Raw genomic sequence first — 72,089 nt, 5'->3', positions numbered from 1 at the left:
CTGTGATGATCCCCTTTGAGCTCGGCATCTTCATCTTCAGGTAGGCGTAGTGGGGCACAGCCATGAACTTGGCTAGAGCAGGTCGGCCGAGCAAAGCGTGGTAAGGGCTTTCCAGATCCACTACCTCGAACCAGATCGCTTCTCGGCGAAAGTGATCCTTGTCTCCGAAGAGAACATCCATCTTGATCTTGCCGATCGGGGAACATGACAGGTCGGGTACGATGCCATGGAAAAAGGTCCGGCTCGGCATGAGCTGCTACGCCTTGAGGTTCAACTTCTCCATGGTGTCGCGGTATAGTATGTTGATACTGCTTCTGCCATCAATCAGAACGCGGGAGAATCGGGCAGCCCGCCTCTCTGTTGCGTGAGTGACATCCAACACCAATGCGTAGGAGCCAGGGGACGGCATCACTTCTGGGTGATCGGCCCGGCTCTAGTTGATAGGCCTTTCGGACCAATGCATGAACTCGGGGCTGCTGGAGGCGACTGCGTTGACCTCTTGGTGCTGTCGGCGCCGGCTGCGCTTGTCTTCAACCTGGCTCGTGAAGACGACGTAGGCGGCGTGCTCATCAGGGAACTCACCTTGAATGGCTCCGACTGCTGGTCGAGCAGCCGGCTGCTGGGGGGCTGGAGGCGGCGGGCCGGGAGGCGGAGGCGGCACCAGCCCCTCGCCCTTGGAGATCCGGGTGAGCCAGTGGCACTTTTGGGTCATGTGGTTGGATGGCTTCGCGCCGCTGTGGAACTTGCAGGGGGCATCGAGAGTCTGCTCGTAGGAGAAGTCCGGCTGCCAAGCCGGCCTGCCGCCCTTCTTCTTGGGAGCGGGCCGCTCTTCGGGCTGCTCGCCTTCGACCGTGGCCACCTGCCGACTGGTGGAGGGCGGCATTGGGGCCTTGCGCTTGTGGTCGTTCTGGTAGGGGCGCCGATTGGAGTCGCCAGCTGGCGTCTTAGGAGCCGGAGCGAGCACCTTCCCAGAGGCGCCTACTCGGAGCTCGGTCTTCATCGAGGAGTCAGCTATGGCGTACTTGTCTGCAATGACCAGCAGCTCATCGAGGGTAGCCGGCCCATCGCAGAGGAGTCGGTGCTTGAGGAGGGTGCCCTCTCGGCACCCGGCGGTGAAGTATTCGATGGCCTGCACCTCGTGCACCCCTTCGCAGGAGTTGCGGAGCTTGGCCCACCGCGTGGGGTAGTCGCGGGTCGACTCGTCGGGCCCTTGGACGCATAGGGAGAGCTGGCGGGGCTTGGGAGGCCGCTTGTACGTGCTGGTGAAGTTGCGGACGAAGACTTCCGCGAAGTCCAGCCAGCTGTTGACGCTGTAGGGCTTGAGGCTGTTGAGCCAGGTGCGTGTCGTGCCTTGCAGCTTGAGAGGGACGTACTTCACGGCTACGTGCCTGTTGCCGTTCGCTATGCTGACAGCGGTGGAGTAGTCGATGAGCCAATCTTCCGGCTTCACAGAGCCGTTGTACTTGGGCGTGTCTCTGGGGAGCGAAAACCCTTTGGGGAAGGGCTCGTCGCGGATGCGGGGGCCAAAGCATGGCGGGCCGACATCGTCTTCTTCTTCTAGCGCCAGGTATCAAGCTAGGCGGTCAATCCGGTGGCGGGCGTCGTTCTCGCCGAGTCCTTCGCGGTGGCCTAGTCGGCCACCGAGAGTCGGATGTGTGACAGGTGGTGGGGTGGGATATCTCTCCCCCCGAGTCGGGGGAGGAGGCGGATTGCCTTGGCGCTCCACGGCTCGAGCGCGGCCTTCCGCGTCGCGCTCGATGGTGACCCGAGTCCGGCTGCGGCTAGCAGCCGGCTCCTTGTCTTTCCTTGCGCGGGCGCCGCTCGCAGTCGGCGACCGGGATATCGCGGCGTGCTCTCGGCGTGGGGGAGGACTCTCAGCGCGGGCGCCGGCTTCATGCCGTTCTGCGGCCGCGTCGATCAGCTGCTGGATGCGCCTTGTCATGTAGGGGAGCTCATCAGCCCCCATCCCATTTAGCTCTTCAGCGGCCGCCTGAGCGGCTCGCAGATTCTCGAGCGGTGTGGCGTAGACGGGGCGGTCTGCCACCAGCATGCTGGCGATGGCCACGCCGCGCTTCTTGACGAGGCCGGCTCGTCTCGGCCCGCCATGAGGCGGCGTACCGAAGGCGGCGCGGTTGACTTCGCGCTGGTGGGCCTCGGTGAGGCGTCTCATGGAGGCTATCTTCTGGCCCTCCACGATGAGGGCCAGGCGGCGTGCCTCCAGGGTCTCGGCGTCGGCGTCGGCCGGGATGGGGACGGACAAGTCATGCATCGCCGCTTGTAGGGCGTCGTGGGCGTTCTCGCCCGAGTCGGCGACGTGGCTGATGACCAGCACCTCAGTGACAGCGTTGCTGCCGCTGTCAGTTGGAGGGAGAGGGTCGTTGAAGACCACCACGTCGGAGGGGTAGGCGTCAAGCGATGCCGTGTCGGAGTCGACAAGCATCGGGTCGGTGGAGCCGACCGACTCCAAGTCTACAGCAAGCTCACTAGAGACGTGAAGTTGGTTGAGGAGGCTGACGAGGTGACTCTCGGGGTAGTCCGTGCCCGCGCCGGACGCGGGCTCGTCGAAGATGCGTGTCTCGCCAAGAAGATCGGCGAGGCAGCTCGCTGCGCAGGCGTCGTCAATGCCTTGCAGCGCGTTGGGGCAAGCGCCATCGGGTGCAACAGGCTAGCTGCGCTCGCGGGGGAGGAAAAGGGTTCCCGTCCAGAACAGGTCTCCGGACGACGGTGCACCTGGCCACACGGCGGCCGCCAAATGTCGGGTGGTAGGTGCGACATATGCCAACGGGTGGCTTATCATTGTGGGAGCCAGTAAGACGTCGCCGGTGCCTGGAAACGGGATGAGGCGAAGACATGCACGCGGGCGGATCTTACCCAGGTTCAGGGCTCTCCGTGGAGATAACACCCCTAGTCCTGCTCTGCGGGGTCTCCGCATGATCACTAGATCAATATAAGTAGCTACAAGTACTCCTTGAGCTGTCTGGCTAGAGGAACAAGAAGGGCAAGGCTAGCTCTCCTTTTCTCTCTATGTGGTGTCTGAAACTCTATGAGATCAACCCTTTGCATGGGTGTCCCGGGGGGTTTATATAGGCCTACCCCCCAGGGGTACAATGGTAATCCGGCTGGGCGAGGGTCCTAGCCGTCAGCGTCTAAGTTGGCCGGCTTCTCCGCCGGTCAGTGGGGCCCGCCGACTTGTGGGTCCCGCCGGCTGCCGGCCTCTTGGCCGGCAGGCCGGCCCCACCGCTTGGGGGCTTTGTCGGCGGCTGGTTACTGTTGCCTCGCCTCTGGTGACGAGGGCTTTGTCGAGGTAAGCGTGGCTACAGTGCCGCCGCCTCGCGGGCACTCTATGTAGCCTTACCTCGTCTTGTCTTCTTAATGAGGCACATGTTTCGAGGGAGGGAGGTAGCCGGCTATTGGGAGCCGGCCACACCCCTGGCCGACTAGAGGAGGCCAGGCCGCCTTCGGACGTCTCTCTGGCAAAAGGGTCCCGCCGCCTGCGGGCCGTACTGGCACCTGTCGTGGGTGACATCAAGGCCAACACGGCTACAATGCCGCGCCGGACGGGGGATAGCTGGCCCGTACGGCGCCCTGTGGCCATGCCTGTTCCGGGATTCAAGGGTAGTGGGCGGTACTGCGGCCACGCCCCATCCTATCGCCGTTACGTGGGTACAGTCTTAGTAGGCGCAGTCTTGGCCGGCTCCTGGGAGCCGGCTTTCTTCATGGCCGGCTTCTGGGAGTCGGCTTTCTTCATGGCCGGCTTCCGAGAGTCGGTCCTCTTGGGGCCGGCTTCCTGGAGTCGGCTATCTCGTATCTTCCTTGGGGGAGGTTTCTGAGGTTTGGTCGCCTTCTGGGAGTCGGCCCTGGGGACAGCCGGTCGGGGGAAGGCGGCCCTATGCTTTGTATGCTTGAAGGCTTGAATGGCTTGATAATTTTCCAAAGAGCCAGGGGGAGTCGGTTAGGCTACCCGTGGCCATTTACTCCGACAACTACGAACTGGGCCCTTATCCACGGGCGCGGCTATCGATAGATTTAATACACACTCTGCAGAGGTTAGCACATTGTACCCACACCACGGAACCCATGGCCTCGCACTCCCATTCGGGTGGACCAATGGCATTCCGACAAAACCGATCTATTGCCCATGACACTCTCCCGACCACTCCGACCAACTCCCCTCTGGGCTATGTCCTGGGTGGCCCCGTGCCTACCAAAGGCATCAACGGACACCGTCGTGGCAAAACAATAAAAGGTCCCAAACGGGGACATGTGCACATAACCAAACTCGGGATCACAAGGCTTATGTCTGCCTACCTGATCAGGGTAGCGCGCGCCCATAACCTTCCCTCGTTGGAGGCACCGGCGAGAGGCATGACAATAAACCCAATTAGGGCCTCCCCATAAAAGGCAAATGTGGTTGCACTGGTCAGCTCGATATGGTGGCACGATGACGCAGCCAACAGGTGTTCAAGTTCATTATTATCCGGTTAAACTTGAATGCAATAAGCTGAGCCATCTTAAAATAACATGATGCAACTAGAATGCATGAGCATGATATCAACATAAGCATGGGGGTGCAACATAATCATCGAGCATAACCACAATGAAACATATATCCGAATGAGCATGGCATACCGATGAGCATGAATAACACAAGCATAACACTACTCATAAGCATAGCATAACCACTAGCATAAGAAGTAAATATCATGCAAGAATATAACGATAACACTACCAGGTAATCATGTAACCAACTGGATGCAAAGGAAACATGGATATCAACGGTACTCGGTAGCAGGCGATAGTCATGCACTGAAGAACATAACCAACACCAACATGTACTGCTACCAAGCATGACATACGAAAGTACTACTAGCAGGTAGAACATGACAACAGAGTGCAAGAAAACATGGCATGATGGTAACCACCGATCCATAAGCATAACCAAAATAACAACAGCAGTAGCAAATCAAACAGACAGTTATTAAAGATTCAAGTTGAAAACCAATGCTACTGCATGGATATCATGCAAATGGTGGTTGTGGCTTGCCTGGGGGTGAAGAAACCACCGGGAAGGAGTGCGGAACGATCGCGGAAGGAATCACCGGAAAGGTTTCTCCCTCGGAGGGGCTGATTAGGGGCAAGGGCAAAATGGTCATTTCCAATATGTCAAACCATAGTGAAAATGATGGGAACAGAATGGGCTCGATGAGACGAAGACGTGGGCGTTGGATTCACCTCAATCGAAGTCTCGAGCAAAAAGTTACGAGGGTTTTTCTGCCAGGGACCTATCTATGAAAAGTTCTGTGCAAACAAGCCCCTAACCAAAAAAACTGAAAGCGCATTTAGGAGAATACATCTTCTGCAAAGAGAAAACGTATCTTTAGCCGAAGTACGAGGAAAGTACGCTTTCTTAAGTGGAAAACATATTCGCCGGAATACGCGTCCACTTATCTGACGTGGCAAAGGCGGGGCCGGCTCCTGTCTCGCTGACTGGTGGGGCCCGCTCAATCTCTCTCTCTCCTTCGCTCCTTCTCTTCTACCTCCCGACGACGCCCGCAGGGCAGAGAGAGGGTGTCGGCACCGGTGCAAGCTTGGCCGACTCCGGTCATCCCCCGAGGCGCTCCGGCCACCGACGTGCTCAGGAGAGTACGGCGCCTCCATCCCACCTGAGCATGAACGGCTACGAGGCCCTGAAAGGCGGCGGCGTGGGCTCCCATGGAAGAGGCCTCCGGCCGATCTTGGCTCTAGACGAGGGGTTGCCCCGAGGAAGAAAGGAAGATGGGGGAGTTCCGCCAGGATCCTGGGCTTCTACTGGTGGAAAAAGGAGGAGCGGAGGGGCTAGGCAGGGCTCCAATTTAGGAGGAAGGCCGAGGATGGACACGGTGGCCATGGGCAATGAGGAGGGGCTCTGGAGCTTGTTTGAGTAGCTAGGCGGGGTCCTGGAATTGGAGTGAGTCGAGTGGTGTGCTCGGGGCTGCCCGGGGACGTCTATTTATAGGTGGGGCGAGGCGGTTGGCTCAGGTGCCGCCGCTCACGTCCAACCGAGCCCCTGGCGATGCTCAGCGATCACGGGAGGGCGCGGGAAGGAGATGAGGGAGGGAACAGACGAGCCGCAGAGGTCACGGAGACGAGCAGAGCTCGGGGACAAGAGGAGGAAGACGCCAAGGCGCAAACAGAGCCGCTCGACTACAGCGCTCCCGTGGGCGCTCACTGTTCGGCAACGGGGATGGGTCACCGGGGAAACAAATGAAGGGGCAAATGGCTCCAGGAGGACGGCGATGATGCCGGGAGCACGCTAGACATGCCCGTGCCCTCTGGAACGACGAGCGGAGAGAGGGAGAAGATGACAGAGATGCTAGAGCGTGAGAAACGCCATGCCAAAACGGTGGTCACCGCGTAGTCTGGCATGAAGAGGACAAGAGGGGCTGCCGTGATATGTCTGGAGATTAGTCCATGTATCACTCAGGCTTGGGAAAGTGATAGATCAAGCAAATCTTCTCTGGAGTGAAGTGTGGCTCCGATGCAAGTTTGCTGTAACAAACTGAATCAGGTTAAGAGTGATCAACAGCGAAGAGCTTGGAGCCAATGAGTTGTATGGAGTGCTTAGGTTAAGAAGGAGTATAATCCTGGAGGTTTAGAGAGGAAATGGACCAAGATTTAAGACAGTTGCTTTGCAAATGCATAAACTGGTCCAGAAACTGAATCATGAAGAAGCACTCACACAGTGCATCCACTTGAGCTGAAAATGGGCAAGGCTAGATGATTTGGGCATATGAGAGTGCCATAAAAATTTCATACCATGTGGATCAGCCCAAGTGGTACTTCCTTCATAATGGTCCTCTCTGAACAGAAACTTGAGAAAATTCCTGAGGGAAAATGGGTAGATAAAATATGCCCAAATTTGGTGGAGATAGGTTATATGGATAGAAGAAGGTCCTGGAAATTTTTTAGCTATATTGGAGCAAGATAAACTATACTTGCTTCACTAACTGAAAATTTGGACAGAAACAAAGAATTGATGCTAAGCTCACATGGATGCATAGCATGAGCTCAAATCTTGAGGAGGGTCATGATTTGATGATATAAAGGACCATGCAAAGTTTCAACTCAATTGGGTTAACCTAGCTAGTACTTCCTTCCCAAACAATTCCCTCAGACAGGAACTTTGAAAAATTGCTCAGGAATATGTACTAGGCACATTAAGTTGAATTTTGGCATGAGGCAATTATTTGGACATGAAAAGGTGTCCAAAAAGTTTGGGGTCAATAGGGCAAAGGTAAATGGCACTTGCTTCACAACTTGCCATTTAGGACAGAATAGGAAATGAATTAATTGAGCATGGTGGAAAACATGGCCAATGAAATCTTTTGCCATATTTGAGGAAGATATGACCCAAACAATTTATGAGAATTATTTGGGAATTTTAGGAGTGATGGAAATATCAGTTGCTTCACAACCTAGGACAAATTGGGTTATTCCTTTAACAAAAAAGGGAATATTCCCAAGGAAAAGATTATTGGGGTTGGTCCAAGATGGAAATGGCAAGGTCTAGGGATGGATAACAGGATGACAAGCCACTCTGGAAAGAAAGAAGAGGTCATCCTCTTCAATTTCCAAACCACATAGCCACGGAAAAAGAAAACTCAAGCAAAAAATCTCAGAAAATGGATTGAAAAAGAAAAGGGCCAAAAATCAGTCTGTGACAAATTGCCTGCACATAAAAGATCCTGGTCATGAGATATATGCTAACTTCCCCGACGATATCACCATCCAGACTTTGTTCGAAGTAAGTTTTCTTTTCAAGTATCTGCATGTTGACTTACCCAGCAATATCAAATGAATTGTGTAGTATTTAAGCAACCAATTGTTATTCCAGTTTCTTACTATATTCCTACCTAATAACTTCTAGTTACCAATACAATTTTCAATTTCCCTGTTTTAACTAAATATTCCCAGTACTCCCACTTCTATCAGAAAGCGCTGCTAACAAGGAGACTCCGAAGGTGGAGAACGGGTTGCCAACAACCGGAGGCGGGGCGAGCAAGAACCGCAAGCGACTCCAGCAGGCCTAGACTTCATGAGCAGCCTCCCCGATGATATGTTGACAGTCATCATCTCCCTCCTCCCAATCAAATATGGGGCGCGGACAACCGTCCTTTCTCGACGGTGGCGCCCCCTATGGAACTCCGCTCCTCTCGACCTCATCGACACCCACGAGCTCTGCCATGGCTATCGCAAAAGCTTGGATGCGTTCTCCAAGATCCTCGGTAGTCACCTTGGCCCAACCAGAGGCCTTAGAATGGGAAACTTCTATTCCAACGGCAAGGACCGAGCCAAGCTTGATGACTGGTTCCGATCCCCCGCCCTAGATGAGCTCGATGAGCTCACTTTTGATGATGGGCATATGCGCTCGCTGCCAACGTCCGCGCTCCGCCTCGCGCCCACGATGCGCGTCGCCAAGTTCAGGAACTGCCATCCCCCCCTTAATGACGCGTTCTCGGTGTAAAAAAAGAGGGGCACATTTTTGTACCCCTTTACCTGTGCACGGGCAGTCAGAGCCACGCCCACGACCACACCAAGCAGAATAGGGAAGGTGAGCCAAGGTAAGACCGAAGCCCAAGACAATCAAAGCAACGCCAAGGCCAAGACCACAATGAGCAGAGGGACGAAGCAGGTTCCCCCGGCAAGACCCTTGCCGGGCGGCCTCAGCGGCCCCGGCAAGACCCTTGCCGGGACAGCTCGCCCCACACCAACAGAGCGAGCCACCCTTGAGCCCACGGCCCCCAACGCCATCATCAACGTGGGGCTAGGGCTCGGGAAGGCACCTCTGTGGTGGCATGCAGATCTTTGTGAAGACATATTCAAGATCAGATGAGGATTAGAAGATGACGATTCTCGGCAAGATCCCTGCTGAGGAAGGCCACCAGACCCCTGGCAAGGTCCTTGCCGGGGACGACAGCACGCCACGGCAAGACCCTTGCCGGGCCACCCGGCAAGGCCCTCGCCAAGGACGCCAGCAGAGCCACCGCCAAACCCGCGCCAGACAAGCTTTCACCACCGTTCACATGCAGTTGCCAGCCCAACCAGCTGGGCGGGCACCTGCGTGGCAACATGCAGCTCCCAGGCCAACTCATCGAGTGCCTGCATGGCGGCATGCAGATCTTCGTGAAGGCTCCGCCACTGCGCCACCTCAGCTGCTTGGCTGCCTACATGGCACCACGCACCTCACTGGCCAGGGCGCGTGTCAAGGCGAGGAGGAGCGGCGACGGACGGGACAGGCCTCGCCCCCGTCCCCAATAAAGCAAGGGGACACCTAAGCTACGCATTAAATGCGTCTTGTCCTGTAATACGAGCGATAAGCTCAGGGCACTGTACGCCTTTCCACCTCCTGTGTGTCACTGTGGCAGCCCCTTTCAACTATAAAAGGAGGCCTATGGCATACTGGAGAAGGATTCGGCTCTTTCGAACCACGCACTGACCACAGCTAGTTCGAGAGCTCAAGAACTCTCAGAAATACACCCACCAAAGCAGGACTAGGGTTTTACGCATCCTCGCGGCCCGAACCTAGGTAAACGATCCCTGTGTTGTCTAGTAGCCCTGCTCTCCTCGCAACCCTGCGCCCCGGCAACCATAGTAGGGATTCTTGTGATCCCATAGGTGTCGTTCCACACCGACATCTTTGGCGCGCCAGGTAGGGGGGCGCAATTGTGAGAATCTGGTCTGGTAGTTAGCCTAGAAGTTCCTCATCGCTTTCGTTCTCTGAGAAGAAGGTGGCTGGAGGAAGGACGCTGGCTCGGCAACAGAAAAGCTAAGTCATTCAGAGCCTTGGGTTATTACCTTTTACACTTAAGGTTATTGTCCTCGAGGATCTTGCCTATGTATGGGAAACCTGCACGCAAAGGGGGCCCCCGCAATTGGCAACGCCCTTGTTATGTTTCGAGTCCGCTCAACAGCTCAAAGCGGCCGCGTCGAGAGTGGAGGGGTAGCCTTCCACACCTGGCAATGCTCCTGACTCTAACTCGAGTCAAACTCGACAGTTCGGGCGGCCGCGCTAAGGGCGGTAAGGTGGTTTGCTCGGCAGCAAGCGCACCTGGCAGACCAATGGGGATCCGTCCCCAAGACGCCGCCCTGGGTTTACGCGCCGGCAAAGCCTACCCAGTTACGTAGGGCGGACATACAAGGAAAAATCGAACAGGAAAATAACATGCATGATACCAAAAGTGCTGCAGAGTTATATTACATCAAATTGTTGCTGCGGTTCTAACTAGAGATAGCAATTGTCTTGGTTGTGAACCTGCAGCGGCGATAAAGAATGGGATGCCTAATCTTGGCGCTGGCCCTCCACCCTCTGAATTCCGCCGACTCGGCTAATGATGGGCTTGATGCGCTCCATGAGCGGCGCGAGGTCAATACCCTCCGGCAAGCTCTCCAGCGCGGCGTCGAAGTCGAGGTCGGGGTACCAGTGCGCCACATTGGTGAGAACCTTGGTCATGGCTCCCTGGCAAAACCTCCGGGACTCGTCGGCCAGTGAGGCCGCACGGTTGGCGTGGAGCCGCTCCAGAGCGCTCGAAGAACATGGTCAGGCTGCAATTGGCGCTCACGCTCCGCTCCGGGACGTACCTCACATTCGGCATCCCCATGATGGCCAGCCGCGCGGCGGCCTGGTTGGCGACGGTGGCGAGGCGATCGAGCCAATGGTTCTCGCCCGCCACGTGATCCGCGAAGTTGAGGCCCTCGTTCTCCCGCAACTGCTTCTTGGCCTCCAGCTCCTTGGCCAGGGTCCCCTCTCGGGTCTTGGCCTCCTCCAGCACCTTCTCGAGACCCTCCAGCTTTAGCTTGAGGTCCTTGATGGAGTTGTTGGCCTCGGAGAGCTCCCCAGCCTTGCTGACGACCGCGCCATGCGCCTCTGTCAGGGCACTGTTGAGCATGTCCTTCTCCTGGGACAGCTTCAGGGCCTGCTCCTTCAGCCCGTCGCGCTCCGCCTCCAGCTCCTCCACCTTGCCGGCGTAGACCTGGGCTTGGGCGTTGAGTGCCTCTTTGTGCCTCTGCTCCAGCTCACTGGTCCACTGCAAGACAAGCTTCTCCACCTCTGCTTCCTTGTCCCGAAGGATGGCGGCAAGTTTTCCCTCGCGCGCAGCAAGGTCCTCCTCCTGGGAGTTCAGTGCGGCCTCGTGCTGGGTCCGGGCAGCTTCGGCGGCCGCGGCCAAGTTCCTCGCCTTCTCTTGAGCTTTCTCGACGTCGGCGAGCTTCATGGTGAGCTCCACGTCGCGCTTGGCGAGCTCGCCCTGAGCGGCCTTGAGCTCCTTGTGGGCCTCGCGGAACCAGTCTTTCGTCTCGGCAACGCGCTCCTGGAGGTCCGCCTCCGCCTTCTCCACCACCGCTGTCCTGGACTTGGCTTTGTCCAGGCGGGCGCGATGGAGCGCCTAGATCTTCCGAAGGCTGGCACCCATGGTGTGGAGGAACCGCTCTTCCTGCGAACCGTCGCCGCCAACGATCGGCTCGTCGACGACTTCGAGCCCGGCAGCGGCAAGCACTTCGTCATCGAACACCTCCCCCTCAACGGGTGTTCTGGTGCTCGACGCGCCTGGAAGGTGGACGAACAAGTTGTCGCTCACCTTCAGGTACTTGCCGGAGCCGGAAGCAGCAGAAGAGGAAGGCTGGTCGCCAGCCACCTCCTCCTCCTCGACGGCGGCAGGCCCCTTGCCGGCCTCCCCCGCAGGCCCCTTGGCGGCCTCCTCGGCAGCGCCCCTGGCGGCCTCCTCGGCGGTGATCTTCTCGGCGTCCGCCTCGGCAGCCTTGGCGACGCCCTCGATGACGGCGTCCACGTCCTCTAGGTTCACCGAGGAGGAGTCTGGACGCCGAAAAAGGAGGTGAGGCAAGGCCAGGACCAAGGGCCAGAAGGAAAAAGAAGCAAGGATGAACGGCGAACGATTTACCTGTGCTAGTAACCGGCTGGGAAACGGGAGTCCCCTCCCCGCCAACATTTGGCGTCGAGGCAAAGCCGCCGGTGCCCAAGTCCTCCTCCTCCTCCTCCATGTGCGTGGGCCCGATGCCTGGCGCCCTCGCCGGGGACGTCCCTCGGGGCAGCGTTGTCGACGGGGGCGGCATGTTGGGAGTAGCCCTCTGTGGCTCCTCCTACATACCTGGCAAGGTCAGCGCCAAAAGTGTCGTGCCCCAAACACATGCCGACAGGGGAAAGAGTGATGAACTTATGCTGGGGGCTCTGCCAGGGGCTGCTGTCCAGGCTGCTCAACACCACCAATGGTGCCCCCAAAGTGCCAACTGGGGGCTGGCCACCCGCCGAGACCTTGGCCCTCTTCACCCTCCGGGCCAACGTCTCCACATCCCTGCAAACATGAAGACAAGTTCAGATGAGCAACGCAGATTGAGGAGGCAGAGATAACGGAAAAGAACCAGATACTTACTCATCGTCCGCCTCCTCCTCTGTTGTTTTTCTCTTCCTCCTTAGGCTGAGGGATCCATAATCAAAAGTGACCCCCGTGTCGACGTCCGCCGGAGGAGGAGAAGGAGGTGGAGTCCGGACACGCGTAGACGGAGAAGGGACGGCCATCTTCTTCTTCACCGCGACCATCGCCGGCTTCTTCACCGCCACGGCCCTCGTGTGGCGCCCGGACCCCTCCAAGGTCAGCTGTGACCGCGCAGCCCTGCCAGGCCGTACCGGCTCGTCGGAACTGGCCCACCGCAGGACTCGCCCTCTCCCCATAGCCGGCGTCGGGCCTGTGGTCTTGACCTCCTCCGACGACGACTCGCCGGTCACATCTTCAACCAGAGGAGCCTCGGTGCCGGCGCTGCTGGCTCCCCCGGCGGCCGCCGCCCACCGGGCGAGCTCCTCCTCCTCCGCGGCTGTTGCGGCCTTGTCCTCCACACCGCCAGCGCTTCCGGCCTCCCTGTCAAGTTGTGCCTCCTTCGCCCTGGTGGCGATGTAGTCCAGCTCCGCCTGGGTGGTGTCCTGGACAAGCAGCCGCTCAGCGTCAGCGTTGACGTACCCCTCATGCAGGGTGTCAAAGAACTGCTGCATTTCGGCGTCCTCCGGCTCCTTCCAGCTCGGGTCGGGGCCATGCACGTTGCAGTCCGGCATCATGGCAATGATCTTGGACCGACGCGAGTTGTTGCACAACGGGACCACCCCCGCCGGCAGCTTGAACAGAGGTCCCTTGAGGACCTTGCCAGCCTTCTCGGCGCCCTCGCGACCTTGCCGGTCCGCTCGACCTCTCCGTCGCGGCCCACGTTGAGCTGGAAGATCCGCTGGCAGAAATGGGCGTGTCCCATCACTGTGAAGTTGTGGTCGAGGCCGGGGCAGAGCCGCATGATGTCGGCGGGGTTCGTGAAGAGCCAGGCTGGCCTCCCCTTGTTATGCAGAGGAGCGATCCGGCGACGGATGAAGTCCGCCCCGATCATCTCAAGGGTGAGCCCGGCCTGGGTAACCCGGAGAATCCTGGTGGTGGCAACCGTGAGCTTTCCGTCGTCGGCGTCGACGTCGCTCCAATCGCTTCCGCAAACCGGCGGCGCCCGGCGAACTCTGCAGAACGCTGGCGGGTCCTTCTCTTCGATCCAGCACCACCGGCCCCGCCATTCTTCCCACCTCTCCTTCATGGCGCCATCCGGGTACGCTCCCTTGGATTTTGGGATCCAGGCGATGCACCCCGAGATGGCACATCCCGTCTGGATCCGAGGGAAGAAGTAATGGCGGGAGAGCGCCGTGTTGGCGTGCACCCCAGCAAAGCCTTCGCAGAGGTGCGCGAAAAGGGCCATGCACGCCACCGCATTAGGAGTAAAATCCAGGAGGCAGAAGCCGAAGGTGTGCATGATGTCGCTGAAGAAGTCGGAGAACGGAGGACAGAGCCCACAAGAAAAATAATCAACAAAGAAGGGGTACCGATTTGGGGTAGCCTCGGCGCAGTCGGCGGGGATGACACGCGTGGCCGGATGCCCCGAATTCTCCCCCCCCCCACCCCGTCTTCACTCCACAAGGGCCTGAAGGAGTCCCGAAGATCGAACACGTCGACTGTCGAGGGGAAGAAGGCGGACTGCGTCCGCTGCACCGCTAGCGCACTTTCCGGCGGCTCCGCGGCTCCGGCATCCTTAGCCACTCCCTTGCCCTTGGTGGATTTTGGCGCCATGACGGCTGGGGGAGGAGGGCGGCGGGGGCACAACGGCGGCAAGCAGGAACGAAGCTTGAAGAAGAAGAGGGAGGCAGGCGGAGGTCTCCGAGATTGGGGTTGCGCGGAGGGTAAAAGGAACAGTGCCCCCGGCGGGTATCCCTTTTTATGGGGAAGCCGCGGGGCGCGCTGCCCATTTACTGTAATGTGACGCATGCATGTGGAAACCGCCCCACGCATGCCGCCCACGTCACGCACGCCCCTCCACGCCGCGCCGCGCGCGCGGGTCATGGGAAGCGGAGCGCGCAAAGAATCTTACCACGGTAAAAAAACGCCCCACCTGCCCGCGCACCGTTTTGGGCCTGGCCCAACAACGTGTCACGCTTATGTGTGGCCCAGGCCCGGGGGCTCCTGTCGGTGTACAAAAAGAGGGGCACGCTTTTGTACCCCTTTACTTGTGCACGGGCAGTCAGAGCCGCGCCCACGACCACACCAAGCAGAACAGGGAAGGTGAGCCAAGGTAAGACCGAAGCCCAAGACAATCAAAGCAACGCCAAGGCCAAGACCACAAAGAGCAGAGGGACGAAGCAGGTTCCCCCGGCAAGACCCTTGCCGGGACAGCTTGCCCCACACCAACAGAGCGAGCCACCCTTGAGCCCACGGCCCCCAACGCCGTCATCAACGTGGGGCCAGGGCTCGGGAAGGCACCTATGTGGTGGCATGCAGATCTTTGTGAAGACATATTCAAGATCAGATGAGGATTAGAAGACGACGATTCTCGGCAAGATCACTGCCGAGGAAGGCCACCAGAACCCCGGCAAGGTCCTTGCCGGGGACGACAGCACGCCACGGCAAGACCCTTGCCGGGCTACCCGGCAAGGCCCTCGCCAAGGACGCCAGCAGAGCCATCGCCAAACCCGCGCCGGACAGGCTTTCACCACCGTTCAAATGCAGCTGCCAGCCCAACCAGCTGGGCGGGCACCTGCGTGGCAACATGCAGCTCCCAGGCCAACTCATCGAGCGCCTGCGTGGCGGCATGCAGATCTTCATGAAGGCTCCGCCACCGCGCCACATCAGCTGCCTGGGTGCCTACATGGCACCACAGACCTCACTGGCCAGGGCGCGTGTAAAGGCGGGGAGGAGCAGCGACGGACGGGACGGGCCTCGCCCCCGTCCCCAATAAAGCAAGGGGACACCTAAGCTACGCATTAAATGCGTCTTGTCCTGTAATACGAGCGATAAGCTCAGGGCACTGTACGCCTTTCCACCTCCTGTGTGTCACTGTGGCAGCCCCTTTCAACTATAAAAGGAGGCCCATGGCATACTGGAGAAGGATTCGGCTCTTTCGAACCACGCACTGACCACAGCTAGTTCGAGAGCTCAAGAACTCTCAGAAATACACCCACCAAAGCAGGACTAGGGTTTTACGCATCCTCGCGGCCCGAACCTGGGTAAACGATCCCTGTGCTGTCTACTTGCCCTGCTCTCCTCGCAACCCTGCGCCCCGGCAACCGTAGTAGGGATTCTTGTGATCCCATAGGTGTCGTTCCACACCGACACGCGCCCGCTCTTATTCTACCACGACTGAAGCACCTCGAGCTCGTCGCCGTCTGCCTCCAAAATGGTGACATGGAGCGCCTGCTCCATGGCTGTACTACACTCGAGTACCTTCGTCTTCAGGCGATCAATGGGTTGAGTAGCTTCCACATCACCTCCATGACTCTCCGGACTATTTATGTGTGTTGTTGGTAAGCCAAGAAGACATCACAAGATGTGTACCACGGTATGGTCATTGAGGACACACCTGCACTTGAGAGATTACTTGTAGTTGATCAAGAAGGTCCAACAAGAATCAATGTCATTTCTGTGGCGAAATTGACAGTGGTGGTGGGCTACTCGTCTGACAAATACTCCGAACTTGTTATTGGATCCACACCCGTTCAGGTACAATAGCCGTCTTCTACCTCTCGTTCTACAAATTAACATTATTTCTAATTTTAAAGATGTATGTTCGTATGTCATCCAGGAAATGATTCTGACAAGCTTGACCCCGAAACTATGCAAAGAGAAGGTCTTGGCACTAGAATCTATCGGCCCCAACCTGGAGCAAGTTGTCAGTTTCCTGAGATGCTTTCCGTGCCTAGAGAACCTATATATCGAGGTGATGTTCCTTTCCTATTAAATATTAACCATAAGGGAGTCCAATATGTGACACCTTTTTCCAAGTTTACAATGACAATGTACTATGATTTCTGAAGGATTCTTTTGGAGGATTTCAGTACATACATGTCGCCCCCATATTGGTTGCTTGATCCATATGGTTACAATCCATAAGCATTTCTCCTTTGGATTCATCTGTACTAGTTTTCTTAGGGAACTTTTCATCCACTCCAACCTCTTGTGAAGAAGGCGACATTTTTCTAGATTGTAATCAAATGCCCATGTTAATCATGTCGGATCAAAGATGGCATATTAGTGCATTTTACAAATCCTGGAAACCAAATAGGCACGTAGTAGTGTTCAAAACTGCATGTAGGCACTAACACGTTTTCTTCTTTTGCAGATAAGATTAAGCCCAGTGATGGATAATGTGATACAATATAACAATCACATCGAATGCCTAGATCTGCATCACTCAGAAATTACTTTGAACTCCTACCGAGGGACCTTACCGGAGATTGTATTCGCCAGGTTCTTTGTTGTCAGAGCAAGGGTGCTGAAGGTAATGAGGTTTGCCCTACATTTATTTCGCAAAAATGAATGGTTCGTTGATCAGTGCCGGCGACTACGGCAGAATGGAATAGGCTCTGAACATGCTGAATTTCATTTTGGAACTTCAGATGACAGAGTAATCGGAAGTCATCGTGTCAATCCCATACATGACTTCTCAGTGGCTGACCCCTTTGCAAAAATTATGAGGTTTCGAAACCAGACTTGGAAGTGGTAATGTTTTTTGCCACGACTTCCATGAATGTCATTCCCTGATAAAACTTGGCAAGCACTTCAAACATTTGTCATTCTTTGCCATAAAATTTATTTTTGAATTTTTTAGATTTTACTGTTCATGGTGGTATGATAAGAGCAAACACTCAGATGGGCACTTGCCAACACTTTTGTCATGAATGCAAATGACATTGACATGTAGGTGATGTTTTCCCAAACATTTTGGTATCTTATTTGCAATTTGCTGATTTAGTATGAATTAGTTATGAAGTTTTCAAAGTGACGGTCAAACGGTCAAAGGGAAAAAGCACAAGACGACCAAAGTGGGTTGGATAGAACCGCTGGCTTTTGAAAATTAAGGGCAATCCTGTCGAGTGGGACACAACTAGGGGCATAAAACCAATTATCCCAAAATTAAAATCATGATGACAAGTTTCATGGTTATCATTATTCTTTATAGCATAAATGTTATCACCATAATCATCATAGATAGCAACTTTGTTGTCATAATCAATTGCAACCTCCTCCAAAATAGTGGATTCATCATTAAATAAAGTCATGACCTCTCCAAATCCACTTTCATCAACATAATCATCATAAATAGGAGGCATGCTTTCATCATAGTAAATATTCTCATCAAAACTTGGGGGACTAAAATCTTCATCAAACATAGCATCCCCAAGCTAATGGCTTTGCCGTTAGCATCATGGATGTTCAAAGATTTAATACTAGCAATATTGCAACCATGCTCATCATTAAAATATTTTGTGCCGAACATTTTATTGACTTCTTCTTCTAACAATTGAGCACAATTTTCCATTCCATCATTTCCACGAAAAACATTATAAAGATGATCAATAATATGATGCAACCTCAATTCCATTTTTTGTAGTTTTATTTTATAAACTAAACAAGTGCTAAAACAAGAAACTAAAAGATTCAATTGCAAGATCTAAAGATATACCTTCAAGCACTCACCTCCCCGGCAACGGCGCATGAAAAGAGCTTGATGTCTACTACACAACTTTATTCTTGTAGACACGTGTTGGGCCTCCAAGCGCAGAGTTTTGTAGGACAGTAGCAATTTTCCTTCAAGTGGATGACCTAAGGTTTATCAATCCGTGGGAGGCGTAGGATGAAGATAGTCTCTCTCAAACGACCCTGCAACCAAATATAAGAAATCTCTTGTGTCCCCAACACACCCAATACAATGGCAAATTGTATAGGTGAAGTAGTTCGGCGAAGAGATGATGATAAAAGTGTAATATGGATGGTAGACATATATTTCTATAATCTGAATAAAAAACAACAAGGTAGCAAATAGTAAACGAGCACAAAAACGGTATTGCAATGCTTGAAAATGAGGCCTAGGGTCCGTACTTTCGCTAGTGCAATCTCTCAACAGTGCTAATATAATTGGATCATATAACCACCCCTCAAAGTGCGATGAAGAATCACTCCAAAGTTCCTATCTAGCGGAGAACATAAGAATAAATTGTTTGTAGGGTACGAAACCACCTCAAAGCTATTCTTTCCGTTCAATCTATTCAAGAGTTCGTACTAAAATAACATAAAGCTATTCTTTCCGTTCGATCTATCCTAGAGTTCGTACTAAAATAACACCGAAGCAAATTCATATTCATAATACTCAATCCAACACAAAAACCTTCAAAGAGTGCCCCAAGATTTCTACCGGAGAAACAAAGAGAAGAACGTTCATCAACCCCGATGCATAGATTACCCCAATGTCACCTCGGGAATCTGCGAGTTGAGTGCCAAAACATATATCAAGTGAATCAATACAATACCCCATTGTCACCACGAGTATTCAATTGCAAGACATATATCAAGTGTTCTCAAATCCATAAGAGTATTCAATCCGATAACAACAAAATCTCAAAGGGAAAACTCAACTCATCACAACAAGATATATAGAGAGGGGAAAACACCATATGATCCGACTATATCAACAAAGCCCACGACACATCAAGATCGTGACATCTCAAGAACACGAGAGAGAGAGAGAGATTGAACACATAGCTACCGGTACAAACCTCAGCCCTGAGGATGGACTACTCCCTCCTCATCATGGTGGCCGTCGGGATGATGAAGATGGCCACCGGAGATGATTCCCCCCTCCGGCAGGGTGCCGGAAATGGGTCTAGACTGGTTTTCGGTGGCTACAGAGGCCTGCAGCGGCGGAACTTCTCATCTAGGAAAACCCTGAGAGTTTTTGGAATATTTGTGAATTTATAGGGTAAAGAGGGGGTGCGGGAGGCCACTGAGGTGGGCACAACCCACCTGGGGGCGCCTGGGCCCCCAGGCGCGCCCTGGTGGGTTGTGCCCCCCTCGGGGCACCCCCAGCTGCTGCTCTGGCCCATCCTGGGTGTTCTAGTCCATAAAAATCTCCATAAAGTTTCGCGGTGTTTCGACTCCATTTGATATTGATTTCCTGCGATGTAAAAAACAAGCAAAAAAATGGCAACTGGCACTGGGCACTGGGTCAATAAGTTAGTCCCCAAAAATGATATTAAGTTGCTATAAAATAATTGTAAAACATCCAAGAATGATAATATAACAGCATGGAACAATCAAAAAATATTGATACGTAGGAGACGTATCAATCGCACACGCCTTTATCTGTCTGGATGTTTCTTTTGTTCTGCCTCCTCGCTAACAGTTAACTGAACTCAACAGTATGCCCCTCATCGCACACGAAACAAAAATCTGAACCGTGTTTGATGTATCCTTCATCGCTAATGTTTTGCATCTTTTTTAACGGTTATTTTACATCACCGTTTGCGATTAATGCATCGCACACAGTTTCATCAAAGGGTCTCTGATCGTAGTGTCGCGTTACCAGCATCCTGCAGTAGTGTGAGGCCACTTTATAAGACGATGAAGTACGGTGATACAGAAAAAATGCAGTTTTTCTAGCTTTAGAAAAGTATGATGGTCGCTATACAAAGGATGGACGCGCATCTTGTCCCTACATCAAAGTTGTGCCTTAGTTTAATGCACAAGGTGACCAAGAGGATAGATGCAATGGAACAAAGGTGAATTCATTTATCAATACCTACAACCATAAGTGTATCTTGTTATTTTGGTACTTAAGTTGATTCCAAATAAATGCAAAGCCATTTGAAAATAATTTGGAGTTATGGAATTCACTTTCTTTCGAAATAAATGCAAAGCCATTTTAAAATAATTTCCCTTTGGCTTTTAAGTTGATTCCAAAAAAAATCAACTCAAATCACTTGGGGAAAATTTATTGGGCTTCAATTCCATGTGGGTCTTTTTAAGGATAGCCTTATGCCCAAATGAACATTAAAATTTGTATTGGTGTCAATTAAAAGCTAGGTAGGTTTCCACTTCTTGCATTGGGCTTTGCCCTTCCCAAGCAAACAGTCAGGCAAACAAGGTCAATCTCAAGAAATCCTAGCCATTCATAGGTTTTCCTAGAAAAAATATAATTGCGTGTGAAATATTTTAACATACGAGATTTGAGAAAAATCTGGGATGTGACATCTTATTAGTTCACTACCTATGTTCTTCTTCATGTTATCATGCAGGTTCTTGTGGTTATGCATGAACCTACATATTGTCTTGGCCATTTTGACGATCACACCAACCTCAGGAAATTTATCTATATCTTTTAACATAATATTGACACTGTATGAAACACATAGTTGCTAAACAATATGAGAGTATTGTGGTTCTCAAGGGTTTTGCAAGCTTTCTTACTATTCGACCCATTATAAGTTACAATTTGAAATATATGCTCATGGTCTATCTCTTCTACAACCTTTGCAATCTCTATGTGGAGAAAGTTTACCAAATTATGTAAAATTCTTATTCCTAATAAGAACATAAGCAAGTATTTTAAGAAAATATGTAAAATGCATATACCTAATTAGAACAAAGCAAGTATTATAAGAACATAAGACAATTATAGAACAGATCCAAGTATTTCAAGAAGCAAGAATTATAAGAGTACAAGATAGTAAAATGTGAAGAAGAGGAGGAAGAAGTAACCTGTTATGAGTTTGGCTAGATGTGTCAATGGTTTTGAGAAACAACATTCGTATATTACAATGCACCATGAAGTTTATGATGCTCGTTCATGTAGGTCCAGTCCAAGAGTTGCACACAAGAGTCACACCAAAGTTCTTCCAACCTTGTTTGAAATTTTGAAGAAACAAAGTAGCTTCATTATAATTGGCCTCAAAATATTTCCCATCAATCTCCTTTGTGGTTGGTATAGGAGTAGGTCCTAATTGTTGAGTGATCTTGCATCTAAAAAATACAGGAATCGACTTTAAGTCTAGTAATTTCATTGGCTTGAAAAACTTTTACCAAGCTAGGCCAAGTACATCTCTAAAATTTGGATCCAAAATAGTATTGATCTTGGGATACATAGATACTTTGTTTCTGGATAATTCTTTCTCAAAATAGGCGGTGATACTCTTTTTACCAACAGAAATCCGCACGTCACCCACACCCCTCTCCCAATCCTACTTTCTACTTTGCGAGAGACATTCGGGTCATGCAATGCATTTCTAATTGACATCTTAATTTCTTCTTCATCATCATCTGCTATGTTAACTAACCCTCCTCTTTGATACAACCCTTCCATGATATTTCTTTTCATTCTCAGTTTACAATTTTGTTCGTATCTTTTCTTCCTCTTTGATTCATTATCGTACTCCATTATTGCATCTTTCACATTTCTTAGCACATCAGGGCACACCCTCACATTACCTAAAATAGCACCAAGGTGCTCAGTGGCACGGGTTGCACCCCCACCTTTGTTCTTTCGACTGTAGTACATACAATCAAATCCCTCATAATATGGTCATGCATGGTTCCAAGGATCATACGTGTTATTGTCTTTAAGTCCCGCTTTGATAATTTACAAACAACGTCATTTTAATTGAACCAAGCAAATCAAGATCTTCCATTTTCATCTTGTGAACAAGCAAGCACATTAATACCTTTCCAAGATCTTTGGAATCTACTTGCATTTGCATCGTGCTTGCCGTTGCCACTCTGAGTTACACTTCCATGACCTGAAAAGCATATGACAAAAGAACAACAGTCAGTTATGAAGAGTGAGTAACTAAGAAATCAACCCTTTGCTGCTTACAAGGGTGTCCTCGTATGAATGATAAACAAAAGGAGAATAGCAACTTTGAAGTAATAATATATTTCACTACTTTCAAAGATACTTTGAAGCTTAATTCTTGAACCATGCTACTTCTTGAGCTTGCATTGATTTTTCCATTGAAGAGGAAAGTGTGATGCAGGAAAGTTAAGATAAGTATTTCCCTCAGTTAAGAACCAAGGTATCAATCTAGTAGGAGGCACAAGCAAGTCCCCAATATATGCACTTGCACAAACTAACAAACACTTGCACACAATGCGAAAAAGGGGTTGTCAATCCCTTCACGGTCACGAACAAGAGTGAGATCTAATAGAGATAGGTATAAAAGATAAATAAAAGAGCAAACTAAGGTAAATATAAATAAATTGCAGCAAGGTATTTTTGGGTTTTTTGGTTTATATATCTGAAAATATATGATGGAAAATAGACCCGGGGGCCATAGGTTTCACTAGAGGCTTCTCTCTTGAAGAAAGCATACGGTGGGTAAACAAATTACTATCGAGCAATTGATAGAAAAGCGCAAAGTTATGACGATATATAAGGCAATGATCATGAATATAGGCATCATGCCAGTGACAAGTAGACCGAAATGATTCTGCATCTACTACTATTACTCCACACATCAACTGACTCCTGCCTGCATCTAGAGTATTAAGTTCATAAGAATAGAGTAACGCTTTAAGCAAGATGACATGATGTAGAGGGGTAAACTCAAGCAATATGATATAAACCCCATCTTTTTATCCTTAATGGCAACAATACAATACGTGCTTCGCTGCCCCTTCGGTCACTGGGAGAGGACACCGCAAGATTGAACCCATCACAAAGCACTTCTCCCATTGCAAGAGAAACCAATCTAGTTGGATAAACCAAATCGATAGGTCGAAGAGAATTACTAAGCTATCTCAATCATGCATAAAAGAGTTCAGAAAAGACTCAACTAGTATTCATAGATAATCTGATCATAAATCCACAATTTTTTCGGATCTCAATAGACGCACCGCAAAAGAAGATTACATCGAATAGATCTCCAAGAACATCAAGGAGAACATTGTATTGAAGATCAAAGAGAGAGAAGAAGCCATCTAGGTACTAGCTATGGACCCGTAGGTCTGTGGTAAACTACTCACGCATCATTGGAAGGGAGGCAAGATTGATGTAGAGGCCCTCCGTGATCGAATCCCCCTCTGGCGGAGTGCCGGAAAAGGCCCCAAGATGGGATCTCGCGGGAACAGAAGCTTGCGGCGGCGGAAAAATATTTTTGGTGTGCCCTCTGGCGTAGGGGGGATATTGGGTATTTATGGAGCAAGAATTAGGGCTGGAGGGTCTACGAAGGACTCACAAGCCTGGGGGCACGCCCCCACGGCTTGTGGCTGCCTCGTAGGTCTTCTGGCCTCCTTTCCAAGTCTCATGGGTTTCTTCTGGTCCAAGAAAAATCACCGTAAAGTTTTATTGCGCTTGGACTCCGTTTGATATTCCTTTTCTGTGAAAGTCAGAAACAAAGAAAAAATAGAAACTGGCACTGGGCTCTAGGTTAATAAGTTAGTCCCAAAAATAATATAAAAGAGCATATTAATGCATGTAAAACATCCAAAAAAGATAATATAATAGCATGGAGCAATCAAAAATTATAGATACGTTGGAGACGTATCAAACCACCACTAAATGGTACTCCCTCCGTAAAGAAATAGAAGAGCATTTAGATCACTCCTTTAGTGATCTAAACACTCACGCTTCGTTTGGATGTCCTTCGAGCTCCCTGCTAGGTCGCAGCTGAGTCTCTCCCTTTTGCTTTTCTCCTATTCATGGTTGCCGGGGTGAAACGGTATGTTTTGCGGGAGCGAGTGATTTCAGCCGAAATCGGAGCAATAGCCCTCCGAATCATGGGAGGGATTTTATGTGGGAGCCAAAAATGGCCGAATTGCCTCTTCGTTTCCAATACAGATTCGGTGTCCAGCCAAACACCTGCATTGCTGCCAGCTGAATGCCAATTCAGTTTCCATGGCTTCAATGGAGCCACCCAAACACAGTACTAGTACTATATTTCTTTACAGAGGGAGTACTATTGTTTTAATTTTTGTTACACTACAAAACTACGTTGCAAGCATTAGATTATCCCCTAAATACACTGTTGAATACATAATACTAGCACTATTAGTAGCAGTAGTAATAGAAAAGTGATGGAACCGGTGAGAGGGGACTTTATATTACACTTAACGTTATGGTTGGGCTTTACCTTAATGAATCTTTAGTAGTTGCGGATGCTTCCCAGAATTCCAATCATAAGAACATGTGACCCAAGCATGGAAAGTATGTTAGCTTAAGCCTCTCCCTCATAAGTATGATCATTATCACTATCATGTCATATTCATGTGCCTAGGGACAAACCTTTTCTCATTGTTCTTTAAAAACATTTACTTTATTGTTCTTTAAAAAACAACACCTAACTTTTATTTACATGTTCTTTATTATATTGCAAACTTATCCCATTACACGTGCAAACTAGTTTTATTCTTGTTCTAGGTAAAGTAAGCATTAGCATCTGTAGAGTTGTATTGGTGGTTGATAGAACTTGACAGTATTAATTCTACATTTATCTCCTCGTTAAATTGGCACTCTTATTTATTAAAAGGCTACAACTGATCCTCTATACTTGTGGTTTATCAAGTCCCTGCTTGATTGGACGCGGCTTGTCGCACATCCTTGATCGTCGGCGCCCATCGCGCTACTGGCGGACGAGCCAAAAGAATCAGCGGGGCTTGCTGCGGAGCGACCTACTCAATTGCGCAGGAAAGCTTGCAAGGCAGCTCTGCCAGCACTGCAAGCGGGCTCGCGGGTCCTCCCGTCTACTACCTCCGCACCATGCGCCGTAGGGTGGGTAACTTTTTCCAGCATGTCCTGCTCCAGCGCGCAAATCCTGCTGGATGCGAGCTCTGCTGTAACATGCCTCGTCATGATAGCACACATGCAGAATATGCACCCTGATCCGATGCACTGTTCAAGCCATAGTCGTATTAGATGCAAACAAGCATGCCGCCATCGGAGAACCTGATAAAAGATGGCTTATCGTAAATGGCGCGTTGCGAATAACTCGCAACCCATGTGGCGACGATGATGAAGAAGACATCGCCTCCTTTTCTAGGTGTAGGGCAATGCTTGGTTGAAGGATTCCCATTCTCAATTTCTCATCTCGGTCGCGAATGCTAATGAAGGAAGAAGGTAATATATTGGGACTATAAAAACTGATGCTGATGTGAACCCCGTGGGCCCCGCGTTGGCCTGACTAGTCTAAGGAACACGTTGCGTGATGAAATCTAAAGGTGATGCATCACATGGTGAAAAACGACAAAACTGACCCTTTTTCTGCAAAGTTCGGCACAAAATGAACCCATTTAAAAAATATTTCATAAAATGGCCCTTTCACGTGACGCCCGACACTATTCGGAAAAGCCTTATAGATGAACTTAAATTAGTGGCGGACATATACAAGGACCCGCCACTGTTATTTGAAAACACATAGAGGTGGGTAACAAATCCCGCCCGCCACTGGAGTTACCCTAGCAGTGGAGGGCCCTTGGGAGCACCCGCCAAAAGTGAACCTCCCCAAATTTGCCCGCATGCTGAAAGCGAGCAGTGCCGGGCCCTCGGGAGAACCCGCCACTGCTACGGTATCCTTCCGTGGCAGGCAATATGTATGTCCATCACAAATAAATTATGGTGAACGCGCAGAAGATAAATTATATATATCCAGAAGTTAGAAGTGACGGGTACTAGGGGTCGCCTGCCACATGTATTTTAGCCCCAAAAATTTCCAAGGAAATCACATATAATAAACCTGGACTACTCTCAAATTTGAAGGGGCTCCGAAAATTCCTAAGGAAACCATATTTAGTATAACTACATTGCAATGGCGGTCAAAATCAGCTACCCGTCGCTGCTAGTTGAAGTTGCGGGCATTTGCTAGAGCCTGCCGCAGCGATGGTTCAATTTCCTCCCAGAGCCGCATCTGGAGACTCAAACTTCCCTTAACTCTTCTGAATCTAGCCCGTCCCCCTCGCCCCCGCCTCGCCGCAGCTGTCCTCGCCCGCCGGGGGCATTGTACTCTGGGGGCCCCTCGCCTGGGTCGTCCTCGTCCGCCCTTGTCCTTCGGTGCCCTCATTGTCTGTGGCCCTCTCGTGGCAGCGACCCTCCTCCGCTCGTCGTCCCTCACCCGCCTTCGTGCTCCTCCAATGCGATGGCCTCCTCCGTCAGCAGTGGGGGAGTGACACCGCCGCCAGCCAACTCCTCCTCCGCCGAGGCTAGTACCGATCCCTCGTTCGCCTCGCGCTCAAGCAGTGTGCAGGTAAATATGCACTTATATTTGATTCACATATGTAGATGAATGTTAGATCGTATTCATAGATTGTAAATGAATGTTATTGTTTAGAAGCACATTAGTATAGATTCACGTATTTATAGATTGTAGATATGTTAAATTCATAATAATAATATTCCATGTATGTGTTGTATAATTCATGTATTTATAGCTTGTAGATGAATTAACCAACATGGCTTTAAAAGAGTGTTCAAAATATCATAAAACGTTGATTAATTTTCATTTAGCAACATTTCTAACACTCGATTTTTTTATTTTTTAACACAAGTCATGCCCAATTTTTTTGTCCATCCATACATAGAATGGCAGAGGTAAATAGAGCTCTTGCACATTTTCTTTAACCATGGACAGAATCTATGTATGTAGACACATGGATCCGTACATCTCGGTCGGAAAAGAACCAATAGAAGGAGAATCGGACGATATCTTTCTCGAAACAAACAAAAAGGAAAAGAAAGAGAAAACAGAAATCATGATCTAAGCCCTCTCGAGGGCTTGCTTAAGAATAAGAAAGAAGAATCTTATGGAAATAGCATGGAATAAGGTTTGATCATATTCATGGGGATTCCGTAAATATCCCATTTCAAAAATTGAAACAATCGGGACTTTTCAGAGATTGGATGCAGTTACTAATTCATGATCTGGCATGTATAGAATGAAAACTTCATTCGTAAAATTTGTACAAAATGTCAACTGATTCGTAGGCATGGACGAATTAGAGTCGTTTGCTCTAATCGGAAGCATAAACAAAGACAGGGGTAATCTTTCGAAAAAGAACATTACTTTCTAAAAAGTAAAAAAAGAGTAGCCGCGGCATCTTTCTTAATCTAATAATCAACTTCTACTGATTGGTGTGTTTTCCGGCTCATTTCCAACAAAATTGAACCATATCGTCGGAGACCAAGCTTGCCAACTATTGGTCTATGTTTTACTATATTTAAATAAAAATAAGTAGTTTTTATTAAATTGTGAAGTAATGAGATTATATTTCACATATTGTTATTATTTACCAAATGATTCTAATACATGTTGGCAGCAGTGAAGCAGTGGACCCACGTAGGATATTCATCATATGTCTCTAATATAGTGTGCATGTTCTTTCTGTAAAATTAAACTCATTGCAGTATGCAACAGGTCTTTCTCCTTCGTCAAATATGTCTGCTATATTAATTTAAAATTTTGAACAGTTGTTAATTTAAGAAAATAAACTTAAAAACAACTAATTTTAAAACAATATGTATTTACTAATTATATCCATTGGTTCACCGTCTTGATGTATTGGGGCATATACATCACAAAAGGGTGACAGTTGTAGCGAAAATGTATCTTCTCTCCTATTTTTATATCATAGTTGTAGCAAAACCAATCTCATCCAATGCCACCTATATTAATCCTATCTCCGTTATCTTTTACATACATCATTTAGCTTGATAGGTGAGAAGTCTCGCCTGTGAAATAACGCTATTTGATGTAGTGCCTAAATTGCATAACTCCTCAGCAATGTGCATTCTATACATAATAAGTGTACGTAGTAAGTTACAACTCAATTCGATGTATAATACAGTTACATATCACATTACAAACCAAAAATATATAAAAAATGGTTGACTCACATTACCATAACGATGACTTTGTGGAACTATCACACAGAATTGTGTGATACTTATTCACGATCTAAGATGCACGGCGTTACACCAGTAGTACAATTATTGCAGACGTTACCCATTTCAAGCTAAAAAAGTTCCATCCAATTGTGTTATAACACATCAAATATTAATTTAGTACACACAAAATATAAAATAAATATGTTAACTTGAAGTAATCCTGAGTTTTTCTTAATAGACGGCAAGTTACCAATTTTGTGAAAAAATCCTACTCCTCTCACTATGCGCTATTAGTTCTCTATTTGTAGTGAGCCAAACGGATTTCGTTGCTGCTAAAAACTTTGCATGGATGATAATATTTATAGCAAATCGTGAATCAAGCAAAAATAAATTATGTGGTTTACTATATATTTAGAATACGGAATTAAATATGTTTTCTTACTTATTTGACCCCCAAAAGTACGATAGATAAATTAACTAAAAATGATAGGCAATGAACAAAGGAAGCCGCTGTTGTAGTGACATGAAGCAAGGTGCATATAACAAGTTTAACCTCACTTTCAATGAAATCTGAGAAAAAACTACTACTACTCTCACTATGCGCTATTAGTTGCCTTTATTTATAGTGAGACAATTATAGTTGCTATATTTACAAAAAATTAACAGAGTTTGTTGCTGCTAAAAACATAACATTGACGATAATATTGGTAGCAAATCGTGAGTCAAAATAAAATAGATTATGTGGTTTACCATATTTAGGATACGAAATTGAATATGTATTTACTTCTTTGACCAATAAATATATGATTTACAAATTAACTAAAAATGGTAGTCAATGAATGAAGCATGCCCCTGGGTGTGGCGGCACGAGGCTAGGTGCATGTAATAATATTGAGCTCACTTGCAATAACCTATAACATAAAGAAAAGGCATAAGACAATTGAGGGTGCAACATTACGAAACGATAACCTATAACATAAATTGAATGAATCATATCGCTCACTCTATAAAGTCATCATGAAGATCAACATAAATTTCATTGCAATTGAGATCAACCTTGTTACATGCACCTAGCCTCGTGTCACCACACCAGGGTATGCTTGGTTAATTGCTTAACATTTTTAATTAATTTTTTATCATATATTTAATAGTCAAAGAAATAAAAACATATTTAATTATGTATCCTAAATATATGGTAAACCACATAATCTATTTTCTTTTGACTCATGATTTACTACAAATATTATCGTCCATGCAAACTTTTTAGCTGCAACGAACTCCGTTTGTTTCATTCAAATATAGCAAATATAACCGTCTCACTATAAATAGAGGGAACTAAATAAACGGGGGCGAACTAAATAATTGAATGTGGTCTTTCATCAATATGATCTCCACTTAATTTGTAGTATTGTTTGTTGTACTTTGTCATGCCATGACTCATTAAACCAGACATGCATCGTACTTGATTGTGCATCAAGCCATGATTATGCTTGTTGGTTTACCTTGTTTGCTTCTTTCCGGTTGTGCTCCTTCTCGATAGTTCCGGTTAAGTTGCGATTGCGAGGATTCGTTCGGCTACGCCCGTTCGTCTTCTTCATGGATTCGGTCTTCTTTCTAGCGGGATTTCAGGCAAGATGACCATTACCCTGCATATCACTAATATCCTTGCTTGCTAGTTGTCTCGATGCTATCGCTATGTCGTGCTACCTACCACTTGTTTGTCAAGCCTCCCAAATTGCCACGATAGGCCTCTAATATTTCCACTATCCCAGCAAACCGTTGTTTGGCTATGTTACCGCTTTGCTCAGCCCCTGTTATAGCGTTGCTAGTTGCAGGTTGTTCCATGTTGGGACATGGATATCATGGGATATCATAATATCTCGTATTTAATTAATGCATCTATATACTTGGTAAAGTGTGTAAGGCTCGACCTTTTGCTTGGTGTTTTGTTCCACTCTTGCCACCCTAGTTTCCGTCATACCGTTGTTATGTTCCTTGATTTACGTTCCTTACACAGTCGGGGTTTATGGGCCCCCCTTGATAGTTCGCTTTGAATAAAACTCTTCCAGCAAGGCTCAACTTTGGTTTTACCATTTGCCTAATAATAACTAGAACTTGCATAGGGACCAGGTAGCACCCGAGGATAATTAATCAACAACCCCGACCAGTGCTCCTCATGAGTGTTGGTCCAAACCGGGCAACCTGTGGGGCCACCACGGGGAAACTCGAGGATTGGTTTTACTCGTAGCTTGACCCATCCGATCATGGCTTGAGACGAGATACGCGCGGCTCCTATCGGGGTGTCGGCACGTCAGGAGGTCCTGCTGGTTTTGTTTTACCATTGTCGAAATATCTTGTGCACCCGGATTCCGAGCTTGATCGGGTTGTCACGAGATGGAGGTTTTTCCTCCGTGGATCGTGAGAGTTTATGATGGACTAAGTTGGGACACCCCTACAGGGTTAAATCTTTTTGAGACCGTTCCCGTGGTTGTAGAGAACTTGACACTAAACTTCAAATAAAATACACCAACCGCGTGCGTAACTGTGACCGTCTCTTTTCGAGAGAGTCCGAGAAGGGAACATAGTGGGGTTATGTTTGACTCGTAAGTAGTTCGAGATCACTTCTTGATCATTACTAGTTTGCGACCGTTATGCGTAGTTTACTCTTCTTACTCTTGTACTCGTAAGTTAGCCACCATACAATGCTTAGTGCTTGCTGCAACCTCACCACGTATCCATTTCATACCCATTAAGCTTTGCTAGTCTTGATACCCATGATAATGGGATTGTTGAGTCCTCGTGGCTCACAGATTACTACAACAACAGGTGCAGGTACAGTCAAAGCTATGCTTTGACGTGAGAGCGATGCTTGTTTGTTTGGAGTTCTTCTTCTGCTTCTTCTTCGATCAAGGGATAGGTTCTGGGTCGAGAGCCTGGGATTAGTAGGGTGGATGTCATTCTTATTTTTCGTTTGGTTTCATTCGTAGTTGGATCCTGCTCTTCTGTATGATGATTGCTATGTCTTCATGTCTTGATGTATTCTTGTTGTAGCTTGTGGCGAGTGTAAGCCTTCATCTGGTATTCTCATCTATTTAGTACATGGTATGTTGTAATGATATCCACCTTGCCATGCGCTCAAAATGCGGTTGTGCCCCAATCATGAATTCATCATGTGATTGGGATAGAATCGCATCTTGGGCGCTATACTTACCATCTGAATACTGGTGTGGACGATAGCTGGATCAAGGATTGAAGAAGCAATTGGCTAGCCTTCACAAGTTGAAGGAGGCAATCAGTCATCCGTGCGGCATGTCTTGGATTTGAAGATTGTGATAACAGTACAGCCACATGCTATATGGGCACTGGCTTGGTTAGGTAAGCTAGTCAGCCTTAGGTGTCGATGTCGCCATACCGCATATGTGGTAGCTGCCCTGCGGGGAGTATCGTCGGCACAGATGGGGGGCCGGTTTGGGGACATACTCTAAGTTCCGTGCGCCAGACCCGGTGGGCATGTCATGTCTTTGGGGCACTAGTCCAAAGACATCGTCACAATCTCCCTGCAGGTACACCAAATGGTGTTCTATACCAGCGGCCACTGGTGGCATCAAAACAGGATTGTATCGTGTGGGTAAAGTGTACGACCTTTGCAGAGTGTAAAACTATTTGAATAACCGTGTCCACGGTCATGGATGACACATGAATCTTTCTTGACATACCTGACCTGTCTTGCTTACTCCCTCTTTGCCCCTATTCTTGAACCTATGTAGGATGTGAGTTGATCCAGGATCCTCACTTTCATGAAAGTTATTCTGGCGATAAAACATGTTTTCATCTAAAATTGCTTTTATCCAACTATTTAATTTGTCATACATCCTTCCTTTGAAGACACATGTAGCTATTGGGTCCTTCCCCGAGGGAGGCATGTTCAGTACTTAATGTACTCATGGCAATACTTTTGTTGAACAATACAGATCTATAAAAATGAGGTCATCGACTACGACTATTATCATGATCCTAAGTAGTCAGGTCACGTTGACTACGTCGACTGCCTGTGGCGGAGATGGAGTCGCTACGTATTTTTATATTTCGCTGTGTTTCTGATTGTAATAAATGTCATGAGACATTCCACTATGTATGCCTTGTGGCAAGAGTTATTAAACTTATACTTGTTTTTAATGTTCTGCAATGATACCATCTCGTTGTGTTGTCAAGTTGATCCTGGATTGACAAATATACACAGGAGGTTTGGAAATAATTTTCGAGTTCTCATACAAGTGGTATCAGAGCCGACGTCGACCTAGTAACATGGCCATAGTTAGAAATGGAAAGCCTTAGGACTTATTTTGCAAACTATTGTTTTATATTTTTTTAGTATTTCGCTTCTATATTCTCTTGTTAAAATTGTTTACCGATTCTCTTCTTATTCAAATATGTAGATGGTGATATCATCCTCACGCTGGATTGAACAGTTTGGCAACCTCAGTCGTCAGTTTCGGGACATGCTCACATGCTCGGGCTTCAAAAAGGACCCGGTGGTTTCCGCACACTCCTACCGCATGATCGGGGGCGAGGAACGTTTCAAAGTCAAGTTGGTGTTGTATCCAAGGATGGAATAGACCAACGCTTACCAACACACAGACGATGGAGGAGACTTCCTGCATGGTGTCATTCGAGTTGTTCATTAGCCGATGCATCAGATAGCCGGACTTCGTCAGGACGAGCTGAAGCACATCCCGTTCCGGTACTACACTTTTCATATCGAGGACGGAGTGGTTCAGCAGAGCTTGGAGTACATGGAGGAGGTTGATCCCCACAACCATTGTATGGCTTCACTTATCTTTGGACTTGTGCAAAACCATGCTATTACTACGACTATGCGGAAGAGAACCGTCAACGCTTAAGAGTTTTACCAGCAGCATGTGGAGACACTTTAGGAGAGGTTTGTGGAGGCGAACACTTCCTTAGCTGCTACCCACGAAGCACAGGAGGCCGCTGAGGCAGTTGTAGAGCAGGGTGTCATCATGACGAACGCTATGCTTGCCATGGAGAAGGTGACTAGCAGGAGATGCCACCAGAGGATCGTACACCTCCTCCACGACAGAGGCTTCATCCACGCATCAAGGTTGCGCGAATGAACAAGAGCGCCCTAGAGAAGAAGCATCGCCTGACACATCGCGCCATTACACCTTCAGCACTGCCCGCACTTCTAGTGCCATCGACTCGTGAGCAGCAACTCGACGACACCAAGGAGGAGGAGACTGAGCCTGAGAAGAGAGTTCCTGCTACGCCAGAGGGAACAGCATCACCACCGTTCGAGCTTTGCTTTGCACCAATACCTACTCACCTGTACGATGGAACAGAGCAGCATGGATATCTTAGCGAGTAGCCGGTCTATAGGAACCATGAGTGATATCTATGATGATGCGAGTGAACGTTAGTTTTTTTCATGTTTGTTATGTCCATGGTAGACTATACCGATACATGTGCTATAGGAAACAAGCAACTGAACTCCAAATAAAAATCCAATTAAAACACTCGATCACACAAGTACTGGATAACGTTCACTCGCGTCATCATAGATATCACTCATGGTTCCTATAGACCATCTACTCGCTAAGATATCCATGCTGCTCTGGTCCATCGTACGGGTGGGTAGGTGATGCTGCAAAGCAAAGCTCGAATGGTGGTGATGATGTCCCCTCTGGCGTAGCAGGAACTCTCTCCGCAGGCCCAATCTCCTCCTACTCGGTGTCGTTGAGCTTCTGCTCATGAGTCGATGGCGCTAGAAGTCTGGGCGGTGCTAAAGGTGCAATGTCACGATGTGTCAGGCGACGCTTCTTCGCTAGGGCGCTCTTCTTCATTCCCTTAACCTTGATGCGTGGATGAAGCCTCTATTGTGGAGGTGTATGGTCCTGTGGTGGCATCTCCTGCTGGTCACCTTCTCCATGGAAAGCATAGAGTTTGTCCTGATGATACTCTGCTTTGCAACTCCCTCAGCGGCCTCCTGTGTTTCATGGCCAGCAGCTAAGGAAGTGTTCACCTCCACAAACCTCTCTCAAGTTTCTCCACATGCATCTGGTAAAACTCTAAGCACTGATGATTCTCTTCCAGCATAGTTGTAGTAATAGCAAGGTTTTGCACATGTCCAAAGATGAGTGAAGCCATACAAATGATTGTCGGATCAACCTCCTCCATTTACTCTAAGCTCTACTGAACCACCCTGTCCCCGATACAAAAAGTGTAGTACCAGAACATGGTGTGCTTCAGCTCATCCTGATGAAGTCCGGCTATCTGATGCATCGCCTGATGAACAACTCGAATGACAGCATCCAGGAAGTCTTTTCCATCGTCTGTGAATTGGTAACCGCCGGTCTGTTCAATCATCGGATATAACACCAACTTGAATTTGAAATGTTCCTCGCCCCCGATCATGCGGTAGGAGTGTCCGACAACCTCTGGATCCTTGTTGAAGCCCAAGCATGTGAGCATGTCCCGAAACTGACGACCGAGGTTGCCAAACTGCTCAATCCGGTGTGAGGATGATATCACCATCTACATATTTGAATAAGAGAATCGATAAACAATTTTAACAAGAGAATATAGGAGCGAAATGCTAAAAAAAATATAAAACAATAATTTGCAAAATAAGTCCTAAGGCTTTTCCATTTATAACTATGCCCGAGTTACTAGGTCAACGTCGGCTCTGATGCCACTTCAATGAGAACTCGGAACTTAATTTCAAACCCTTTTTGTGTATATTTGTCAAGCCATGATCAACTTGACAACACAACGAAATGGTATCATTGCAGAACATTTAAAACAAGTATAAGTTTAATAACTCTTGCCACAAGGCATACAATCATAAACACGGCGGAATATAAAAATACATAGCGACTCCATCCCAGCCACATGCAGTCTGCGTAGTCAACGTGACCTGACTCCTCAAGATTATCATAATACTCATAGTCGATGCCCTCGTTTTCATAGATCTCTATTGTTCAAAAAAAGTATTGCCATGAATACATTAGGTACTCAACATGCCTCCCTCGGGGAAAGACCCAATAGCTATATGTGGGTTCAAAGGAAGGATGTATGGCTCATTTGCATAAAAGCTAATTTTCTTTGACAAATAAAGTAGTTGGATAAAAGCAATTTTAGATGAAAACATGTTTTATCACCAAAATAACTTTCATCAAAGTAAGGATCCTCGATCAACTCACGTCCTTCATCGGTTCAAGAATATGGGCAAAGAGGGAGTAAGCAAGACATGTCCTGTATGTCAAGAAAGATTAATGTGTCGACCATGACCGTGGACACGGTTATTCGAATAGTTTTACCCTCAGCAAAGGTTGTACTCTTTACCCACACAACACAATCTCATCTTGATGCCACTAGTGGCCGCTGGTATAGAACACCATTTGGTCTACCGGCAGGGAGATTGTGACGAGGTCTTTGGACTAGATCCCCCAAAGATGTGATATGCCCACCGAGTCTGGCACACGGAACCGAGTCTCAGCGATAATTTTCAACTGTCAATGACTCAAAGGTCATTCAACAAAGCACCTATAGGGTGGTAAGCTTGGCTAAGCATTTCTACTCTATCGGAACACTATATATTTATACTCAAGTGTCAAGTAAATAGGCGACAATCGGATCAAGGTAATGTGTCAATCAACACTCTAGCTACGAGAATTAAAATAGCATGCATATAATAACCGTAAAACACAATGCAATTTTGTAAAACATAGGATAAGTCTGATCAAAGGAGGCATGCCTTCGTTGTCGAGTCCCCCGTTTACGTCTTCCTCGTAGTGCTCATCTCCCGTACCGTCACCTCCTACTCGGAGTAACGGCGAAGCAAAATAAATAACAAGAAATAAATACAAATATCGTCCAAATGAAATAATAATATAGTAAGGATGTGTAGCAATATCCAGATGGATATGGAGATTTCAGAGGTAGCACGGTTGAAGATGAGTAGATGGAATTGAATGGATTGGTTGGGTTTAGGTTTATCGTGACTAGGCAAAATTTGGCCACCACAACTAACGTTCTAAATCGTCTTAGCTAATTGAACTCTAATAGTGCCCATTATATTTACCTTGGGCTAACTAAAAATAAAATCGTAAAAATTAATGACAAGACATGAACACAAAATAATAAACTATTCTATGCATTCGAACAAAATGATTCATCATGGCATGAGAATTACAATATTTAACCACAATTAAATATTTTGATGAAATCTAAATATTCATAATGGTTAATAGCATCTAAACAAAACACCAAATATTGCATTCGACGACAAGCATCGTAAATGCCAACCAAGCTATATAACTTCATAACTAAACTAGATAAACCACATCACATCAAACGACAACATGACCCTAAAATAGTACCAAAACATTATAGGCACAAATCATGTGGCATCTAAAAGAAAATAATCTAAATACATATATAATCAAAAGGATCGACAATAATTTAGTAATGTCATGATCAAAACATGTAACAAAATAATAAAGGGCAACATCGTTCATATATTATGCTTCACAACATATCCTAGACAAATATCAAAATAATCAAACAACAAATATGATATGCATCAAGTAATTAAACAAAGCTTAGATTAACAAGAAATTCCTACGCTTGGAAATACTAGTTCAAATATATACGCATGCATATTTTACGTCTATGCACAATACAAAAATATCAAACCATGTTATCATGCATCACTATTTTAATAGAGGGAAACTAATCCTACGACATTCTAAAACAATTCTAGAATCACACAATAATTAGAACATACCCTAAGCATGCTACGAACATGACAAAATAAAACACAGCTATTTTTTGCATGATTTTCATTGCGCCAACATCATATGCACTTGCTATAAAAAAAACTAGGGACAATTGCATTTTTACCCCTAGTTGGTTCCTACCCATGGGTTTTGCCCTTACTTTCGAGCTTGCTCAGTTTTGCCCTTACTTTTTCCATCGAGGTCCCTCGAATGCCCTTTGACCGTTTGACCAAAACTTTGAAAATTCATAACTAATTCATATGAACTCCGAAAAATGCAAATAAGATATCAAACTGTTCAGATAAACATTACCTTTATGTGCATATCATTTGCATTCAGGACAAAAGCACCCTTTAAACTACCTGAGGTAATTAATATTATTAACATTATTAAAAATAAAAAGGTATAAACAATATATTTTTTCATGAATAAAAATTACATGCAAATGTAGGTGATGTTTTCTGAACATCCTGATATCTGATTTGCATTTTTATGGGTTTGAATCAACTTGTTATGAAGTTTCCAAATAATGGTCAAAGTCGTTTGAATATTCTTAACAAGATGATACGAACTCAGAAAAATGCAAATAAGATATCTGGATGTTTAGAAAACATCACCTACATTTGCATGTAATTTTTATTCATGAAAAAAATATTGTTTATACCTTTTTATTTTAATAATGTTAATAACATTAATTACCTCGGGTAGTTTAAAGGGTGCTTTTGTCCTGAATGCAAATGATATGCACATAAAGGTAATGTTTATCTGAACCTTTTGATATCTTATTTTCATTTTTCTGAGTTCATATGAATTAGTTATGAATATTCAAAGTTTTGGTCAAACAGTCAAAGGGCATTCGAGGGACCACGACGGAAAAAGTAAGGGCAAAACGGAGCAAGCTCGAAAAGTAAGGGCAAAACCCGTGGGTAGGAACCAACTAGGGGTAAAAATGCAATTGTCCCAAAAAACTAACACCAATCAAACCTACTCAATTGAAAATAAAATTATCCACTCGTTCCTAATATCATCAAAATTGGCCTATAGGTTAGGCTTGGTTTTGAGTCACCGAGTAGTAGTCAGAGATCGAAACATTGACGCCGGCAAGCGCCGGTGCATGTAGTTGTCGACGATCTATGGTGATGAAGATGTGGTGTTCTCCTGGTGATGAGAGAGCACCGTGAAACGTTTGGACTGCCCGGACGGTCCATGGGTGACGGTGGCGTCGGCCCCGAATGGTGGCAGCGGCATGGCGCCATTGTGTGCGTGGCCAACAACGACAAATGGACAGGAAAAGATGTCTAGGAGATTGGCTGCGGCGAGGGGATTTGGTTGGTGGAAGGAATTGTATCGGCGTCCTCACCTGAGGCGACGATGGGTGAAAAACAGAAGGGATGCGGCTCTATGGCAGGGTGGATTGCGAGTTTTTCGAAAGGAAATGGAGGATGATAGAGGAGCTCTTGGCGCACACCGTGACATGAGTGGATGTGGAAACAGTGGTCTATAGAGGGAGTCGAGGGACGAACGCCACTACTGGCCAATAAGTTCGTCAGTTACTTGCGTGAGATTAAGACCACCATGAGAGGAGCAATTTGTCTGAATAGACTCGTCGTTGGAGGGGCTCTAACTTTCTTTGATGGCAAATTGAAACGGCAAAGGAATTGACGAGGAAAGGAGAGAAATGAATGCGCAGCCATGAACGAATGAGACTGGACTTTTAGCTCCCGGGTGTCTGTACACCCCCTTATCTACACCGTTGGTCATGGGCTGGCATGCTTCGTGATATGAACCATGCACAGGACCGGTCGGTGATTACAGGGCTACACGTGAGCGCTAGGTTTGCTAATCTCTAAAGAGGCTTCATGTGAGTGCACAGTTCCACTGGGACCTACATGGGTCAGGTCGGCCCAACAAACCTGGCTCGCTGCAACAGATGAACAGTAATATGAGCAGGAACAGTGCACGTATAAGCCAATCTCAGCTCTCCCAGACGCTCTCTCTGATGGAACGTATCAGCTTTTCTCTCTCTTCTCTTTCACAACCTCTCATCTTTTCTCTCCTCTCTCTCCCCCTGCCATTTATCCTCTCTCTCCTCACCTTTCACCTCTCTCTCCATCCTTCACAACCTCTCTCCTCACCTTTTACTTACTCACGGGATGGGATCATGCAAAGAAGTCAGGTCTGCTGCGGCAAATTTGACAATTTTGACCTCGGAACGAAATCATTTCACAGAATGAACTACCCGTGAAACTATTTCACTCCCCTGACCTTTTTGTGTAGCGCCCGCCACGCCGGCGCCACACCCTACTGTGCAGCGCCTAGCGCGGCGGCGTTGCACTCCTGTCCACCGTGGCAGCCCCTGGGCCCGCACCCAGCAGTGCAGCGCCTCCGGGCTAGGCGCCACACATGTAATGTGCAGCGCCTACGGGCTAGGCGCCACACATGTAATGTGCAGCGCCTAGCGGCTAGGCGCTGCACTGTGACTTATCCAGCCACTTGGTTGGGCCCCCCTCCCCCACCCCCCCCCCCACACCACACACTCTCTCACTCTCTCCCCGAGCTTTGCCCCTCTCCCACTCTCTCCCCCTCTAAAATCTTCTTCCAAATCTTGCAAATTTGAAAATTTGTCCGTGGATTTCGAAGTCAAACCCTCCCTCAAGGTAATATTCTCCGATCCCCTTGTTTTGATCCAAGTAAAGTTCTCCCATTGCTCATTTGTTGCTAGTTTGGGGAAACCCTAGTTTTGTTTGGATCTAGAGATTTGCATGGAGATGTGAGATGTTTGTTTGACAATTTCTATGATTGGGCTTTGTTAGTATGCTAGGGTTATTCTTATGGGTGTTCTTATGTTGGTGCTAGGGTTAGGTTTAGGGCTAGGGTTATGGTTAGGGTTATGGTTATGGTTGGGGTTAGGGTTATGGTTAGGGTTGTTGTTTCATATATATTAGGGTTTGTATTCCGTGTTAATCCTTGGATTAGTACTCATGGAAGCAATGTTACCTTGTGTTCTTTGAATGCTTATAGGGATGGGAAGAACATGTGTGTTTGTTCATCATGGGGACAAAGACGCCTTCTTGAAAGGCAATATTGAACCGGACCCGGATGAGCTTGACATGGTGTTTGATAGTAGTCCTAGCTATGCGGAGCTCTTGCACCAAGTGAGGAAAGATTTGAATTGGATGGACCCTAGTGATATCGTTGAGTTGGAGGAAAGGCATAATGTAGGTTTAGGAATGCACATCCATTGGAAGACAATGCGTGTCAACTCGGAGCAACGTTGAGTTGCATACAAGGAGACGGTGGCCGAATCACTAGACAAGGCTCTTGAGTTATTTGCAACGAAGAAGGTTGATTCAAGTTTGCATTTGGACTTGAACCGGAACCCCTCCCCTTTGGTTGCTAGTAGCCCCCCACCATTGAAGCGAGATGAAATTGTTGAACCTCTTTTGACCAAGAAGTTAGGCCAACATTGAGCCCGTATACAAACAACCAAGATGAATCTTTGCAAGAGGACAATGATGAGTATGCGGACGATGACAATGAAGTTGATCTCCATGACAACAATGTGGGTGATCTCGACAAATATCATTTGCAAGAGACAATGGACCATTCCATCCCTTTTTCCCGTGCATATGCATCGGACTCAGATGACGATGGTCCCGATGAACAAGTTGATGCGGAGGGGTTCACGGTGAAGGAGGCCGAAGCTTTCGAGAAGGTATTTGGTCGGGATCATCGGACTACATTGTTCAAGGATGTTAGTCTCGCGGATGAAGCCGTGGTAGATGGTGGCCAATGTGTACCTCTTGGGGTTAGGCCAAGCTCTCACCGTGATTTGGTAGACGACAAGAACCGGATTGCTAAAGGTTCTAAGTTCGACAGCTTGTTGAAATTGAAGATGTGGGTCGACAACTACTCGGTTACGCATTATCATCCACACAAGGTGGTGAACTCGAACGTCAATGTGCGCTACACGGTTGCATGTGCATGTGAATATGAAAAGGAGGTCCAACTTGGACTTACAAGAGGCCGTGGTGGTGGTAGAGCTCGTGGAAAGGAGGTCCAACTTGGACTTACAAGAGGCAGTGGCGGTTGTCCGTGGATTGTGCGTGCAAGACCATGGAAAGGAGGTCCAACTTGGCATGTAGTGAGTTGTGTGCCAACTCACATGTGCCAAGGCAAAAGGGTGGATGGCAAGATTGTGTCCCAAGACCACAAACAACTCACGTCCGAGTTCATCGCTTACAGGCTCTCCAACTCAATATCCACACTTCCAACAATGAGCGTCCAACATGTCATTGACCTTGTGAAAGCCATCTTTCATTACAAGGTGAAATACGGCAAGGCATGGAAGGCCAAGCAAGCCGCATTTAAGATGTTGTATAGTACATGGGAGGAAGCATACAACAGAATCCCTAGGTTGTTGTTAGCCATGGCCGCGACAAACCCGGGCATGGTTCATGTGGTCGAGCCTCATGGGCACCAAACAACGGTTCATGAAGGAAAGTCAGAGTATTTGGCCGTGCTTTTTGGGCGTTCGAGCAATGTGTGAGGGCTTTCGAACATTGTAGGCCGGTCATCGCAATTGATGGCACGTTCTTGACCGGACAATACAAGGGCACCTTGTTGGTTGCGATAGCAAGTGATGCCAATAACCGGGTGTTGCCATTGGCATTTGCTTTGGTTGAGGTGGAAAACAATGACAACTAGGAGTGGTTTCTGCATCTTTTGAGGACAAAGGTGTTACCCGCTCAAAGGGAAATTTGTGTCATATCGGATCGGAATCAAGGAATTCTTAACGCCGTGGAGATTGACATTCCCGGGCATGCTCCGTTGCACCATCGATGGTGCATGAGGCACTTTTGTTCGAACTTCTATAGGGCATGTGGCCTTAAGGAGTTGGGCGATGATCTTCAAGATTGTTGTCTCGCTTTCTCCGGTAAGCACTTCGCCACTTTGTACAACAAATTGCTCGCACACAAAAAACTTGATCCCGGGGGTCAAGAATTTCTCAATAGGCACATGCAATACCGGAACAAGTGGGCACGTGCTTTTGATGAAGATGGCCGGAGATACGGTCAAATGACAAGCAATATGGCCGAATGCTTCAATAGGGTGCTCAAAGGTGCACGTGGATTACCCGTGACGGCAATAGTTCAATACACATTTGACAAGATGAATGCGTACATTGTAAAGTACTCGATGGAAACCGATGCACAGATAGCGGGTGAGAACCCACGGAAGTACAAGTACAAGTTCCCACCCAAAGTTGATGAATGGTTGGTACTTCAATCACGGAAGGCGGACTCAGAAGAAGCTATATTATATGACAACGAAGAGTGGAAGTACGAAGTGAAAGAGCCAGGAGGAACCACAAACGATGGCCGGCAACATGGAGGTCGAGCTTTCAAGGTGTCGTTAACACAATGTGATTGCACTTGCGGGAGGCCATTGTTACTTCATCTCCCATGCTCACACTTGTATACCGCCAGTCGCGTTAGGAATGTGGACATCAATCACCCACGCACCGTGAGGGAGTCGGAGTTCTCAATCATGACGGTCAAGAAAACATGGGCTCCCCGCTTTCACCCATACTTTGACCAATCACAATGGCCGGAGTACCATGGAGTTCAACTATGGCCGGATCCGGAGTTGAAGGTTGTTAAACGGGGTAGACGTAAGACAAAGCGTCTTAGAGGCGACGTGGACGGATGGGGCCATGGTGGGCGCCGCGAAGCGGGCAACGACCAATTCCAAGAGCCTCGTGAGAGCTCCCGTTGTGGGGAGTGCAAAGGTCATGGCCACAACAAAAGAAAATGTACGAAACAAAGGAAAAGGTCCAAGAAAAATGATGCAAGCACAAGCCAACAAGGAGCTACACAAGGGCGCCAACCAAGTGGTAGCCAACCTAGTGGTAGCCAACCTAGTAGTAGCCAACAAGTGCCAAGCCAACCAAGTGGTAGCCAACCTAGTGGTAGCCAACAAGTGCCAAGGGAACCAAGTGGTAGCCAACAAGTGCCTAGCCAACCAAGTGTTAGCCAAAGAGGATCTAGGCAACAAAGAGGTCGGCAACTTGGACTTACAAGAGGCCGTGGTGGTGGTAGAGGTGGTGGTGGTGGTCTAGGCCGTGGTGGTGGTAGAGCTCGACGTGGTGGTAATGGCCGTGGTGATGGTCTCGGCCGTGGTGAAGGTCTCGGCCTTGGCGGTGGACTTGGCCGTGGTGATGGACAAGGGCAAGTTCGTTATAGAGGAATGTTTGGATATCTAGATGGACCGTTTCCGTATGTTCCTCACTAACTATAATGTATCATATGTTCTTGTTTTTTCATATGTTCTTCTTTTTCATATGTGCTTCCATTTGTTCTTATTGTCCTTACTGACCATTATGTTTCACTCACTGTAGGTATGGCGGCTTCCCAACCCAACAAACCAACGATGAAGGAGGATGGCGAAGATGAGATGGCGGGATGGTGGGAGAAGGCTGCGAAGAAGCTTAGAGAGGAGGATGCAGCCAAGCTAAAGAAGAAGAAGGAAGAGGAGCTTGAGAAGGAGAGGAAGCGAAAACAGACTGCGGCAAATGCGATGCGCGCTAGGGAGCAAGCGTTGATGAGGAAAGTTGAGGAGGCACAGAAGAAGCGTCAACAGGATTTTGAAGAAAGAACCATGAAGCTTTGGGCAATTGCAGCTGAAAAAGAAGAGAGGGACAATCAGATATTCATGGAGAGAGTGGTTAAGGAGGCTCACCTCATAAGAAAAAGGGAGGAGGAAGAGGAAGAAGAGAGGAAGAAGAAGAAGGGAAAGGGGCCTTGCTCTACGCAATAGAGCTATGTCATCCTCTTCGATTTGGTTGTGAACTACTATGTCTCCTCTTTGATTTGGTTGTGAACTACTATGTCTCCTCTTCGATTTGGTTGTGAACTACTATGTGCCGTGAACTACTATGTCTCCTCGATTTGGTTGTAAGAACTACGATGTGCCGTGAACTACTATGTCTCCTCGATTCATATCTAATCAAATCAAACAAGGATTCCCCAAATCTTTGAAATACCATATTTTGTATGGATAGAAAGAAGGGGATCGGAGGAGAGTACCTTCTAGGATGGATTGGTGAAGAAATTTGCCGACGATTTGGTCCGTGCATTTCTTCACCAATCCATCCTAGAAGGTACTCTCCTCCGATCCCCTTCTTTCTATCCATACAAAATATGGTATTTCAAAGATTTGGGGAATCCTTGTTTGATTTGATTAGATATGAATCTTGCATGTATTAGAAATTTGCATGTATTACAACCCTTGTTTGTTTGATTTGTGGAACCCTAGTGTATTTTATTTTATTGAAAAGATATGGTTGGACATATAGATTGACATGTTATTTCTATGGAAAAGTTATTTGTATGAAGTAGGCCTAGTTTAGTTTTGGATACATATGCTTTGAATTATACTCGTATTAAGAAAAATGCTTTGGATACATATGCTTTGAATCTTGCATGTAGTAGGCCTACTTTAGTTTTTTTGAATTGAAAAGATAATCGTGTTGACAAGAATGCTTTTTTGAAATTGTTAGGATGGTTTGGCTTCTCGATGATCATTGGGACAAACAACACCGGTCGTACGCTATGTCGGTGGACCAGCGGGTAATACTGAAAGTGGCCGGTGTTATGAATTTCGTATTTTTTTCAAACACAAATGCCCCATATGTAATGTTATGATTTGTTTGTTTGTAGGAGCTTGCACCTCTGAAGCTTCGGTCTCACGGGATCAGCCTTGGATGGATGCGCTATGATGAGCGGTACACACCGTATGTAAGGGAGTCAGGACTTCTCCCTTTCATTCAGTTGGTCCGCCAGTCGACGCCACCCAACAATGCTGCAGCACTCACCGCGCTTATTGATCATTGGAGGCCGGAGACACACACTTTCCATCTTTGGACCGGGGAGATGACCGTGACGCTGTAGGATATTGCTACGATCACCGGTCTTCCTATCGGTGGCAATCCTTAATGTATGAACACCGATTCTGATGGGTGGCGCGCGCAGATGCATGCCCTTATCGGTATGGTTCCTCCGGAGCCTCGGGAACCAGAAGCAGAAGATAAGAAGAAGGAAAGAGTCGCAGCGGGCGCTACTTTCATGTGGATATCATTGAACTTTAGTCATTGCCCTGAGGATGCTAATGAGGACATGGTGAAGACATATGCTCGTGTCTACATGTGGTACGTGATATCCAGGACAATGTTTGCTGATGGCACAGGCAAGAATGCTCCATGGATGTGGCTGAAGGTGTTGACCGTCTTCGATAGCAAATGGAGTTGGGGTTCGGCGACACTGGCTTACTTGTATCGACAGGTATGAAGTTGTTTCCTTTTCACTTCATTGATACATTACCAATGCGCTCTTGCGGCAAATTTGACCATGTTCTCTTTTATGTGCAGTTGGACGAAGCCTGTTGTAGGCACACTTGAGGTATTGGTGGTTGTCTCCTCGCACTTTCCATATGGAGCTGGGAGCGTTTGCCGGTTGGACGACCGAAGACCGTGAAGTACGAGGATTGGGACGATAAAGACGACCCACTACGGCTCCCCACTTGGGCTTGCAAGTGGGATGTGTTAAATGAGATGACGGATGATCCCTCGGTAATGTACAAGTTGTACAAGAGCGAGCTGGACGTGATCACGCCTGAGCAGGTGAACCGACATTGCATAAGTGATTATCATGCTTGTATCGTAACTCGATATCAATTTTGCATTCAATCCCATTTTGCAGGTGGAATGGGAGCCGCATGGAAAAGGAGAGAGTTTTGGTAACCCTATAGAGTTCAGGCTGAATCCGATGTGCACTAGGGATAGGGATCTCTGGCATATGCGGTGCCCACTGGTATGCAACTGGGCGGTTGAGCTTCACCTGCCACATCGGGTGTTCCGCCAGTTTGGTTTGTTCCAGCCACACCCGCCGGAGTGGGAGGACACGGACAAGTTGCTACACGCGTAAGATATAATTAACCTTGAGCACTTAGCAGCTTCTCGACGGTTTCGATGATGCTAATATTCTGTTTCTAACTTGCAGGTTGGATAGGAAAAAGCAACGGAAGATCAAGGATTGGGCCAAGCATCACAGGAAGTATGTCGTGCAGTTCGCTCTTAGTGTGGAGCAAGCAAGGGCTGGAAAACGAGCCCAGCTTCGTGAGCACTGCCCGATCGCGTTCAACAACTATCTCACATGGTTTCTTGCAAGTACCCGCGTGGAGGTATGCCAGCCGGCGTATGCTGAGGAGATTCTGGAAGAACCCACCGTTTTTGATGAGGTAGCCCAGCACCAGTACAACGCATTAGTCAGGAAAGGCAACTCAGTGATCCCTTCAGCTCCAATGATGAACTTTGTGGTTAGCCCTTTTTGCTTTTCCATTCGCACTATTCACATCTTCGCTTGCCTAACACTTTGATACCGTTTCTGTTCATAGCGTGCCCAGATCAAGAAAGCAGCTGATGAGACCGAGACTATTCTGGAAACAACCCCGGCTGGCAAAAGCGATGGGGAAGGTGCACTTCGAGCATTCATTAAGGTCACATCTCCTTCAAACTAGCACTTAACATTTGTTGCTATGTTCCATGTCTCATTCAATTGTACATGTTGCAGCGCCAGGGCCAAAAGTTAAGGCGGCTATCAAACCTTTTCGGTTGTCGTGAGCCCGAGTATGTATCACCAGAACGGTCTAGGTCGGTGACACCATCAGATCCCGCTTCGGGGCAGGGCCATGGTGAACCTTTCGAGGATGAGGACGTGGGTGTGGTCACCCAAGAGGTATGTCACGATGATATATATCCATTTGTTGATGCATTGCTAACTATATCCTCACACACGGTCTTTCCATATCTTCTGTTGATGCATAGGTTGCTGATGATATGACCGTGGGGAGGTACCAGGCTCGGTCTGCATACGAGTTGAAGCCTAGGACGGGAATCAGCAAGTACACACCTGAAGACTTCACCCAAAGAGGCCAAAGAGGCAAAAGGACGGTCGGCACCTCGCGGATGGCGGCTTTGGATGACTATTTGGATGACTATGTAGATGACGTGGACGAACCGGAGCCGCAGCCAGAGCCGGAGCGGGTTCCTCTTCCTAGGAAGGTGAAGAAGATAAGCGTCAAGAGGGGGGAGGAGCCAGCAAGCGTGGAAAGCACTAGTCATCGTCATTTTTTTATAATGTTGAACTTAGAGTGGAATTTGTTATGTCGCTGAACTTGGAGTGGTCGTACCTATTAGGAATGTGGAATTTGTTATGTCGTTGAACTTGGAGTGGTGGTAGCTCTATGTTAAACTTGAACTTATTGTGATGGTCCTTTCTAAGAAATGATGTCTGTGGTGAACCCTTTTTGAACCTTAATGTTTATTATACGAATTGTTGAACTGTGGCTGAAAATGACCCAGTAGAGGGGGGGAGGAGGCACAGAAGGTAGGCCTCCTGTTTGAGGCAAAAAATTTGCTAAGTGTTTGTGCAGCGCCTAGCTCGGGGGCGCAACACTATACTTTGCAACACCTAGCTGCCAGGCGCTGCACAGTAGAGTGTGGCGCCTCCAGGCTAGGCGCTGCGCAGGTCTGTAACTTGCCATACCTTCTGTTGCTGTCTGGATAGCTACAGACATGTGCAGCGCCTAGCCTGGAGGCGCCACACTCTACTGTGCAATGCCTAGCCGGCAGGTGCTGCACTGCAGAGTGTGGCGCCTCCAGGCTAGGCGCTGCACAGGTCTGTAGCTATCCAGAGAGCCACAGAAGGTAGGCCTCCAGTTTGAGGCAAAAAATTCGCTAAGTGTTTGTGCAGCGCCTAGCCTGAAGGCGCCGCACTATACTGTGCAACGCCTAGCTGCCAGGCGCTGCACTGTAGAGTGCGGCGCCTCCAGGCTAGGCGCTGCACGTGTCTGTAACTTGCCATACCTTCTGTTGCTGTCTGCATAGCTACAGACCTATGCAGCGCCTAGCCTGGAGGCGCCACACTCTACTGTGCAACGCCTAGCCGGCGGGCGCTGCACTGTAGAGTGTGGCGCCTCCGGGCTAGGCGCTGCACAGGTCTGTAGCTATCCAGAGAGCCACAGAAGGTAGGCCTCTAGTTTGAGGCAAAAAATTCGCTAAGTGTTTGTGCAGCGCCTAGCTCGGGGGCGCCACACTATACCGTGCAACGCCTAGCGGCCAGGCGCTGCACTGTAGAGTGTGGCGCCTCCAGGCTAGGCGCTGCACAGGTATGTAACTTGCCATACCTTCTGTTGCTGTCTGCATAGCTATAGACCTGTGCAGCGCCTAGCCCGAAGGCGCCACACTATACTGTGCAACGCCTAGCTGCCAGGCGCTGCACAGTAGAGTGTGGCGCCTCCGGGCTAGGCGTTGCACAGGTCTGTAACTTGCCATACCTTCTGTTGCTGTCTGCATAGCTACAGACCTGTGCAGCGCCTAGCCCGGAGGCGCCACACTATACTGTGCAATGCCTAGCTGCCAGGCGCTGCACAGTAGAGTGTGGCACCTCCGGGCTAGGCGCTGCACGGGTCTATAACTTGCCATACCTTCTGTTGCTGTCTGGATAGCTACAGACCTGTGCAGCGCCTAGCCTGGAGGCGCCACACTCTACTGTGCAACTCCTAGCCGGCAGGCGCTGTACTGTAGAGTGTGGCGCCTCCAGGCTAGGCGCTGCACAGGTCTGTAGCTATCCAGAGAGGCACAGCAGCTAGGCGCCACACGGTAGATTGCAGCGCCCAGATGCTAGGCGTTGCACTTGGACTTAGTGAATTTTTTAGCATATGCAAACATAGTAAGTAACAACTGTAGATTGCAGCGCCCAGATGTGAAGTAGGATTGATACGTAGCAAGCAAACAACTGCGAAAAGAACATATGCACGAAGTACTTCACGACACATAGTAGTTCATAACACATATTACTTCACGACACATAGTAGTTCTTACAACCAAATCGAGGAGGAGACATAGTAGTTCACCGCACATAGTAGTTCTTACAACCAAATCGAGGAGACATAGTAGTTCACGGCACATAGTAGTTCACAACCAAATCGAAGAGGAGACATAGTAGTTCACAACCAAATCGAAGAGGAGACAAAGTAGTTCACAACCAAATCGAAGAGGATGACATAGCTCTATTGCGTAGAGCAAGGCCCCTTTCCCTTCTTCTTCTTCCTCTCTTCTTCCTCTTCCTCCTCCCTTTTTCTTATGAGGTGAGCCTCCTTAACCACCCTCTCTATGAATATCTGATTGTCCCTCTCTTCTTTTTCAGCTGCAATTGCCCAAAGCTTCATGGTTCTTTCTTCAAAATCATGTTGACGCTTCTTCTGTGCCTCCTCAACTTTCCTCATCAACGCTTGCTCCCTAGCGCGCATCGCATTTGCCGCAGTCTGTTTTCGCTTCCTCTCCTTCTCAAGCTCCTCTTCCTTCTTCTTCTTTAGCTTGGCTGCATCCTCCTCTCTAAGCTTCTTCACAGCCTTCTCCCACCATCCCGCCATCTCATCTTCGCCATCCTCCTTCATCGTTGGTTTGTTGGGTTGGGAAGCCGCCATACCTACAATGAGTGAAACATAATGGTTAGTAAGGACAATAAGAACAAATGGAAGAACATATGAAAAAGAAGAACATATGAAAAAACAAGAACATATGATACATTATAGTTAGTGAGGAACATACGGAAACGGTCCATCTAGGTATCCAAACATTCCTCTATAACGAACTTGTCCTTGTCCACCACCACGGCAAAGTCCACCACCAAGGCCGAGACCATCACCACGGCCGAGACCATCACCACGGCCATTACCACCACGTCGAGCTCTACCACCACCACGGCCTAGACCACCACCACCACCTCTACCACCACCACGGCCTCTTGTAAGTCCAAGTTTCCGACCTCTTTGTTGCCTAGATCCTCTTTGGCTAACACTTGGTTGGCTAGGCACTTGTTGGCTACCACTTGGTTGCCTTGGCACTTGTTGGCTACCACTAGGTTGGCAACCACTTGGTTGGCTTGGCACTTGATGGCTACCACTAGGTTGGCTACCACTAGGTTGGCTACCACTTGGTTGGCTCCCTTGTGTAGCTCCTTGTTGGCTTGTGCTTGCATCATTTTTCTTGGACCTTTTCCTTGGTTTCGTACATTTTCTTTTGTTGTGGCCATGACCTTTGCACTCCCCACAACGGGAGCTCTCACGAGGCTCTTGGAATTGGTCGTTGCCCGTTTTGCGGCGCCCACCATGGCCCCATCCGTCCATGTCGCCTCTAAGACGCTTTGTCTTACGTCTACCCCGTTTAACAACCTTCAACTCCGGATCCGGCCATAGTTGAACTCCATGATACTCCGGCCATTGTGATTGGTCAAAGTATGGGTGAAAGCGGGGAGCCCATGTTTTCTTGACCGTCATGATTGAGAACTCCGACTCCCTCACGGTGCATGGGTGATTGATGTCCACATTCCTAACGCGACCGGCGGTATACAAGTGTGAGCATGGGAGATGAAGCAACAATGGCCTCCCGCAAGTGCAATCACATTGTGTTAACGACACCTTGAAAGCCCGACCTCCATGTTGCCGGCCATCGTTTGTGGTTCCTCCTGGCTCTTTCACTTCGTACTTCCACTCTTCGTTGTCATATAATATAGCTTCTTCTGAGTCCGCCTTCCGTGATTGAAATACCAATCATTCATCAACTTTGGGTGGGAACTTGTACTTGTACTTCCGTGGGTTCTCACCCGCTATCTGTGCATCGGTTTCCATCGAGTACTTTACAAAGTACGCATTCATCTTGTCAAATGTGTATTGAACTATTGCCGTCACGGGTAATCCACGTGCACCTTTGAGCACCCTATTGAAGCATTCGCCCATATTGCTTGTCATTTGACCGTATCTCCGGCCATCTTCATCAAAAGCACGTGCCCACTTGTTCCGGTATTGGATGTGCCTATTGAGAAATTCTTGACCCCCGGGATCAAGTTTTTTGTGTGCGAGCAATTTGTTGTACAAAGTGGCGAAGCGCTTATCGGAGAAAGCGAGACAACAATCTTGAAGATTATCGGCCAACTCCTTAAGGCCACATGCCCTATAGAAGTTCGAACAAAAGTGCCTCATGCACCATCGATGGTGCAACGGAGCATGCCCGGGAATGTCAATCTCCACGGCGTTAAGAATTCTTTGATTCCGATCCGATATGACACAAATTTCCCTTTGAGCGGGTAACACCTTTGTCCTCAAAAGATGCAGAAACCACTCCCAGTTGTCATTGTTTTCCACCTCAACCAAAGCAAATGCCAATGGCAACACCCGGTTATTGGCATCACTTGCTATCGCAACCAACAAGGTGCCCTTGTATTGTCCGGTCAAGAACATGCCATCAATTGCGATGACCGGCCTACAATGTTCGAAAGCCCTCACACATTGCTCGAACGCCCAAAAAGCACGGCCAAATACTCTGACTTTCCTTCCTTCATGAACCGTTGTTTGGTGCCCATGAGGCTCAACCACATGAACCATGCCCGGGTTTCTCGCGGCCATGGCTAACAACAACCTAGGGATTCGGTTGTATGCTTCCTCCCATGTACCATACAACATCTTAAATGCGGCTTGCTTGGCCTTCCATGCCTTGCCGTACTTCACCTTGTAATGAAAGATGGCTTTCACAAGGTCAATGACATGTTGGACGCTCATTGTTGGAAGTGTGGATATTGAGTTGGAGAGCCTGTAAGCGATGAATTCGGACGTGAGTTGTTTGTGGTCTTGGGACACAATCTTGCCATCCACCCTTTTGCCTTGGCACATGTGAGTTGGCACACAACTCACTACATGCCAAGTTGGACCTCCTTTCCATGGTCTTGCACGCACAATCCACGGACAACCGCCACTGCCTCTTGTAAGTCCAAGTTGGACCTCCTTTCCACGAGCTCTACCACCACCACGGCCTCTTGTAAGTCCAAGTTGGACCTCCTTTTCATATTCACATGCACATGCAACCGTGAAGCGCACATTGACGTTCGAGTTCACCACCTTGTGTGGACGATAATGCGTAACCGAGTAGTTGTCGACCCACATCTTCAATTCCAACAAGCTGTCGAACTTAGAACCTTTAGCAATCCGGTTCTTGTCGTCTACCAAATCACGGTGAGAGCTTGGCCTAACCCCAAGAGGTACACATTGGCCACCATCTACCACGGCTTCATCCGCGAGACTAACATCCTTGAACAATGTAGTCCGATGATCCCGACCAAATACCTTCTCGAAAGCTTCGGCCTCCTTCACCGTGAACCCCTCCGCATCAACTTGTTCATCGGGACCATCGTCATCTGAGTCTGATGCATATGCACGGGAAAAAGGGATGGAATGGTCCATTGTCTCTTGCAAATGATATTTGTCGAGATCACCCACATTGTTGTCATGGAGATCAACTTCATTGTCATCGTCCGCATACTCATCATTGTCCTCTTGCAAAGATTCATCTTGGTTGTTTGTATACGGGCTCAATGTTGGCCTCACTTCTTGGGTCAAAAGAGGTTCAACAATTTCATCTCGCTTCAATGGTGGGGGGCTACTAGCAACCAAAGGGGAGGGGTTCCGGTTCAAGTCCAAATACAAACTTGAATCAACCTTCTTCGTTGCAAATAACTCAAGAGCCTTGTCTAGTGATTCGGCCACCATCTCCTTGTATGCAACCCAACGTTGCTCCGAGTTGACACGCATTGTCTTCCAACGGATGTGCATTCCTAAACCTACATTATGACTTTCCTCCAACTCAACGATATCACTAGGGTCCATCCAATTCAAATCTTTCCTCACTTGGTGCAAGAGCTCCGCATAGCTAGGACTACTATCAAACACCATGTCAAGCTCATCCGGGTCCGGTTCAATATTGCCTTTCAAGAAGGCGTCTTTGTCCCCACGATGAACAAACACACATGTTCTTCCCATCCCTATAAGCATTCAAAGAACACAAGGTAACATTGCTTCCATGAGTACTAATCCAAGGATTAACACGGAATACAAACCCTAATATATATGAAACAACAACCTTAACCCTAACCATAACCCTAACCCCAACCATAACCATAACCCTAGCACCAACATAAGAACACCCATAAGAATAACCCTAGCATACTAACAAAGCCCAATCATAGAAATTGGCAAACAAACATCTCACATCTCCATGCAAATCTCTAGATCCAAACAAAACTAGGGTTTCCCCAAACTAGCAACAAATGAGCAATGGGAGAACTTTACTTGGATCAAAACAAGGGGATCGGAGAATATTACCTTGAGGGAGGGTTTGACTTCGAAATCCACGGACAAATTCTTCAAATTTGCAAGATTTGGAAGAAGATTTGAGAGGGGGAGAGAGTGGGAGAGGGGCAAAGCTCGGGGAGAGAGTGAGAGAGTGTGTGGTGTGGGGGGGGGTGGGGGAGGGGGGCCCAGCCAAGTGGTTGGATAAGTCACAGTGCAGCGCCTAGCCGCTAGGCGCTGCACATTACATGTGTGGCGCCTAGCCCATAGGCGCTGCACATTACATGTGTGGCGCCTAGCCCGGAGGCGCTGCACTGCTGGGTGCGGGCCCAGGGGCTGCCACGGTGGACAGGAGTGCAACGCCGCCGCGCTAGGCGCTGCATAGTAGGGTGTGGCGCTGGCGTGGCGGGCGCTACACAAAAAGGTCAGGGGAGTGAAATAGTTTCACGGGCAGTTCATTCTATGAAATGATTTCGTCCCGAGGTCAAAATTGTCAAATTTGCCCTTTACAACAGGGGCTGCCTGGCACTCCTGTCGAGACAAGGGTATTACAGTAGCTCCAACGATGAACAGTGAGGCTACGACCTACTCGCGTGTAGAGAGAGGGCTATTAGCTCGGTCAACTCGCCTGATAAAGCATGCTGCTGCTGCAAACGCTCTGCAATTTTAGACAACCGCACGAATCTTAGCAAAGGGGAACGGACAGATAAAGGGGTGTCGGGACCCCCAGGTGCTACCACACCTTTTCGATGAACGAATATGTTTCAACGTAGGTGGGGAAGGAGGAAGATGAGCGTCTGCTCGCGTGCTCGGCTGGGCCGAGCGGCTTGCTGCATCGCTGGGCCTTGGGCCTGGTTGTTTTGGTGGCCAAAAGAATAGACAGAAAAAAAAAATAAGAATAGAGGAGATGCTACTGTTACGTGAGTCATGCCAACAATGGCATGGCTTGAAAGTGTCCATTGGTCCAAGGACCAAATGAGAACAGGGAAGAAATCAATAATAATATTGATTATGGAATTAAATAGCTAGATAGGAAGTAACAGGAACATAAAAACCAAATGGCTTCCAGAAAATACGAGAATTCCATAAAAGAAAATAGACAAGAAAATTTCAATAAAAAATACTGCAAATTACTAAATAGACTCGGGATATTACAGAAAATTATTTTCTCCCTGACGTACTCTAAATTAACTCATTGGAGTATAAGACCATGTTGCAAAATCCTTAGCTTTAAAAAAAATTAAACAACCAGAAAAAATCAGGATGTGACAACTCTACCCCCCTTGCAAGGAATCTCGACCTGAGATTCAGAGCTAAGAGAACAGATTTGGGAACTCCTCCCTGAGGTCATCTTCTCGCTCCCACGTTTCTTCCTTCTCGCTGTGATGGCTCCACTGCACCTTGCAAAGTTTGATCGCCTTTCTCCTAGTTGTTCGCAAGTGCTCATCAAGAGTGATGATAGGATATTATTCATACGTCAAATCATACTTGACTTCAATGTTGTCCAGTGAAGTCTTCTGCATCTCTTCCTTGGGTTTCTTAAAACATTTCTTTAACTATGACACATGGAACACATTGTGCACATTTGACAACTTCTCTGGGAGTGCCAGCTGATAGGCTACCTCTCCACGTCAAGCGGTAATCCCAAACGGACCAATGTATCATGGTGCTAGCTTACCCTTGATTCCAAAAGGACGCATTCCATGTAGTGGAGATACCTTTAAGTACACATCATCTCCTATCTTGAATGATATGCCATGGCAACGTTTATCCGAATAAGCCTTCTGTCTAGACTGGGCTGCCTTCAACCTTTCTTGAATCATTTTCACTTGCTTGTCCACCTCTTCCAATGTGTCAGGACCGAACACTTGGTTTTCACCTACTTCATGCCGGTTAAGAGGTGTGCGACACTTCTGTCCATATAAAGCCTCAAAAGGAGCATCTTTATACTTGCTTGATAATTGTTGTTATAAGAAAACTCAGCATAAGGAAGACTCTCATCCCAACTACGTTGATGTCAAAGCACAAGCCCGAAGCATGTCTTCAAGAATTTGGTTTACCCGCTCAGTCTGTCCATCAGTCTGTGGGTGATATGTTGTACTGAAATCCAACTTAGTTCCTCGAACCTCATGTATTTTCTTCCAGAAGCACGAGGTAAACTGAGTACTTTGATCTGACACTATCCTCTTAGGAACACCATGTGTGCGGATGATTCTTGCCATATATAACTCTGCAAGCTTCTCTCCACCATAGGTAGTCTTTACCGGAATGAAATGAGCTAACTTGCTCAATCTATCCACTATAACCCAAATAGAATCAAATCCAGAAGATCCTTGGAAGACCCGTGATGAAGTCCATTCCAATATCTTCCCATTTTCGTACTGGAATCTTAAGTGGCTGCAGTAGTCCCGCGGGCTTCTGATGCTTCGCCTTGACCCTTCGGCATACATCACACAATGAAACATACTCGGCAATTTCTTGCTTCATGCTAGACCACCAAAAATTACCCCAAAGATCATTATACATCTTTGTACTTCTAGGGTGTATTGAGTACGCTGAGTAATGAGCTTCCTTCATGATTGTGTCCTTGATCTCTTTTCGTTCTGGCACCAACAAACGGTCTCAAAACCATATGCTTCCACTCTCATCCTCTCTGTAGTCGGGTGCTTCGCCAAATTTGATTTTCTCTCGAATCTCTTTATGCCCTTGTCATCTTTCTGCACTTCTCGCACTTGATCTTGGAGAGTAAACTTAACCTCTAACATTTCACCATTTTCTGCGAGGTTCACATACATGTTCAGCTTGCAATTTCCTCATAAATTTCTTGTGCTTCCTTTTGAATCATCACATTGTTGACATAGACCTTCTTGCTCAGTATATCAGCTACAACATTAGCTTTACTAGGGAGGTAATTAATGCCGAGGTTGTAGTTCTTGATCAAATCTAGCCACCTTCTTTGTCTGAGATTCATATACAGTTGTGTGAAAATGTATTTCAAACTCTTATGATCCGAGTATATCTCACACCGATTTCCAATAAGGTAATGCCTCCAAGTTTTCAAGGCATGCACTACAACAGCTAATTCCAAATCATGTGTGGGATAGTTAACCTCATGAGGGTGTAACTGTCTCGATGAATACGCTACAACTTTCTCTTGTTCATAAGCATGCATCCCAAACTTTGCTGAGAAGCATCACAATAAACGTCAAAATCTAGTGGAATATCTGCAATACCAGTATTGGACCAGTTGTCAACCTCCTCTTGAGTTCTTGGAAACTCGCTTCACAAGCTTCTGACCACTCGAACTTTTTATCCTTCTTTAACAATTGAGTCATAGGCCTTGAGATCCGGGAAAAATCTTCTACTAATACCCGGCTAGTCCAAGGAAACTGCGTATCTCTGACACATTCTTAGGTTGCTTCCAACTGAGTACTGCTTCCACCTTTGTTGGATCCATGTCAACTCCTTCGGCTGAGATGACATGTCGTAGAAAGTCCACTTGTTTCAACTAGAATCCACACTTACTGAACTTGGCATATAGTTAATGAGCCCTTAGCCTCTCGAAAACCACCCGAAGGTGTTTCTCATGCTCTTCTTCACTCCGGGAATAGATCAAAACATCATCGACAAACACTACAACAAACTTATTTAGGCAATCCATGAATACGCTATTCATGAGATACATGAAGTAAGATGGTGCATTTGTAAGTCCAAATGACATACAAAAAACTCATAGAGACCATATCGAGTAACAAAGGCGGTCTTTGGAACATCTTATGGGCGAATCTTCAACTGGTGTTATCCTGATCTGAGATCTATTTTGGAAAATAGACATGCTCCCTTCAACTGTTCAAATAAGTCATTAATACTTGGCAAGGGATACTTATTCTTAATAGTTGTTGCATTCAGCGCTTGGTAATCCACACACATGTGCATGCTACCATCTTTTTTTCACAAATAGCACAGGTGCGCCCCATGGTGATGTGCTCAGCCTAATATAACCCTTCTCTTCTAGCTCCTGAATTCGCTTCTTTAACTCAGCTAATTCAATCGTTGTCATTTTATAGGGTCTCTTTGCAATAGGAGCAGTGCCTGGTATTAACTCAATGACAAACTCAATCTCATGGTCTGGTGGCAATCCAAGCAATTCTCCGGAAAGAGATGTGGATCCCTCTTCACTACTCGAACGTCCTCAACCGTTAACTCCTTAACTTTGTTCAACATGGAATCAACCTCAAGTCGAGGTGCAATCTTGGCTTGGTACTCCACAATGACCCCTTCAGTGCTTGTTAAAGTAACAGAGGTCCTAGCACAATCTACAAATGCCTTTTGTTTTCTTAACCAATTCATTCCTAAAATGATATCCAAGCCTTTGGAGTTTATCAAGATAAGATTTTCTAGGAACTCTACTCCTCAACTATGACCACTTAAGGACACTTCTACCCAGTCCTTAAAATACCCCCAGGTGATTGCACTACCATTTGCAAGTTCAAACCGTCAGTTCAAAAATCATGTTTTTCAGCAAAACTCCTTGAAATAAATGAATGAGAAGCTCCAGTATAAAAAAGTATTGAACCATAATACGAGTTGATCGGGAACATACCAAGAACAACATCTGGTGCTTCTTGAGCATGCTCGATGGTGACATGGTTGACCCTGCCACGTCCTGGTGCATTAGGTGTACTCCTGGGTGTATTGAGAATGCCTCGGCCACGTCCTGTTGTGGGTGTCTTAGCTACAGAACCCAAATTGAACTTCACGGGAGTGGGACCGGTGTTCTTGTTGGGACATGCAACAGCAAAGTGACCCTTTTTCCCACAACTGAAGCATGACTTTCCAACTGTATTAGCATGATTACCTCCCACTTCAACTCGTGGAGTCTTATATGCATTGGGCTGAAATGTGTTATTGGTCCTTGATGGCTTGACATGCATGTAGCTATCTTCTGTCGTGAGCTACTTGCCCCATGGTGATTCTATGGTGCTCTATGCTTATGATCTTCCTCTACTTCTCTCCTAGAGTTCTCCTGGAGTATAGCCTTGTTGACAAGCGCATGTCCTTCAACCCAGGGTTCAGCCCCTGCAAAAACTTGACAGTCTTGTCAGCTTCAGTTGGAATATCTGCCCTTCCATAACATGCCAGCTACGTGAAACGACTCAGATATTCCGACAATGTCATCTTTCCTTGAGTAAGAGCTTGGAACTCATCCCTCTTCAGCTCCATGATGCCCACAGGAACTCATCCCTCTGCAACCCTTTGTCAATACATGCATGCTCCTACCTCCGCTCATTGGACAGCTGTCAAAAGGATTGTACGGTATAATTAAGCACACTGTGAGTTTGGGACTTCAGTTTAGATGCTCTAGTTCTACTCTTGTGAGTGCTTTCTCTGATGCTGACTGGGCAGGCTATAGTGGCGACAGAAAATCAACTGGAGGTTTTACTATCTTTTTTCGTTCTAATCTTATTTCTTGGAGAGCCAGGAAACAAGAAACAGTGTCAAGGTTAAGTACATAAGCTGAGTACAAATCCTTGGCAAATGCTACTGCTGAAATTATTTGGTTGGAATATTTGCTTGCAGAATTGGGAAGAAAACAGCAACGCACTTCCTGTCAGGTGCAACTTATCTATCTGCTAACCCAATCTTTCATGCCAGAACCAAACACATTAAGATTGATTTCCATTTTGTTCGAGAAAGGGTTGCAGAGAAGAAGTTAGAGATAAGATTTATTCCTTCCAAAGATCAAGTAGCAGATGGATTTACAAAAGCATTGTCAGTCAAGTCATTTGTAGAGTTCAAGAACAATCTTAATCTAGGATAGTTGAGACTAAGGAGGGTGTTATTAGAATTAGAGTCATGTACGCATGTAATCTCAACTCCCGATCTATCTCCTCCCTTAAACCTCTCGTAGTATCTTATGTAACTGCCTGTATCTCTAGCGATCGGGCATTGCTTGTAAGCCACGACAAGGCTTCTGTCATCGATCAATAAAACCTCACGCGGGAGTAGGAACGCTTCCACAAGATCAATCTTACAACATGTAGTAGATGCTCATAGGTAACTGCAGCACCACGAACAAGTCCCGTGTAGGGTTTTCTATTGGTCTTGTTCTAGCTTAGCTGCTGCTGACTACGCATTCGGTTTTTTATTGCTCTAGCTTAGCTACTAAGGAAGTATTTTGCATGCCCATATTCCGAGCAAGCAAGTATCAATAAGCTAGCTACTAAGTAAGTATTTTGAGTGCACCTACATGCATGGCGCCCAGGGTCACGGAGTCATGCTAAAGCATAGCGCCTTCCCAGGGGCGTCATGCTATTGTGTCCGGACCGACGTGGCACGGTGAGCGTCGATTCATGATATCCTTGACCAGGACATCATGTTGTTTAGCATGATGTCCCAGGCCCGGATATCATGCAAAAGAACCATTTTGTGAAATATTTTTAAAAGAGATTCATTTTGTGCTGAACTTTATAGAAAGGGCCAGTTCTATCGTTTTTCACCATCGCGTGCATCGCTCTATGGGTTGTCCTCCGTGACCTCCTGCCAGGCCTACCACGGTGACATCTGTTGACCTCCTGCATGCCTGCTATTCCCTGCTACAGCCTAGGAGCTGCCCTGTTTGTCTCCATAAATTACCTTGCTTAATTACCCTAACACTGTATTCTGCTGCTAGCTAGTATACTGCATGAATCTTCAAATTGCTGAACAGATTCGATAAGGGGGTGTCGGGGCACCCGGATCTTCAAAGCCTCAGTCAAGTAACATAGGCTGTGTTTGATAGTAAAGTATTAAAAAACCAAAGTATTAAAAAACTACAGCATTTTAGTATGTAGGTAGAAGATACTATAGTTTTGACATACTACAGTATTTTGAAGTATTGGGAATACTTTGAGCTGTTTGGCTAGTGCTGTATATACCAACGTATGTAATAGCTAGCTAGCGTTTTCTCCTTAGCTTACCCAGCCGTTGCAGACCCAACGGCCATGCAAAAAGGCCACCCACATGCACAAAGTCCACTGCCAAACTATCAATGACGACGCCCAAAGTTCTGCCTGCAGCTTACAAAAGATGAGGAACACCGTGCACTGTGCTAGTCACCAACTCCTTCCTCTCAGTTACGGCGAGGTGACTCGACCTGCCGTCGGCCGGCCGGCACCGTACGTAGCAGTCGCACAAAGAGAAGTAGGAGCGGCGGTGATTGCAATCTTCATCAGGCGGCAGGAGCTGTCTTGTGTCTTGCTCTGCGAGCAAGGTCTGCTGGCTTCATGCTATGGGCCTCCTTGACAAGAGAAGGCAACAGATGATAGCCGAGCGTAGTCGCTGTTTTTTTCATGGTCGTCTCTTTGTTGTCCACGGGAACCGACGGAGATGATTTCCAGCAACGAGAGAGCGGCGGCGGCTTGGGAGTGAACGAGGAGTCGAGGACGAAGCAACAGGCTTGTTTTCTTCGCCGGCTCTGTTTTAAAAAAAGAGGTCCGGGGTTCTTTTTATTTGACAGAGAAAATACTGCGTTTTGAGGAATATTGTAGTATAAATACTACAGTTTTTTTAGGCCAAACAGCTCAAAGTAATTAAAACCATAGTATTTAGAAAAACTGTAGTATTATCAAAATACTTAGAAAATGCAGAGCTATCAAACGGGGCCATAACACATAAAAAAGAAGAAAGATTTAAAAGAAATTATACGGATCTTCATGTAAGATCTCACGAATATAGTGTTGACTAAGACTTTCTTAATTCTGAGTCGAGTGGTATTTAGCAATCCCGTTTCATTTCAGAATAAAAACCACTTCACAAGGCCATGAAACAGGTGAGTCGCGTCATGTTGATTTATAGTGCTTCATCAAGAGCAGCGGTAGCGCACGTACATCAAAACTAGCAAAGAAGCACACATGCAGGCAGCTTAATTGATCCGGGCGTCCGTGCAGCTTGCCGGACTAGTAATTTGCGCTAGTTTGGGCTGGATCAATTTGATCGAGCCGCCTAGATCGGAACAGCTCTCGCTATCTACGGAACGTCTCGCAACTTGGTGATCTAGAAAACGGAACGTCTCGTAAGAGGATGTACCTTCCCAATAAGAGGTCGCTCTCCATGCTGCTGTCGATGCTCCGTGCTCCTGCCGCTCGTGCACCGTCAGCTCCTTTGCCGCAACCGTCGAGCGCCAGGCCGTGACCATGGAGAAGCAACAGAGAGGAGATGGATGGGGTGGAGGAAGCTAGTGGACCCTGGATGTGGAGCGCCTTGGCCGGAGAACGAGAGGTTCACCGTGTGCAGCGGCGGCGTCGCACACAAGAGGAGAACGAGAGGAAATGAGGTTTCTAGGGTTAGGGCGCTCGGTCTCCTGGTTTTGTCTCAGATCCACGGTAGGAATTCTCTAGAAATTTGGCTGGGCCCAAAAAAAATCGGCCCGAAATTATTTGGTCGAAAGGGACATATAACGGGCCAAGGCAAGATGACCCAAATTCGGCCGAATTTTTTTCCGGCCGAAAATCAAAATTTTATCGTGACTCCATGGACGGTTTTTGTCCTGGATGGATTGACAGCGTGGGCGGGCATGATTATTAGTCGTGTGGCAATGTCCATGTTAGAGTCATGCACGTCAGTATCGTCTTCGTTAGGTCACCAAGTGGTTACGGTAGAATATTTGACATCATTTTGGTGTTGCTTTGGCTATCTGACCTCATCTTTCAGGTGAAAACAGTAGGTCTGGCCTTAATTCGTCTGTACCAGGCAATACCGTTTCGCGTTATTCCTTTGTTGAAAGCATTGCTTTGTGTTTGTTGGGAGTTGAGCCTCTTGTAATATGATTGTAAATGGTTGGATTCTGCAACCATGAGACTTTCGCGTCATTCCCTTCGTAAAAGCACTGATTTTGGAAGACCCCTCTCGCGGTCTACCAGACCACACCAAATCAACAAAACTAACTCGCCTGATCTACAAAATAGACAAACAAAATTAACAGGGAAGGTTATGCGCACAAAAAAATAGGGAAGGGAGGAGGGAGAGAATAATAGCAACAACAACCTAGGCGACCGACTCGAACCACCACCAGCAAACAAGGGCATATTAATCTTCAAAAAGGACAGAGGGGAAGCATCGAGAGGGAATCAAATTGGAGTCAGCCTACCCCCCCCCCCCCCCCTCCTCTCTCTCTCTCTCTCAGCTCTCGAAATGTCGCTTTGAACACAATGAATGGGTAGCAAAGAATCCAGCGTAAAGAAAATATTTTTAGAAAAGCAAGCAAACAAGATAGGAACACAGATTTGTGGGTGGCCTAATGAGGTGCCAACACAGAAATAGACACAACCTGTTACGAACATGAATTTCGGCACACAGATCGGTTAGCTAAAACTCTTGTTTTCAACAAGATGAAAATTAGCAAATATATGTTTTAACATGTTCATGAATTTAAAAAATATTAAGAAAATTGTTTACTGTTCCTAGAAAGTGATTATGAATTAGAAAAAGGTAAAAGAAAATTAAAAAAATGGAAAAGGAAACCAGGAGGAAAAAGTAAAACAAGGAACAAAGAAAACACCAAAAAAAATCAAAGAAAACCAGGAAAAAACAATAACGAAAGAACAAACTGAAGGAGCATTAACACCTACTATCTCGGCCTAGGAAACTGCTCAGCTTGGTCTAGTGGACTAAGCGTCAAATAAGAACTACTACCTCTGGGCTTACTGGTTCCTGATATTTAGGGTCATATTTTTATCATGATTTTAACTAATAAAATATAAGTTATATGTAACATTTGAAACTACATTCAAATATGAATCCTACGATACAATTTTTGGTGACATGCATTAACATTTTATTAGTCAAATGTATGGTCAAACTTTAAGCCAAAATACGACGGGCACTAATAAGCCCGGACGCAGGTAATATTTAACAGGAGCTCCTATTTGATGTGAGAGTCGTGTCTCTCTTATTGCGATACCGAGTACCGTCTTGCCTGTAGCGATCGCTAGAATGGGTCGGCACAATAACGTTAAGTTGGTTCAGAGGGAAGGTTCTATATATACACAGCACCAACTGGTTTTGGGAACCTTTCACCCAGTTTTGGAAAGGTTCCTATAGGTTTTTACTTTTTCTTACCTTGGGGTTTTTTTTACCACTCTAGATTTCCCTCATTTTCCTTATGCCACTCTTAGTTTTTGACAATGTATTATAAATTGCTATGTGCTGCAAAACTATGAAAGTGCAAAAGGTTGAGTAGCAAAACTGCAGAACCGAGGACAGTGTGGTCCTTTCCCTGTTGTGTTTGGTCAAAACGTACATTGACATGACAGAATGATATTTGTGATACATTGTTAAAAGCTAAGAATGACAACAGTGACATGTACAATTTTAGAGTGGCATAAAGAAATGGATAAAAGCTAGGGTGAAAAAAATCCCTTTTCTTGTGCCTTTTTATTGGTTTCTTTTGGGGATTTTTCGGTTATTTTTTCCTTTTACTTTTTATTTTAAAATACGTCTCAACCGTTTTAAATAGGCATTAAGCATTCTTAGTATCCATGGTGAACATTTTCAGATCATGTTAATATTTATACTGTTGGGGAACGTAGTAATTTCAAAAAAATTCCTACGCACACACAGAATCATGGTGATGCATAGCAACGAGAGGGGAGAGTGTTGTCCACGTACCCTCGTATACCGAAAGTGGAAGCATTAGCACAACGTGGTTGATGTAGTCGTACGTCTTCACGATCCGACCGATCAAGTACCGAACGCACGGCACCTCCGAGTTCAGCACGCGTTCAGCTCGATGACGTCCCTTGAACTCCGTTCCAACCGAGCTTTGAGGGAGAGTTCCGTCAGCACGACGGCGTGGTGACGATGATGATGTTCTACCGACGCAGGGCTTCGCCTAAGCACCGCTACAATATTATCGAGGTGGATTATGGTGGAGGGGGGCACCGCACACGGCTAAGAGATCAAGAGATCAATTGTTCTCTCTATGGGGTGCCCCCTTCCTCCGTATATAAAGGGGGGAGGAGGAGAGGGCCGGCCAAGGGGGTGGCGCGCCCTAGGAGGGGGAAACCTACTCCAAGTAGGTTTGCCCCTCCCTTTCCTAGTCCAAGAAGGAGGGGGAAGGAAGGAGTGGGAGAGGGGAAAGGCAAGGGGGGCGCCCCCCTTCCTTGTCCTATTCGGACTCAAGGGGAGGGGCGCGCGCCTCTTGTAATGCCCGGATAATTAGGCTACAGGAAACTCTCCTAATGATGCCATGTAATCTTCGATTACTGTTGCTAATCTTTCGTTAGTTCAAAACCGATTCAAAAATCAATTAAAAATATGGCAAACAACAAAAGTTTTCTAACATTGAAAAAAAATGTTTGGTGGGTGCCAAATATTGCACTGGTAATTATTGTGGAGAAAACATTTGTTAGAAAGTGCCTAAATGTTCTAAAGTGAAATAAAACAGAAAAGAAAATAAATAAAAAGAAAAGGTGGAAACAAAACCAAAGGAAAAGAAAAGCAATCAACCCCCCCCCACTGGGCTTCGGCCCAGCAGGCCGGGCCCAACCGGCCCAACCGGCCACCCCCCTTACCCCATATCCCCTCACCCCCCGAAACCCTAACCCCCCCCCCCCCACACTACTCCCACTCGCACCACTCCTCTTTTCCCCCCGATCTGGATCAAGATCGGGGGCAAGGAACTGACGCGCCCGACGCCGCCTCGCCCTCGGCGCACGACGACCTCGCCGGCGCCTCCTCCTCGCCGGACTGCCCATCTTCGCCGCATCGTCTCCGACCTCCACCTCGCGCCCCGCTGCCACTTCCCTACCGGCCCCGTGAGCTTCCCCCTCCCTCCTTTCTACTGCCGTGTCGCGCGCACCCTCCGCCGTGGCCGCGCCCTCTCCCCCGCTGCTCCCTCGTCCCGCAGCTCCATGCCGGCACGCGCGCCCACGCCGTCCCACGGGCGCGACACACTCGCGCCCCTGCTCACCACGCCCTCGCCCTGACCGGCGTGCCTCCGCACGCGCCAACGACCGCGCCCCCTCACACACACCCCGCGCGCACCCCGCGCCCGCGCCCACCTTCCCCTGTCCTCGGCCGCGGCCGCTCGCGTCACCGCCGTCCACTTCTGCCGCCCGCTGCGCCCGCGCTCCAGCCGCGCAACGCCTCCTCGGCGTCCCCCTCTCTACGCTGCTAGCCAGCCTCTGGCGGCGCCCTGCCGCACCCCTCGAGCCGCCTCTGCTGTTGCTCCTCCACCACCACGAACCCCTGCCCCTGCTTGCGCGCCTCGCCGTGCTCGCCTGCCCTCTCAACCGCGCCGTCCCGAGCACCGAGCACCGCCACGGCCACCACACCGCACCGCCTCGCCATCCGCCGCCTGCGCTGGCCCCGCTTGCTGCCCCGTTCTGCACTGCTGCTGAAGCCGAAGGCCACCGCTGCTCGCCCTGCCCGGCCACCGCTCCCCGCGCCCACCTCCGCAGCCGACTGCTGCCCCGCGCCCCGGCGCCACCCCGCCGTGGCCTTGCCACTGCCGCCTCCGGCGGCTGGCCTCGCTGCGCCTGTGGCCGGCGCCCCCGTGTCGATCTGGGCGTATGCCCAATCGGGCTGGGCACCAGCGCCCGTTAACGCTCGAGCCAATATGGCCCTCTGGGCCACTGCCAAACGGGGCCCACGCCCAGAACGTTTTAGATAAAAAATAATAAAAATAAATTTAATTAATCAACTAAATTAATTAAGTTAAATAATCCTATTTAATTAATCTAATTAACCTATTAGTTTAATTAAACAGTGATTAGTTTAACCTAAACCCTAATTAACCTAATAGTGTATGACAGGTGGGTCCCACTGGGCCCACACGTCAGTTTGACCAGTCAACACCTCTGTTGACTGCTGACGTCATGATGACATCAGCAAACACTATTCTGGATAAGGTTGAATTAAATTAATTAAATAAATCCTAAAAATGATTTAAATCTTTTAAAATTAATATAAAATAAGCCGTAGCTCAGATGAAAATACTTTCTACATGAAAGTTGCTTAGAACGACGAGACGAATCCGGATACGCAGCCTGTTCGTCCGCCACACATCCCTAACATATCGAACTCGCAACTTTCCCCCTCCGGTTCATCTGTCCGAAAACGCGAAACACCGGGAATACTTTCCTGGATGTTTCCCCCTTTGCCTGTATCACCTCTTACCGCGTTAGGGAACACCTAACACCGCTGTTTGCTTTGTCATGCATCGTTATGCATCTGTTTGCATTGTATTCATTGTTTCTTCCCCCTCTTCTCTCCGGTAGACTACGAGACCGACGCCACTGCTGGTGCCCCGACCGACTACGCTGTTGACGACCCCTCCTTCTTGCCAGAGCAACCAGGCAAGCCCCCCCCCTTGATCACCAGATATCGCCTATTCTTCTCTATACTGCTTGCATTAGAGTAGTGTAGCATGTTACTGCTTTACGTAATCCTATTCTGCTGCATAGCCTGTCTTTGCCACTACTGTTGTTACCTTTACCTGCAATCCTACCTTCTTAGTATAGGATGCTAGTATTACATCTGTGGCCCTACATTCTTGTCCGTCTGATGTGCTATACTATCGGGCCGTGATCACTTGGGAGGTGATCACGGGTATATACTATATACTTTATACATGATACAAGTGGTGACTAAAGTCGGGTCGGCTCGTGGGGCACCCGCGAGTGATTCACGGATTGGGGGCTGAAAGGACCTTTGTCCCGACGGCCCTCTGTGCGGATCTTGGTGGCGGAGCGACAGGGCAGGTTGAGACCACCTAGGAGAGAGGTGGGCCTGGCCTTGGTCGGCGTTCGCGGTTACTTCAAAATAACACGCTTAACGAGATCTTCGTATTTGATCTGAGTTTGGCCACTGGCCTATACGCACTAACCAGCTACGCGGGAACAGTTATGGGCACTCGACGTCGTGGTATCAGCCGAAGCCTTCATGACATCAGCGACTGAGCGGCGCGCGCCAGATTGGACCGCGTAACGTGACTTCCTTTGTAATGGAGGTTGCTAGGTCTGCTTCCGGCCGCGTTCGCAACGTGCAGGTGCGTAATGGGCGATGGGCCCAGAGCCCTACGTCATAGGATTTAGACCGGCGTGCTGACCTCTCTGTTGTGCCTAGGTGGGGCTGCGACGTGTTGATCTTCCGAGGCCGGGCATGACCCCGGAAAGTGTGTCCGGCCAAATGGGATCGAGCGTGTTGGGTTATGTGGTGCACCCCTCCAGGGAAGTTTATCTATTCGAATAGTCGTGATCTTCGGTAGCAGGACGACTTGGAGTTGTAACTTGACCTTATGACAACTAGAACCGGATACTTAATAAAACTGTTGGGTAACGTAGTAATTTCAAAAAAATTCCTACGCACACGCAAGATCATGGTGATGCATAGCAACGAGAGGGGAGAGTGTTGTCCACGTACCCTCGTAGACCGACAGCGGAAGCGTTATCACAACGCGGTTGATGTAGTCGTATGTCTTCACGATCCGACCGATCAAGTACCGAACGCACGACACCTCCGAGTTCTACACACGTTCAGCTCGATGACGTCCCTCGAACTCCGATCCAGCCGAGTGTTGAGGGAGAGTTTCGTCAGCACGACGGCGTGGTGACGATGATGATGTTCCACCGACGCAGGGCTTCGCCTAAGCTCCGCAACGGTATTATCGAGGTGTAATATGGTGGAGGGGGGCACCGCACACGGCTAAAAGATCTCAAGGATCAATTGTTGTGTCTATGGGGTGCCCCCCTGCCCCCGTATATAAAGGAGCAAGGGGGAGGCAGCCGGCCAAGGGGAGAGGCGCGCCATAGGGGGGAGTCCTACTCCCGGTGGGAGTAGGACTCCTCCTTTCCTTGTGGGAGTAGGAGAAGGGAAGGGGGAAGGAGAAAGGAGGAAGGGTGCGCCCCCCTTCCCTAGTCCAATTCGGACCAGACCATGGGGAGGGGTGCGGCCACCTTTTGAGGCCTTTCTCTCCTTTCCCGTATGGCCCATTAAGGCCCAATACGAATTCCCGTAACTCTCCGGTACTCCGAAAAATACCCGAATCACTCGGAACCTTTCCGAAGTCCGAATATAGTCGTCCAATATATCGATTTTTACGTCTCGACCATTTCGAGACTCCTCGTCATATCCCCGATCTCATCCGGGACTCCGAACTCCTTCGGTACATCAAAACTCAATAAAACTATCATCGTAACGTTAAGCGTGCGGACCCTACGGGTTCAAGAACTATGTAGACATGACCGAGACACGTCTCCGGTCAATAACCAATAGCGGGACCTGGATGCCCATATTGGCTCCCACATATTCTACGAAGATCTTTATCGGTCAGACCGCATAACAACATACGTTGTTCCCTTTGTCACCAGTATGTTACTTGCCCGAGATTTGATCGTCGGTATCTCGATACCTAGTTCAATCTCGTTACCGGCAAGTCTCTTTACTCGTTCCGTAATACATCATCTCGCAACAAACTCATTAGTTGCAATGCTTGCAAGGCTTAAGTGATGTGCATTACCGAGAGGGCCCAGAGATACCTCTCCGACAATCAGAGTGACAAATCCTAATCTCTAAATACGCCAACCCAACAAGTACCTTCGGAGACACCTGTAGAGTACCTTTATAATCACCCATTTACGTTGTGACGTTTGGTAGCACACAAAGTATTCCTCCGGTAAACGGGAGTTGCATAATCTCATAGTCATAGGAACATGTATAAGTCATGAAGAAAGCAATAGCAACATACTAAACGATCGGGTGCTAAGCTAACGGAATGGGTCAAGTCAATCACATCATTCTCCTAATGAGGTGATCTCGTTAATCAAATGACAACTCATGTCTATGGCTAGGAAACATAACCATCTTTGATTAACGAGCTAGTCAAGTAGAGGCATACTAGTGACAGTATGTTTGTCAACGTATTCACACATGTATTATGTTTTCGGTTAATACAATTCTAGCATGAATAATAAACATTTATCATGATATAAGGAAATAAATAATAACTTTATTATTGCCTCTAGGGCATATTTCCTTCAAAAACACACCCTTCTAAGTGCCAGATATAAACCGGTGATCGCTCTCTCACAGGTCGACGAGGAGAGGATCGTCGGGTAGGATTATGCTATGCGATGCTACTTGATGAACTTACCATCTACTCTCTTCTACATGCTGCAAGATGGAGGTGGCCTGAAGCGTAGTCTTTGACAGGATTAGCTATCCCCCTCTTATTCTGGCATTCTGCAGTTCAGTCCACCGATATGGCCCTTTACACATATACCCATGCATATGTAGTGTAGCTCCTTGCTTGCGAGTACTTTGGATGAGTACTCACGGTTGCTTTTCTCTCCCTTTCCCCCTTTCCTTTCTCTCTGGTTGTCGCAACCAGATGCCCGAGCCCAGGAGCCAGACGCCACCGTCGACGACGACCCCTACTACACCGAGGGTGCCTACTACTATGTGCAGGCCGCTGACGACCACCAGGAGTAGTTAGGAGGATCCCAGGCAGGAGGCCTGGGCCTCTTTCGATCTGTATCCCAGTTTGTGCTAGCCTTCTTAAGGCAGACTTGTTTAACTTATGTGTGTACTCAGATATTATTGCTTCCGCTGACTCATCTAGGATCGAGCACTTGTATTCGAGCCCTCGAGGCCCTTGGCTTGTATTATGATGCTTGTATGACTTATTTTATTTTTAGAGTTGTGTTGTGATATATTCCCGTGAGTCCCTGATCTTGATCGTACACGTTTGCGTGTATGATTAGTGTACGAATTAATCGGGGGCGTCACAAGTTGGTATCAGAGCCGACTACCTGTAGGAATCCCCCTTCCACACTCCTTGGCCGAAGTCGAGTCTAGACATTGCAAAACTTTTTACTAACATGGTTGTGTGTCTTACGGGCCCACGTCGCCATTGGGTGGTACTAGGATCTTTTACTCCTCGACCTTTACTCTGGGACTCTGAACTCTCTTCTACTCAGGTTAAATGAATTTACTAACTCTAACACTAGGATCCCGTGACCACATTCACCCCAAAGTTGGATAAGCCATAGTTATTCCTTAGAATAGTATTTTGAACAATTCCCACACTGTCATTTGACTCCTTTGAAACATCTTTGTTTTCAGATGGAACCCACGAGGCAGGTCGTGCGCCACACGACGACCATTGGTGCCTCGGGATCACCTGCCGTGCTAGCCGAGATGATGACCTATCTAGGTTATCGCTGGCACCCTGAGTACACCGTCTACGAGGAGTACCTGGACTTTAACCAGGAGCAGTACCGTGCCATCGTCCACCTCTACTCTCGGGAGTATGACTCCACTACTGTGCTGCACACTGCTCATGGTGTGGGGGTGACCATCGATATTGCAGTTCACGATGCTGCTTATGCTGCTCTGACACGTCTTCGTGGAGAGTATCGGGAGTTGGACACCTCCCCCTTCAGGCACATTGCTATCGCATCCGATGTTGGTGCGGAGGGATACTACACTGCTGCCTACTCCACTGTGACCCGCGAGCCCTTCTACCATCAGAACCTGGTTCTGCCTTCTGATGGGCTGGATAGAGCTAACCGAGCTCTTCGCCACGAGTTGTACACCACCCGTCAGCACCTTTACCGTGCTCTGACGCTGTTGCACCCCCTTGTCCGATCTGATGGTCTGTCGCGTTCTGCGATCTACCCAGCCAGGACCGTGATGCCCCAGGGTGTCGGCTGGCCAGATGTGGGAGACTACTCTCCCGCACTTGGTCCTCTTCTACCACTTGAGCGTCGGGTTCTGCACCAGAGTATCCGCGGACCCCAGGTTGCTGACGTGGAGTTCCCGATGCGACACTGCCAGCTTTCAGGCTACACCTACCTCCACAGTTCCTCCTGGGACTGATGTAGGCCTGCTTGTTAGTGTTAGATGCATTCGCCGCGAGCTTGCGTGCCGCCTATGATGTCTTTAGTCTATGTACTGAACTCTGTGTACCGAACTCTATGCATGATCCCTTTTGTAAGATATGCCGACTACTATGTAGTATCTATCATGCTCCTTTCATTATGCATGTTTCATCATGAATGCTTCTTGTCTTTGCAAATTTCTCAATGCTGAACTACCCCTGTTATATATTAGCAGGATGGTTAGACCAGGTGGTCGTGGTAGTGGTGGCAACGCCCCACCACCACCTGAGTACATGGCTGGTATGATCCAACAGTTCGAACTGAACCGCCAATTCATGGAAAATATGATGGATCAGTTTCCTCGCCCCAATATGAACCAGCAGCCAACCCCAGTAACTCTGCAGGATTTCATGCGCCTTAACCCAACTGTGTACCGCAGCTCAACTCAGCCTCTGGATGCTGATGACTGGCTCCGTTACATCACCTATGAGATGGAGTCTGCTGATGTAGCCCCTGCCAGCTATGTCACCTTTGCTTCCTTCTTCCTGAAGGGACCCGCGGCTCAATGGTGGGACAGCCACAGGCGTACTCTGCCAGCTGGAACAATCATCACCTGGCCAGACTTCCAAGCTGCTTTCCGTGCCCGCTTCATTCCTCAGGGAGTCATGGACCGGAAGAAGCGTGAGTTCCACAACCTCACCCAAGGCAACAAAACTGTTGAAGCTTATCAGCGGGAGTTTCTGGACTTGTCCCGCTATGCTGAAGAGGACATTGCAACTGATGCTCGTAGATAGGAGAAGTTTCGTGACGGCCTTCAAGCTGACATCAAGCTCGCACTGCTAGTGCATGACTTCACTGATTTCGCCACCTTGGTGAACAAAGCTATCAATGTCGAAACTGGTCTGCAGGAACACCAGAGCTCTCTCAGGCGCAACCGTGATACGGGCTCATCTTCGGGCCCGCCCTCGCAGAAGTGTAAGATCTGGAT

General features: G+C 47.8%; 2 protein-coding genes across 2 annotated transcripts; one reads left to right on the top strand and one right to left on the bottom strand.

Annotated features, from left to right (window-relative positions):
• The first annotated feature begins 45,345 nt into the window (after nt 1–45,345).
• LOC141025869 (uncharacterized) lies at nt 45,346–47,299 on the top strand. The gene is made up of 7 exons (XM_073501797.1): nt 45,346–45,350; nt 45,430–45,460; nt 46,014–46,376; nt 46,455–46,556; nt 46,631–46,795; nt 46,885–47,121; nt 47,210–47,299. The coding sequence occupies exons 1-7, from the start codon at nt 45,346–45,348 to the stop codon at nt 47,297–47,299; spliced, it is 993 nt and encodes a 330-aa protein (XP_073357898.1).
• A 1,609-nt stretch (nt 47,300–48,908) lies between these two features.
• Nucleotides 48,909–61,534, bottom strand: LOC141025331 (uncharacterized). The gene is made up of 2 exons (XM_073500639.1): nt 61,308–61,534; nt 48,909–49,549 (listed from the first exon to the last, which is right to left on the bottom strand). The coding sequence occupies exons 1-2, from the start codon at nt 61,414–61,416 to the stop codon at nt 49,131–49,133; spliced, it is 528 nt and encodes a 175-aa protein (XP_073356740.1). The 5' UTR covers nt 61,417–61,534; the 3' UTR covers nt 48,909–49,130.
• Between the last annotated feature and the right edge of the window lie 10,555 nt (nt 61,535–72,089).

Source organism: Aegilops tauschii, chromosome 6 (genome assembly GCF_002575655.3).
Source record: "Aegilops tauschii subsp. strangulata cultivar AL8/78 chromosome 6, Aet v6.0, whole genome shotgun sequence".
NCBI classification, from domain to species: domain Eukaryota; kingdom Viridiplantae; phylum Streptophyta; class Magnoliopsida; order Poales; family Poaceae; genus Aegilops; species Aegilops tauschii.
The sequence above is the reverse complement of the archived record's forward strand: the minus strand, read 5'-3'. Positions and strand labels throughout refer to the sequence as shown.

Bases quoted from the DNA above. Each gene is read 5' to 3' on its own strand.
- LOC141025869 (XM_073501797.1), top strand. The intron at 46,377-46,454 runs GTTAGCCCTTTT...TTCTGTTCATAG, and splicing joins CTCCAATGATGAACTTTGTG to CGTGCCCAGATCAAGAAAGC. The intron at 47,122-47,209 runs GTGAAGAAGATA...TGTTGAACTTAG, and splicing joins GGGTTCCTCTTCCTAGGAAG to AGTGGAATTTGTTATGTCGC.
- LOC141025331 (XM_073500639.1), bottom strand. From the start codon at position 61,416: ATGGTCACGGCCTGGCGCTCGACGGTTGCGGCAAAGGAGCTGACGGTG. The intron at 49,550-61,307 runs GTACATCCTCTT...CACTCATTGTAG, and splicing joins AGCGACCTCTTATTGGGAAG to GTATGGCGGCTTCCCAACCC.